The following is a 72,089-nucleotide window of genomic DNA, read 5'->3' on the forward strand; positions in this document are numbered from 1 at the left end:
GTCTTATATTGCTCGATCTTTCACCACTGTGGGAACACAATTCTAGCTTTCCTCAGCCTAATCACAGTATTTGTCCCGAGTGGCTTGCCTTCTAGAACCTCACTGACTTACCTTCTACAACCTCACTTGAATTTCACCGACTGTACAAAGCAGAATTTTGAGTGAGCCCTCGTACTTTTTACAAAAGTTGGCGGAAACCCGTAGGTTTAAACGAAATGGAAGCACCGTTCACAAATCCCTAACATGTCACCGAAAACAAGTACCGCAACTCTCTAAACTGCATCAGTCGGAGCACGTGAGGGGGACAAACGGCGTACATTATTTGTAGCTTACGTTAAATTGTTACAATCTCTACAAGAGTACTTTCAGAAGTCCTACTCATCAATTTGTGGTACATTTCAGAGCGGTGTATACAAGAATTTTGTTAGCTTTATATAGATCAAGAGGCGCAGTTTACAGAATCTTGACAATATTTTTCTTTGCTGAGTCACGGAATTGCAAACTCGATGCTCCATATTTTTTTTTTTTTTAAGATGAAACTTTCTGTGTGAACCCTCCCGGACTTTCCTGACCGTGGATGCTGGGCACTGCCACTGTCTTGCCGAATAGCTCACACTTAAAAAAAAAAGTGCGCGAGAGAACATGCATGCGCGCCAGTTTCCTCTACGCCAAAGGTGCAGGAAGGAAATGGGCAAATTTATATCATTTGATTAACCAGTACATGACGGCTTCGTTTCACATAGATTCCAAGACGTGCATTGTTGGCTAAACATGCTATTCTTATTTTGCAATTTTCGAAAATGTTGCAAATATATCATTGCACTTAACGAAAATTCTGCTCCATATACGTTAGTTAGGTTTAATGTTTTCATTTATATGCAATAGACTTCATCGAATTCGATGTAGTAGACGCCGAGCAAGATTAAATCTGTCAGTGCTCACTTCGAAAGAAAATTTATTCTCGCGTAAGAAACTCTCCAGGAGTGAAATGAGACCCAAAGCAATGTGTAAGGGAAAATGCGACCATTTTCCAACGTGGTCGTGCTCAGTCAGATATCTTTTTTTTCCCTATTTTTTCCCTTTGTGTCCCACTGCAGCATTACCTTGTGTCAATAGTACGGGGCTAAATAAATACTCCGAAACCAGATGGCACCATAATATTGATACATTCCCCGGCGGTAATTACCACTGAGAGCCTTTCTCGGCGCTAGGGAGAGAAGAAATAATCCCTGCTATTCGGCGCAACGCGCGGTGCAGTAAAGAACTCCGGCTAATGAACGAACACTTGCCGAGCAATATTCGCGGAACTCCTCAGAAAATTACGCGCCATCAACCATGTAGGTGCGCTGGAAAATCCGTGCGGGTTTCGTACTGTCTCATATCTGCGCGCACGACTTCATATTCGTAAACAGAGGCAAATCGCTAGGCTTGCTAGTTACTTATCGAACCTTTTACGAAAATTATTCATTTCCCTTCCCTCTGCATTGGACTGGGAAGCATTCGTCCAGGAAAACTATCTGTCGGTGTGCTGAACAACGCTGAAAGAATATAGAGGGCCAAATCATGCACGATAAGCACCAGGGCGTACTTCAAGCTGCATAAAGACGAGGTCCTAAATAAATAAATATATCGCTGTGTATCAAGCGTCAACTTCCAGAAAAGCACGATGATCGAGGTATCAATATTATGATGATGGTCCTTCAAGATATGTCTTTTTTTTTACTTTTTCTGCGTTCTCTATTGCGTTGGGATAAACCTGCACCCATTAACTCCAGACAATAAAAATACGTGCACATCGAATAGTATTTAGAAAAAAAAGAAGTTGTATATCGAGTTGATGTTGTGAATCTATTACTCAAGTCGAACTTATGCATGTACCGTTGCCATTCTTTGGACTTGCAACGTATCTTGTGTGGTGAACTGGCGTGTGCCAAATTCCGTGCGTCAGAAAGGCTCTGTGGCGTGGCCAAGCTGTAGTGAGCCCGTGTATGAGTACGTTGAGTGTGTAGGCCACGATTTCCTTTTTACGCTCTCAGTCTCCATCCCATGCTTCTATTTACCTCTGCGACCACTGGCCTCCTCATAGAAGTGGACGAAGTGAAGACACACGATTCCCCTGTTCGATTGGCACGTGGCAAAAAGTCAAGGAAGAAGAAGAAGATGGGCAAAAAGCGAGCGAGGACCGTAGACTTCTGTCATCCAGTGGCACGACCCGCCGCGGTCGATTTCGCCTCGCACTCTGCCCCCACAGAGGTTCCCAAGGTGGCCATCCTGGCGAGTACGGTGTTGATTGGTGTCACGTTGGGCATCGCGTTGCTCGCCGAGGAGTTTCACGTCATGGACGAAGTGGTCATCGAGCCGAGCGAGCTGGCTGACATCACTCCAAAGCCGCCACCGCAGCCGCCCCGTTTGGCTCCGGAACCCAATGTTATGCTTGACGCAGCCAGCCTGACCAATTCCTCCCGAAAGTTCCACGGAGAGCAAAGGCGAGTACCTCTCTTGCGGCCACGTCTCCCCGTCGAAAATCGTCAAAAAGCTGCGAATGTAGTCGAAAATGATGGCCCTGAAGACCAGCAACGCGGCATCGCGTACATTATCTTTGTTGACAAAGTGTAGTCGTTGAACGAATTAGTACGTGTTCATGAAGACTCACAAAAACGAGCAAGTACGAAAAAAAAAAGAAAGTTGACAAGGCGACTGCTCGACCTGTCGTCTTACTTCTTTATGTACTTCTTCATGAATTCACAAATTATTAAGGCGAAAGCCTTTCTAGACTCATGGTGAAGTTTGTGTCAACAGAGCTGACCACCGGAGTGTCCGGCGAAGCGTCATCACGACATATGAAGACAGATTAAAGACAGATTAAAGAATGAAAGAGGATTGATAGTGACAGTTAGTGAATGATAACGTTATAATAGAGATTGGTAGGGGTTAATAATGACTTAGAATGACAACTAATTACTTGTCATGACTACTAATGACTCCGAAATGACCAATTTGTCTAACGACGGCTTGTATTGACCACACTTGATTAGAAATGAGTAGAAATGTCTTGTAATTAGTAGTAATGACTAAAGTGACTATTAATGACTTGAAACGACTACCAATGACAACAGAATGACCAATATTTCTAACGACGGCTTGTAGTGACCACAATTGTTTACAAATGACTGAAAATGCTCACTGGTGAGCAGCAATCACTCATAATGACTACGATGACTTGTAATGACTACTAATGATTATGAAATGACCAATATGTCTAACGACAACTTGTAACGACCAGAGTTCATTAGAAATGGCTCAATATGCTTAGTAATGACCAGTAATGACTAATGATGACTGAGATGACTTGTAATGACTACTAATGACTATGATATGACCAACATGTTTAACGACGGCTTGTAATGACCACAATTGATTACAAATGACTAATGCTTAGTAGTGAGCAGTAATGACTAAAATAAAGAAGAGAAAGAGAAGGGGCAAAGAGAGAGAGGAGGATGATAAGAGGAGGAAGAGTAGGCTTTCGACGTTCACCTCTTAAGAGAGATCTTAAGAGGCCCTGTAATTTGTTTTATTACTGCGATAGCAGTAAAGTGCTTAAATTTGGGTTTGCTTAGTCCGTTCGTCCATTCCCTTACAGTGACGACAACCTTTGGCATCCTCGGCGTCATTATGTCACCTTCAAGCGGCCGCCTCATTTCCAGTATCACCACCTCACTAGGACTAATAGAGAGTAAACTTTGCCCACCACTGCACTACATTGCTCATGCTGCAGACAAACAAAACCACAGCAAACCGTCCTATATAACATGATATTCTGAGCCAGGCAGTCTTGCCAGTGAGCGGATGTCTTTTACACGTAACTAAAACAAAAGACGCAATATACAGGGTGTCCCACATAACTTGAGCCAAGAATTTAAAAATGAGAGGTGCGTCATAATCGAATTGAACCGAATGCATAGTATTGGCAATGTTCTATAGTAACTCAGACATTTTTTTTGTTTTCCCCTTAACTCACACATTAATTAAGTATATAATTAGCCAACTTTTTCATTATTGGCTGAGGAAGCCACGTATGATACCCAGGTTTGTAGAGCACCTTCAGAAACCACCGATCGTGTTGTTTCCTTTACAATACGTCTCGCGTAGCGTTTTTTCCGGGTCGCAAAGAAAGCCCACGAAATATGAAAAAAACCACGTGACGGAGCGCTTTCGCAGTGGTTTCGTGCTGCTGTCAAGCGTGCGATCAGTGAACAAGGTCGGCTTTCGTCGGATGACGGCGAAAACGTATGCTGCTGGCCGAGCGCTGCCGATGAGATAAAGAACGTCCTGCCGCTTCCTCGTCGCCAGTCACATGCAGCCGACCTCGTTCACCGAACGCACGCTTGAGAGCAGCACAATACCACTGCGCAAACGCTCCGTCACGTGGCTTTTTTTTAATATTTCGCGGACTTTCTTTGCAACCAGGAAAAAAGAACTACGTGAGACGGATCGCAAAGGAAACAAAATAAGAAATTAAATTAAATATGGGGTTTGACGCGCCAAAACCACTTTCTGATTATGAGGTACGCCGTAGTGGAGGACTCCGGAAATTTCGACCACTTGTTCTTTAACGTGCACCTAAATCTAAGTACACGGGTGTTGTCGCACCCAACGAAATGCGGCCGCCGAGGCCGGGATTCAGTCCCGCGAACGCGTGCTCAGCAGCCCAACACCATAGCCACTGAGCAACCACGGTGGGTGTAAAGGAAACAACTCGATCGGTGGTTTCTGAACGTGTTCTACAAATCTGCGTATCATACTTGGGGTCCTCAGCCAATAATTATAATTTTGGTAATTCAACTTAATTAATTAGTGAGTTAGGGGGAAAACAAACATTGTCTGAGTTACTATAGGCTATTGCGAATAGTATGCGTTCGGTTCAATTAGCTTCCGACGCGCCTTCCATTTTTAAATTCCTGGCTCAAATTATGTGGGACACCCTGTATAGTAGGCTCATAGGTCTCTTTGCAGCACGCAGGCCTGCTAATATAAAAGCGCATGTTATGCAATACTGTAAGCCGATTTGCACCCTTAAGGACCTTTAAGGTATAAATCGGTTTACAATGAACCGTTTCATGATAGATGGGGAAAACCTAAGTGGTCGTAACAGAGCGCACAAAGGTGTTACACAAGAACGCGGGAATAACTAGCGGAGAGCACCTAAACAAGCTCCTAAAACATGTTTTTATAGCGAAGCTGTAGATGTCTAGCCGATTCGTCCGTCTGTCTGTCGCCTGTACGCCGAAAACTCCTCCGGTGCAACCACATGTGCATGCGCGAAAAAAGAAAGAGAAAGAGAGGCGCGCGATTGGTTGCGCGATCAGTGACGTCGTTACTCGCCGTCGCAGCCGAGCGGACGTGCAGCAGTTCCTCTGCGGCTTCGAAATGGGTAGGGCACGCATCATAAGTACTGCTGAGGAGCAGGTAGCTTTAGATCAGCAAGGTCACGAGCAGAACCGGGAACGAGCTTGTCAACGCCGTGTCGATGCTGCAGCCCGGACACAAGAACAGGTTCGTGCAGCCGAGCGCAAGCAGCAACTGCGTACTGAGGATCCGGCCGCCTACCAAGCCGTCGTTTAATGAACCATCGGGAATGACCCAGTGGTAAACAGCGGGGCCGCACGTTTCAGCTTCGCTGGTTAACCATCTGTACGGAGTGCTTGGGCGGTGATTTTTTTTTTATCACCGCCACTGGAATTCATGCTAATGTAACTGTGCACAACAACGCGCACTTGGGATCAGTACGCGTTAACCACAGCTCTATCGCGTAACATTAGGACTTGATAATTTGTGCAAGGTTTTGCTCTGCATGCAGACTCAGGTGGTGGCAAATTTGCACCAACGGTTCGTTTTCTGCACCGCGTTTTTTAGCATAGCCAATATGTGCCTGCCCGTCAGGATGGCACGACGCGGATAGCTTGCCATGAGACCCACGTAACCACCGATTGCACTATCTCCAGGAACGTCCCACTTTATTCATTAAGAAACCGACGGAGGAGACGCGCCATACCACGGGGAAGATAGGAAAGAAAGTTTTGCTTTAATAAACAAATTATGCGTACCCGCCGTGGTTGCTCAGTGGCTATGGTGTTGGGCTGCTGGGCACGAGGTCGCGGGATCGAATCCAGGCCACGGCAACCGCATTTCGATGGGGGCGAAACGCGAAAACACCCGTGTACTTAGGTTTAGGTGCACGTTAAAGATACCCAGGTAGTCGAAATTTCCGGAGTCCTCCACTACGGCGTGCCTCATAATCAGAAAGTGGTTTTGGCACGTTGAACCCCATAATTTAAATAAATTATGCGCTTGAAGGTATATATTCGTTGAAGTAATAATATTTGAGTACCATTTCTTCTTTCACTTCGTTATTCTACAGAGAAGGGAGGTGGTCACCGGCGCAACTCTATGGGTAGTGAGCCTATTCCTTACTATATGTGCTGTCCTCTGTTGAGCTATTCATCAAGATGTCCACAGAGGGTTTGCGAAGAAAGCTTTACTGTAGAAGTTTTAAAGGGATAGTTTTCCTTGGCTCTTTCGCATGATTTCGTCGTTATTGCGTCTTCTAACCACAATGCAAGCATCTGATTGAATGAGAGACGTGGAAAGGGCAACGAGTTGCGAATAGCGTGTCATGAAGCGGAGATGACAACAGTGTAGGTGCGCGCCGTGGAGCCGAGAGGGCGTTTTCATGCGTGACGTCGCTAGAACAGGCAGGGCGCGGAGGCGCCAGTCGCAGTTGTTGGAGTTGCGCTAGCGCATGCGTCACTCGCTATCACGTCACCTGCTTCCTGGATGTGTTGAAAGCTTGTCCTTTCTTTGCCCCGATGGGGAGCTGTTTCGTTACGAAGCAAACAACACTGAACAAGTGTCCTGACGGAACGGACTCTTCTTCAGCGACCAGGACAGACGCCAGAATGCCGAGTACTAAACATGCGAGATCTCGACCCTTCGGTTTGTCGCCCCTCTCAGCGTTGACTTCAAGCGACACTTGTGACAGAAAGCCAGCCAACACCTGCAGAAATTCTAGTTGCCAAGATCTGGCATGTCGAGCCCTCGGCTTTTCGGCCTGTCTTCTTGCTGCGCGTCGACGCCGAGGACGCAACGCCAGCTGACGCCGGTAGACACGATAGATGTGTCTGAGCCTTTAATGTATTGGCAGATGTTCCCGCAATGTCATTTAATGTATTGGCAATGTAACCCGCAATGTCATTGAGAAAGGCAGGGGTGCCACACAAGAAAGCTATCGCTGACTTTGACAATTACCTACGGCGGTTTCTGCCACAATTTTGATTTGTGGAGCACATTTCATTTCGGCGAGTTAGTGTCTTTATTTGAATGCTAGTTGGACAACGCGGCATGAAGGCTATCCGAAAAGTCAGACCAAACGATTCAACTGTGTGTGTTTCGTCGTTACTTTTTTTCACATGTTTGATAGCACCTCATATAGCCTGAAACATGACTACCTGTACCAGCTTGGTTTGCTGATTACTTGCCGTCATGGGCTTCAGATATGCGCTCCGCGGCTTTAAATGAGCTCCGTGTCCGGGACGAACTGGCTCCTTCCTTGGCAGGACTCGGTCACCGTTCCTGTGCCAGCGGCGGTCTTGCAAGCAGCTAGGCCTAGCTGTGGCCGCTCTGATTGACAGCGCAGGGCCGAAGCCGTGTGACGACTTCGCTGCGTTCGCCTGCGGTCGCTGGAATGTCACCGACGAGCACCTTTTGGAGATGTTCGAGAGCCATGCCGCTTCGGCAGTGCTGCGCGAGCGGGAATCCCTGGGGGCAAGCATTCTCAGGTCGTGTCTCGACCCGAGCTTGGATATATTCCGCTCTTTGGCTTCAGTCTACCTCAAGTAGGTCGTATGAGTCCATCTGGACTTCCCACTCGCAAAGTGCAGCGTTACACGTGTGGACGTGCAACCTCCGACCATTGCCTGTTGTTCTTTGCACAGCTCTGCTACATAACTCGTGCTTCTTAGTACCTAAAGATATGTCTCAAAGCAGATTTTAACTGTATGGCACCGAAATGAAAATAATTGTGTTTTTAAATTTACCTGACACGTCCATTTTATTATGGCCTTATGACGGCCCAGTTCACGGCTGAAACGTTCCAGTTATTTGTTACAAGAAAAACAAACGTTTTCGCGAGCCAGCAGCAAATTCTACATCTATAGAATGACCATATCTACCGTTAGTAAGAAGTATACTAAGACTGATGTTGCTGCCGTGTATTCTCTAGTCCTCAAATGCAAGAGAAGGGTTGTGTTCGTCCTTGAACTGTTGGGTGCTTTTTCTTTCATATATGACCCCTTGAGGTTGATGAACATTCATACACATTTATGACTGACTATGAATGGCGTGCCTGCAGTAGGTTTGGACAAAGCACAGCTTGGGAATCAGAAACTATCACTGCTGCAGAGTATTGATTATGGGCGTCATTGCTGAGAAATGTTTCCCATGCATAGACATAACCTTTTCCGGTGCGGCTATGTGTACCATAAAACTAAGGAAGATTATTAGTAACACAATCTTCAAATTTCCTGAGATTTTTGCGAATTCATGAACTGCGGGCAGTGATTGGTGGAGCTTGTAGTTCTTCAATACTTCCGAATAACTGAGCTGTACTTGAAAATCAAAATACAAGCTCGGGCCTTCTTATTATAATCATAAATTTCATTTCTCATTCTTCATTTCATATTCGTCATGCCAAGTAACCGATCCTAGCAATAACAGTGGCGTGGCGGCAGCCGATCAAGTATCAAGGCCAAAAACAAAACAAAAATGAAATGGATTCTTAAGAATACGGCCTGTAGTGCCGCAGTCATATCTCTCCCAGAAAAAAACGACGTCTGGCAGCGCTGAAACTGCAGACAGCAGACAATTTTAGAATAGCATGCACAAGGCAAATGTAACGGCTTTGAGCACCCAAAACCGGTAGTCCAGTGGCTATGGAGTTGCGCTGCTGAGCTCGAGGTCACAGATTCAATCGCTACCGCGGCGGCCGCATTCCGATGGGGGCGGAATGCAAAAATTTTTGTTTGCCATGCATTGGGGGCACGCTAGAGAACCTCACAATGTGAAAATTAAGGCATAATTTGACAGGGCCAGATTAGCCCCATTGCTCACACCGTAAGAATGAGTTCAAGAAATGTCTGTGCAAATGTCTCCGCGCGCAACAACGCCCTTGAACTCGCGGTATAAATTATCATCAGTGACAATCATTACGTTTACTTTTGTTAGGCTCACGGACACTTTGGGCTGGCCTTACCCGGATCCCCCATGGGAGAGCCCGAATCAGCTGTCTTCATCGTTGGGCGCCATCTACCGGGAGCTCAGGACAGAGAACATTTTCCGCGTGCGCACTCTTGGTGCGGACGTGCTGTCCGTGGACTGGTCCCGCTTGCCGACCATGCTGCCCAGAAGCCACTACGAAGAGCTGGAAAGGTGCTTCGCAGAGATGACCGTCTACCTCAGAGGACACGTTCAGGGAGGGGGCTCTGTTTCACACGTTGGCCTCTGGTTGGCCTCTGAATACTCGCCGAAGTGCAGCGACCTGAGCGAGGCTCAAAGGGTAAGACCATGTTAGGGATCATCACCACTAGAACAGAATGCTGACAATTATGCGCCTAATCACGCGTGTTTCCTTTAAATCGACCAACATATCTAATTCCCATTACAAGGTATTACTTTCAGAACACACATGAGTATTATTTCTGAATGACGTACTCCCTTGCCCATAAATATATCAAGTACTGAGTACTGTTCTAAACTGAGATATCTTGAGGCATTGCACCAAAGCAGCTACACTGATGCGATCTAAATAATCATACTTCTCCTGAAAAGTTCATCTTGCGGTTACAAAATAAAACACTCGACACTAAAACTTGGTCAAACTTCACTTGTTTGAACCACTTATCACTTCAAAAACTCTACGCCTTCAAACGCGGTAAGCGTCCTTTTGTTGCTCGTTTAGTTTATTCTTTCTAGGTGCACCGCACAAGGACATTCTATGCTATGCAGTAGTCTTAGATGGTGCGGCTAAAAGGAATAGCTATCGTGAGCGGAACGCAACATCCTTAGTCAATTTCAGACTGTGCTGAATGCAGCGTAAAGCGAGGCACAATCAAATACAGAAACACTAGCGGACATTTCAACATTGTATGTGCAATGAAGGATACTCGCCATGACAAAAGTAAATGTATTCAGACATGGAGGCAGTAATATCAGTGGCAACATGTGCACTCCACTATCTCAAAACATAGGGACATTGTATGGGCCATGTCGAAGGTCAGCCGAACAAGTGCACGTGCCCTTATTGATTTTTTTGAAGACAGGTTCAAATGAACCTCAGCTACCTGATCAAGTATTTGCGAGTCGGGATTTAATTACAATAAATTTGATATACTAAAGTCTAAGTGCCGTAATCTGTACGTGCAGGTGGGGCTACAATTATAACCTGTCTGTAGACAGTCTATTCTAGATAGTAAGTGCGATCAAAGTGACGGCGACTCCTTTTTGTTTGTTAAAGAGTTTTAGCAGCAAGCCTTTATTGTTAAAACAATCCTATACAAAGTATACTAAGGTTTATAGAGTGTGGTAGGGTGTTGAAGAAAAAATAGATTCAAAATCTCGATGACGCAAGGTTAGTTTTGAGTGGTTGCCCACAAAAGGCGGCAATAGTGTAATTAATAGTGTCCAAAACCACTGTTGCTGAAAATTCGCTTTTGTTTTACATTCCGGACACGAAGCTAACAAATTTTGTAAGTCAACCCAGCATGTATCCACGCATGTGAATGTACAAGAGTGTCTTCACAGTCCCTTGTACGCTTTTCGAGAGAGTGAAACTACGCGTTTGCATCGTCGGATGGATTTCCCTGGGTGGAGACCATGTTCTTCTCCGTATGCGTTGCCTTAATGGCAGGCCACCATGAGTTATGTTGCATTTTCTGTCGGGAAAACAGCCACTGTAAGTGAGCGGCACGTCACATGAGGCTATACGGCTGGCCATTGCTCAGTCTTGGTGACTACTGACCGCCTGAGGGCGTGTAGGGTGGTATCGTTGCTTAAATATGACTAGAAGCACGAGTAGTGGAGACCAACCTATCTGACGGCACATGGTCAAGGAAAGTTCTCTAATGAACTAATGAACCGTGGTAGACGGCACCAACTCGCATTTTATCGCACCATTACCACCCTTTGAAAAGTGCGCTGGGGCTTTAATGCATGTTTTTCACCCAGAAAATAATAAAAGACGGCATTAAGTTTGCTATGTCACGTGGCGCTCAAGCATACTCAATAATTGTCAGCCTTGTATTTACTGAAAACGTCTATGCTGTAGCACGTTAGGGTTTCTTGTATTATCATAATGAACAAGGCAAGGTAATTGTGGCGGCAAGTACACCGCACACAGTTTCTACTATTGCAATGCGGTTTTCATCTAGGCGCTAGAATACGCGTGATTTAATTTAGATGTTTATTGGAAAGCTAGTATTTAATGTTGCAGTCTCGGCTGTGCTGCTTAGGTTATAGGTATTTGACCGGTGCTATTCCGATCAACGGCAAGCTTGTGCGGCGCTGTCGGAGGGAAAACCCACTCACCGATTGATATACGCTAAACAAATTTGCCGTTGCTCCTGGCGCATGTCCTCTCCAAAAACGCCCGTTTAGTAAAGCTTTAGTGCCGAGCGGGGCTACTTTCAGTCTGTAAAGTTTACCTACACTTTTGCGCTTCGGCTCTTAGACAGGCTTCATTCGCTGGAGGGAGCTGCTTCAGTCCGCCCTCTTGGACAGAGACATGTCCAAGATGTCTGTCTGCTACCCGGCACCCCGCAGCAACGTTCCTCCCGCGGGGGCCGTCATGAACTACGTGGTCTTCCAGATGCTCATGGCACTAACCCCATTCCTTGGCCACACACGGAGACGCTACAACTGGAGCAGCATCGCTTACGGTCGCACAATCGGCCACTACCAGAAGGTGGCGCCCGAGGCTTCTTGCGTGAGGATGATGGACCGCTTTCAGCCTCGCCTTTTAACCTGGCAAGATTTGTTTGATCTACACATACGCTGCTGTGGTTTTATATTTGCAGGGTATTAATTATCTACTTAAAGTACTTAGCACTGAGCACATTCTCGTATGTGATACTTTCTGTGTGGCTGATATGACCTATACGACCAATTGCCGGTTCGTTCAGTTTCGCCTACAGGAACAGACGCAGCGCACGCATTTGAATCTCCGAAAACCTCCATACCACATATCCAAGCTGTCCTTGAAAGTTCGAGACCTATTCAGGCACTTACGAAGTACGCGACAAAGAACGCCTGAATTCAGAACCAACGTTTCGACGGGAGAAGCTGTCTTCAAGCAATGTCAACAATGTTATGCGAGAGTGAAACCAGGCGATGGTTACGACGACAGGCTTAAATTACCAATAGATAAGCACTGACCGGGGAACAGTAGAAACAAAAAAAAATCACTCAGAAACACCTCTGGGAGTTGTCTAAGTCTGCGTAAGCATTGTGCCACTTGCTCATTTCCGTGCAGCCCGGTATCATTATCAATGTTATGAAACTTGATCCGACCATTATAAACCACAGCGCTGGGGCGGCACGAACTGCTGCAGACGTAGGTGCAAGGTGACTTGATGACGCAAAACTACTGCAAGTGGCGGCGCCAGGTGTGCTGATGACGTTCCGATCCTTATAAGCCGTTATCGCTCTTGAGCACAGCGTCGAACCATTACCAACCGTGATAAACCGTACTCCGGCGGCGGTATGGCTCCCTATGGCGCGGCCGTGCGGGTTCTATCTTGAAAGCGGTCTGCGATGGGGCAGTGTGCGCCGATGGCTGATAGCTTCGTTTGCGCTGTTTTCTCGCCACTTAGTTCGCGTTGAAGCGAGAGGAAGTACGACGGTGAATTCACTCGCTGTTGCGGGCCCTATTTTGAAAGCGCTCGTCTTACATGACGTACTGGCGGAGGGACGGACGGGTTTCATCGTCGGGTAGGCATAGAAATACTTACGCATTTAAAATCCGAATGGTACGTCTCTCTCTATCACACCTAAACCTATCCCACCTGAACATAACAGTACCTATTCTGCGAAAGTACTGCAAGCTTCACTTCCAGTTCCTCTAACATTATTACATTGTTAAATTTACCCCCTCAAGCCGTACACTGATGAAATGGAACAAGAAAATCAAAAAGCCGTCATGGTTATTGACCACAAGATTTCCTAAAGTTGACAAACATTTTAACAAGACAGCCTACAACTATACTCCAATGCACCGTGAAATCGTACGAGGACTGTAAAAGAAGCACACATTGAAGGTGACCCACAAGTAAAAGCTATCGGTGAATGCACATAAAAATATATACGGAGCAAATAGATAAAGAACAAGCGACACATGTGCCACTGAACCTCGGGGCACATCGAAAAGGAATTAAATCTTGGTGCTTGACCGCAAAAAGAAAAAAAAGCATGGTACTAAAATCAAGAAAGCTAAACAGGTACCTGGACATGAACATGTACTAAGTAAAGGTATGCTGTAGTCGAAACCACAATTCTTTACCGTCCAGAGTGAATCACGGGTTGCTGATAGACTGGCGTTATTTCACTTTCAATATACAAAGCTCCCATTCTCGCTCTAATGTTCTGGTCTTTATCAGAAAACAAATCTTAGTTTCCGTAATTATTGTGTGACATCCACACTCCCTAAAGTGCGCAGGCATCTGTAGACGTCTCGAAGCATCCAAAGAAAACACGTGCTCTTTTATCCGCGTATTCACACAACACATTTCGCCTATGTACACAAACCACAGGACAGAGGAAGCTTGTAAGCAACGTCTGTTCTGCAATGAACGTAACAGCTGACGAACTTGTCGGGACACCTTGAAAGGTTTGCCCGATATGTACGCCAGCAAACTAGTCAAAGATTATCCTCTACTCAGAGGGAAAAAAATATGCAGCCTTATGCCTTATTCATGAGTTCGATACATTTCCGTCGGTACAAATTATTACTTTGAGTTGAACATGGAACTCTTAGTATGTTGGCAACATAAAAAAGAAATCATTTGAGGTTTTGTAGGCTTATATATGGTGAGGATACTATCCCTCGAATACGCGGTTGCTAGGAACCATTTCTCGCTCTTTTCTGTAATGTTCTCAGTTCTTTTGCTCTGCATTAATCATATACCTGTAAGGTACTGCGCATTTGAATCAGCAGCAGCGGTGTTACGAAAAAAAAAGTTGCGGATCATTATTTTAATGCGTTATACGACTGCGAGACGGCCGCGGAGAAAGATGATTGTACAACACGAACTGGGAATATTGTAAATTACAAAGCCATTGACAGCTTAATAAACGCTTTTGACTCGAATGCTTCAAAAACACATCTTTAAAACATGCTTCAAAAACAATCACATTTTCACCTACGAACGTTTTGCAAGACAAGTTTTGCGCAACTTCCTGGACAAAAATTCAGCTAAAGCTTAGAAATCCGCATAAAGACTGGATCAGTATAGATATTTTGCAACTACCTTATAAAGAAAGCAAACTATGGAATCTCTGAAGATCGAATCCTCGTAACCTTGCTCTGAAATAAAAGTACTGCATATCACGTGACAAGCTTACGGCTATGTTACGGCTGAAAAAAAAAATATTATTTTTTCTGTGGAGGTTAACAAGTGAGAAATGAGAAATATGGCAATATGAGAAACACATGGGGTCTCTTGAGCGAACTAATGGGAAAGCCCAAGAGAAGTTATCTAGATGTTCAGATATCATCAGCATTTGCTAGTGAAAGTCCCTTGGCTACCGTGAATTCATATAACGAGATTTTGTGTCATAAGTTGAAGACCTAAACTGCATTCTCAGGTTAGTACGGTAAGGTACCATTAAAGAACGCTTGCAAATTGCTCTTTTGCGACCAGTTGATGATTATGAGTTATGGAACGTCGTTAGCGCACGACCACTAAAGAAGCCTCCTGGCTACGGCAAAATGAGCATGAAGGATTTAATAAATAATTATTCTAAACCTCAACAACTACTTCTCCATATTTTAATGGCTGTTTAGAAACAGCATACCTCAGGGGTTAAAGTATGCATAATTAGGCCGGTATATAAGTCTGATAATAAGTCGGACAAGAGGAAATAAGGTGCCATAGCAATATTGCCGTCTCTTAGTATAACAATGGATAAGATGCATTGGCTATCAGATAATGAAATACGTGTAAGTAAAGCAAGAACCACGCTAGTATGTTTTAGAAATCCCCGCAAAAGAGTTGAGTTCGGAGAATCTATTGTACTTCATGGCAGCTTATGTACAGGTTGTCAATGTTCACTGATACCCTTCTATCCCACTGTTAGATATTTCGGAATTTACTTCGATGAGAACATGTCCTGGTGTGATCATGTAGAACGCGTAGTTAAGCGTATTCGACTACTTACTGAAAAATTATATCGAATTAAGCACAACAGTTCCATTCAGCTCCGTAAAACTGTATTCGAAGCGATGGATGAATCTATCTTGCGGTACGGTGTTGGACTGTGTATGATTTTTGTTCTAGCCACAAGCTAAACAAATTGATCAAGTTTTACATAACCTGTCGGCCAACATACTGCATGACATAAACGGTGATGGTTTATATTTCAAAAGTGATGGCGGCTGAAGTCAATTCCTTAGATAATTTCTTTATACTAGTAGGGGTTACAAGACATTTTTCTCCTGTAGATTCAATACTTGCAAAGGAAACCGTGAGTTTTAAGAAGTTTGTATCGTTACAAACTTTCTAAAATATAGGCGCATTATGGAAAAGTTGCCGGGATTTTTATGTCCCCTTTTACTTTAATTGGGTGCCTGAGGAAATGTCGTATTTTCAATCTGTAAAAGCATTGAAATACGCTATGAAATCTTGGTTACCTATTAGTGTATAATACTTGAGCTCTACTACTTCTCGGTTCTGTAACGACGCTTTATAAATGTTATTAATGCGAAAGCATCACATGCCTCATTACGCGAAAGTCCGGCGTTGCAGTCTGCGGCGTCACCGAATGATGATACTAAAAATGGGCCATGGCGTAAACAGTAAAAACACCTAAAAAAATATTCGGATTGACGCCAAATTTCTCAGGGAGGTTCCTGTAAATGCAGTACGTTATTGACTTTGAAAAGAAGTTTTGCTAAATTTCGGTCTGAGTGGGAATCGAACCCGGACATCCGGGGTGCATCTCCCCGATGCTTCCACGCTAACCCGATGCCACAGCGACTCCACGGTACCGGTTGGCTAAAAGTGTGCCTAGTGCGCCCGCCATTGCACGCGTCGCATCGCAGACATCTGCCTGACTAAAGATGGGACCTAGTGCGCGCGTCATTGGGGATGTAATGCCGCAGGCACGAGGTAGATGGTGGCGCCACGTCACTGAGTGTATAAATTAGTGCATAAAATGAGTCTATGAAGTAGAAAAGTCGCAGTTTCGCTCGAAAGGTGAAGCATCGATACGGTATCAAATTAGCAGACTACGAGTAAAGATAGTAGTTTTACCGGCCGTATAAACTTGTAAACATTCGCTTGCTAACTAAATTTACGTGCACGGTGTCACGCGCGCGCATGCATCATGAACACATCTCACTCGGTAACCGCGCACGCACGCTGTCAAAAAGCTGGAGGGAGAAAGCGTGGCAGCAGTAGTGAGCGAATTGACCTTCGTCCTACCTCTCGCTTCAACGTGAACTAAGCGGCGAGAGCACTGCGAACACGAAGCTATCAGCACTCGGCGTACTGTGTCCCGACCGCAAATCGCTTTCAGGATAGGGTCCATGTAGCCGTGCAATACGAAGACTCCACCGAAGTATACAGCCCCACCCCCCGCCGCTGTGATTTGCGAGCGACGCAGGACGGCGCGCTTCCGACCCGCATTCCTCCCTTGCGCGCCCGAGATTCAGCCACCATATTCGTCTCACCCTCACACGCTTTCACTCGAACATACAGCATACTGTGCGCAGCGATGATGTTATCGCCCTTGGACTTTATACGGAACATTACGGCGACGCTGTTTGCGACGACAACGGCAGAAATGCACTTGGAGAGTCCATATAATTGATATCGCAATAAAAGTATTACTGTCGAATTGAACGGCGCTGAGCGGCCGTTAGAATTATGGACTCTCGCGGGCAAGCGAGCGCATTGAGACGCTTGGCACATTTTGATTTGGCCTTACCGAGGCGCACTTAGAACGCAGGGGACACCTTGCACGGACAAGGAAAGCGCGGAAAGAAACATTTCACCAAAAGGACTATAATGCTTTCAGATTCCCGCACGTAAGCAGTCTTAAGTGACTGCGCCCAATTTTCTCTTCTTGTTTTTCATTTAGATGTTTTAAACGCGTAAGCATTTCTATGCCTACAAAACGAGAAATTTGTCCATCACGTAAGACAACGAATGACTCATACCCCCATAAGGAAGCAAAAAATGCAGTGGCTCATACACACGTAAGGCAGAGGCTATCAGTGCTCAGTAAAGTGAAGCGAACAGTGCATACATGCATTGAAATCACCCATACAACGCAGACAACAGCATACGTTTCAATAAAGAACAAGTCCAAAACGAGCATCCGAACCATCTAGAAAGCTTTTCGTACCCCCTCGACAAATGTATGGATGATTTTGCAACAGCTTCGCTAAATTAACCCTAATTCACCTTAATTACCACCAAATATCGTGGGTTCGAGTACCCTAATCAACTCTATCTTAAATAACTATGGGTAATTAGCTTGACTTTAGTTAACCAATGGTCGTGGGTTCGAATGCCGTAATAAACTATCTCCTAATAAAACCTGAATTATCATGTTCGCTATCGAACATGATAAGCGAACGACCGATGAGGGTCGATAAGGGTTTATGCTGGTCGTATCAAGTTCCATAACGTTGAAATTGACACCTGGCTGCGTGAAGATGAGCAAGTGGCACTATGCTTACGCATACTTAGACAATCACCAGAGGCGTTTCTAGGGAATTGTTTTTCACTTAGTTGAGATTAGCTTTGATAACGTCTGACATTGATTCTTTATTATTTTAATCACTTATGTGCAGTTCCTTTTACTGTACTTTTTTATTTTTTCAATTTATCCTCCTTTTGTAGACACTGCAGCGACTGCCTTGTCACAGCCGCAAGCGACTTACCCTTCCGCGAACCCGAATACTGCTTTGTATTTTCATGGAATAAAATATGTATGTATGTATGTATGTATGTATGTATGTATGTATGTATGTATGTATGTATGTATGTATGTATGTATGTATGTATGTATGTATGTATGTCCAACGTTTATTGCTGACTTAATTTTTTTTTAATTCCGCATGATTTTTTTTTTATTTCACTACAGATTTCACCTCTTCCTTCCACTTCATAGTTTTCCTATTTCGCCTTTCCTAGCTCCTATCATTTTGTTATCTTTTATTTTTTCATTTCTCCTCCACCCATTCCCCATCTCTGGTCTTTCTGTGGCTTTTCTCAGCTTCCCTTCTAAATGCCGATTCTGCTACCTCAAGCTCACATTTTATATTGCCACCACAATATTGAACGTCTTCACCTCAACTACCATTTCTGTCTTCGGTTAGTTTAGTGCTTCCTTTTCTCGGAGACGCATAAGGAGCTAAAACTCCCTTTTTGCAGAAGGGTGTTCTGTTGTAACCCACTCTAAAACAAAGCATTCTTAACTAAGTCGACACGTAACTTGACTGACTGCGTGCAACACAGGAATGCTGACGAGTTATAGCTGTAGCAGGAGCACAGTGGCACAAACTGTAATACACCCCGCAGCAATATAAGTAAATTAAAGGAAGCAAGCTCTCGACGGCCAACTATGGGAAAATAAAACGGTTCCATCAGCACTTTTCTTTTTTGCAGCCATATTCAAATACGTCATTTCGTGCTACTTTTCATGTGAACATTGTACATACAATTCTTTTCACCTTTTGAATGAATGCTTGCCTGCCTAGGTCACTGTTCAACAAGTCCTACTTTGGCCACCAATCGCACAAGCTGAGGGAGCTGCTTGGGAGCCTCAAGGCCGTGTTCCTCGAAGCAGTCAAGATGGATGTGTCGTCGTCACAGCTCATGTCACACCTGCAGAACCTCTCACTCGATGTGATACCCGCGTCACTTCCAACCAACACTCCACCCAACAACACGGAGAAGTTGCCTTTCATCTACGCGTGGCTGCATGATGCACAGCGTCATCAAGACGCGCAGGTCTTGTCCATTTACCTTTAACTTATTTGCGCCTCCGTAGTTATGTACAGGTGTTCAATACCGTAGGGTGGCGAACTCAACTCACTCATGAGTCGACTCAGTCCTACTTCAAACTCAGAGCAACCTTGAGCGTGATAGAGTCTAGATATGTTTGCATAAACGTAAGTCCAAGTGGTACCTAGTGAGCTTTACAGTTCAAGTATGTGCGAATCACATTTGACTCCATTATTTCTTTGAAATCATTATATTAGATGAGAAGCTGAGTGAATAGGATCTCGAGGTCATATAGCCACAAGCGGAGTCTGTCGATACCAGTACGCCTGAGTGAGAACATGTGAACAAAACTTAATACGATCCAATTTTAGAAATGTAAGACGCCAGGTTTTGCTATGTTAGTGATGCGGGCTTGTTAGGGTATGCCACATTGTAGCACTAGTGTAGCGCAAACAGGAGGACGCGAGAAGAGCACGTCAACAGTGTGCCTGTATTAGCGCCGTCCATGTGTTCATCTCGTGTCTTCCTCTTGTTAGCGCTACGCTAATACGTCAGGTTTAAGTTTCCACTTAAGAAACGTCGCGTTCACTTTGGCATAATGTGACATAACACGACATTTTAAAGATAAATTGTAAGGCTCCATTTAAGAAACATAACTACAACAGCCTATAATTTTTACAAAACCTAACAGGGTGTGTCATCGCCGCCCCATGCCCACCAAGCCATGAAAGCACGCGCACAAACACACAAACACAAATCTATTGCATCGGCAATGTTCTAACGCACCAAATTGATTGTGACGTTATTAGTTAAAGATCTCACGGATAAAAGAGCAAATGCCCTTAATTTGAGCCAGCGATTCAGACCCCGGGCGAGTTATGAGCATGCGAGTATAAGTCAAGCTACAAATTCGTAAGCCTGAGCTTGAGCCTCCGCTTAAGCTAATATTAGTGAGTCTATGATTCCGTAAGTCGCGCTGAATCTGAGTCCATTATTCCGATATCCCGCGAGTGCGCGACTGGTAAAAGGAACATATTGACGCTGGATCACAGAATCAACTTGGTAGTTTCCAGCATCGTATGCGCACAGCTACAGAGTCTTCCAGGCAAACTTCGCTTGTGGCAACGTCCCCGCGACCAACACCATCGGTAACATCGTTGAGCCTGGCTGATTCCTTTCACGGCACAAGCGTGAAGTCGAGTTAGGGCTTCTTTGTCACGCCAATGGCCGGGTTGCGCGTGGGAGAACGCGGAAGTAAAGCCTTAATTTCTTGCTCTTTAACGTCCAGAGCTCTCTTCCCGTTAACTTTCTTAGCCCTCTACGTCGACCTCCTCCTGCGCCTATAGTGCCACAAGCAGCATGTTGCGAGGGCACCTGCCTAATAACACTCCGTCGGCCCTGTGCCGACCGGCAACAATTGAGTGCAGGACCTGGGCTTACTCGCAACACGGCCTAGGCTGGGGCGAGGTGGCGAGCGGCTGTGGGTGCCTCCCCTGACTTTCTTCAACCTACCGCTGCACCCGGCTGACGACTCGCTTAGGGCGTTCCTGCTTCCGCGGCTTGGGCCCCGACTGCTTAGCCATCTGCACTCTCAGGTGCGCATGCGTCGTCCAAACGCAGACTACCTACAGAGTGACTTCGCACGTCCCGAGCGAGTGCCGTGTTGGCCGACGACAAGTCGCTTAGCGTCTCGTGATCCTGAGTCGCGTCTGCGTTCGCATAAGTCACGCGATGATACGTGGAATGGAGCCAAAACACATTTTTAATATGTTCGCTAAACGATGATAACATGTCTACATATTTGTTTCCGTAATTTGGAACATTCAGCCGCGTAGTGACACCGAGGGACACGACGCTTTTTGACACGTATCCGCCTTGATGACGTAGTGGCCTTCGCGTTGCTAAGCCCGAGGGCGCGGGATCAAATACCGGCCACCGCGGTCACATTTCGATGAAGGCGAAATGCAATGACGCCCGTGTACCATGCACTGGGTGCACGTTAAACTCCAGGTGGTCAAAATTAATACGACCTGCCTCGTAATGATATCATGGTTTTGGTTCATAAAACTCCAGAATGTAATTTTTTAAATTTTGACAAGTCAGAAAATGCCCCATATGGTTAGGTTATAAAGAAATGCGGCCGCATGGGCACAACAGGGGATATAGGCTGAGTACTGCAATTTCTTTTTATTCCTGCTACAAAATCTTCTATGTCCTATGAGCTTTGCTGTAAAATACGTGTAATGCAGTGTCCCTAAAAATTATCAGCAGAGAAAGGGCCGACAGTACGTACTGCTATTTAGTGCGTTAGGTAGATATGTGTCGCAGATCGAAATGCATGCAGCTTCTACCTTTGAGAACCAGACGGCAATAATCCACTACCAGAACTCGGTTTCTGTATCTGGTGCCTGGTTGATGATCACCGGGGTAAAGCCACCGGTGGTTGTGACGACTCCATCGCGTCGATAATACTGACATAGAATTGGCGTTGATGTCCAAGGGATCACGTCTGCGTCACCACGCTCTAGGGACCAAGGCTACGTCCTATAGCCCTAGCGCGTGTCTTAGGCTTACAGACGCGTAAGCGACCGGTAAGGCCGGCAACAAGAACCCCATAATATATTTACTATTATTGGACTTCAGCAGAGCGTTGAAGTACACTAAAATGAAGCTGGAAGACAAGGGCACCACTAGAGGCATGTTCTGAATGCCAGCAACCTATCGGCGCTTCATGCACCGTGTTTTGGGCGATGAAAGGTGGCACTATGCTTACCTGAAGAACGCCGTTGAATAGTCACCAACACTGTGCGCGAAGGTCACTGATGCATTACGCGAAGCCCGGCGGAACATGAGCAATGCACGCGCCGAGAGGAAAGCGCCGCAAGGCTGCTTGTACAAGAAAGTTCAGTTCAAGATTGGCAAGTGGACGTGGTGTTGAGGCTCACATTCTAAGCAATCCTAGAAAAAAATTCTGAGCTTCTATAGGACTGAAATGGAGGGGCCCATATTGGATCCGAGAAATTGATTGATTGATTGATTGATTGATTGATTGATTGATTGATTGATTGATTGATTGATTGATTGATTGATTGATTGATTGATTGATTGATTGATTGATTGATTCTTAACGTTCCAAGCAACACAGGAACTATGATAGATGCCATGTTAAGGGCTTCGAATTAATTTTTCACCACGTGGCGATCTCTGACCTGCAGTTAAATCTAGCTAGACAAGAGCTCTTGAATTTTGTCCTCATCAATATGCAGCCATAAAGACCAAAAATTCAAACCGCGACGGTATGCTCGCCGTTGAACGCATGCCGAGAGATTTGAGAGGCCGTGCGAAATACAAGCCCATGCGAATTTCTCGTATTGAACTACTAACGACAGTACTCTGCAGTATCGCATAAATAATCAGCCACTAAAACAGTTACGTCATACGAGAACATTCGGCATCTACTTATGAAACGACTTGTCTTGGTAAACACGCATCGGAAACATTAAATCCAAACCCAACCAGACTCCAGGCAGCCTGCTCTTCTTCACAGGCCATCATCCGCGAAACTGCTGCTTTACAGTAAGGGCTTACGTCCGCCCGCAGCTAGAATATGCCTCGTCGTTTTGGTACCCGTGCTAACCTACATTAACCCAGGGCAGTACAAAACCGTGCAGCCCATTTGATCTTGTCTGGCTACCATCGGACATTCAGCATAACTTCCACAAAATATTACTTCGGCTTCTTTTACTCGCCAATCGCAGAATACAATCTCATGCATGTTGTTACCACAAGGATATCACAACTTGTATTTATTTGGATCCGTCCCACACAGTTTACACCAGCGGGTCCTAATCCTGCTCAGAGGGTCAGTATACCCAAAAGTAACACAGCTGAACACTCATTCTCATTTTTACCGATGATTTCGAAGGATTTGAACAAGCTTCCGGGGTCTGTGACGAGCATAAAAAATTCACTTTTAACCCTTTTTTATTAGCTGGTCTGTAACCATCGCGCATTTTTTTTTTCGTGTCTTTCAGTAGTTTGTGTATTCTTCTGTATTTCTTATTGATAGTTATTGTGCTCTATTGTTTTTTTTTCTCGTGTATTTTTACGTTGCTTGCGTAGTCGTCTCTATTACTTATAGGTACTGGCTTTTCAATGCCATGTTACTATCTTAATTTAGCATTTGCCTCTCTCTTTTTATGTATACATATCTTATCGCCCATACCCTTTAATGTACTTAATTACATTGAGAGTAAAAATAAATACATAATATTCTGGAAGAACCCATCCAGGGTGATTCCCTAAGTTATGCAAGAGCAATTGCATAAGACACATACTCTGCTCAATTTTCACTACAGCCGATTGAGCGTAGCCGGGCAGTGCGTCCGTTTGATTTCGTCGCTTTTGCAGCCAAACGCCATGGCGCGTCTCTGAAAACCTTGTAACCCTGCACAGAGGAGCCGCGCATGCGCGTTCATATCGTGACAGCTCGAAGGCGGCGGCGGCGGCACCCTTTCGCTATACCGCCGCACGTATTCCGCTCCTTACCGCTGACTCTATAAAGAACCGTGTCTTGTGATGAACAAACACAATTTTCTTATTCGAGTAGCTCTAGACATCGAAATTCGAATTTCATGCCGGTTTTCGCGGAACAACCTTTTTTTTTTAATTGGACATTTTATATTCTCGCTTCGCTGAGAACGTTGGTAACCCAAGCCCACCAACAGTTATTGGCTGATTTTCTGATCGCGACAACATTATCACTAATATTATAATTGCTAATTCTCAGTTAAATGAATCAAACATACACATGTCTGCGATCTAAAAAGCAAACAAGTATTTCATATTTACACTTCCAGTCGACACACGCCAGTCGCACGCAGCTGCGCCTGCTGAGCCTTGACTCCGAGATCGCACCGGCGTGCTGCATAGCGCAGATACCGCGGCCGCCACGGAGTGGCGCGACAAGGCCTCTCGCTGTAGAGTTACTGTATATGCTACCAAAGGTAGCATATACAGTAACTCTACGCATAACTCTAATACAGTAATATAATATACAGTAACTCTACGCATAACTCTACGCGTATATGCTACCTTTGGTAGCATATACAGTAACACTATCTCGCTGGTGCAGAGTTACGCATAACTTTCCCGGCGCTGCTCGCACTGCTTTTCGCCGAGCGTTATCACGTGGTACAAAAATGACGTCAAATGTTCAACTGCGCCGCTGCGAAGCCAACTTCACGGGTGCGTCGCCGACTTGTTCTGTCAGTGCCATCGAAATTGCAGTCAGCGGACCGTCGAGCGTGCGTTACACCGATCGGCTCCGGGTTGCAGGTACGGTGTTCGACTATATTAAGTTAATAACTGTGGTAAAGTGGTACGAAACACATCACTTTGAAACTCATATTCCAGTATGACGAGGTGCAGTGTGCCAAACTGCACAAATCGCACGCAAAGTGGCAGAGCTTTTTACGCGGTGCCATGCGGACGGACGAGACCGGCCAGCTCCGAAAGGGACCAGGATGTGCGAGGTGCGTTCGTCTTGTTTACACTAAAGCAGCATTTATCTCTGGTAACACTCCTGTACATGCTGTTGCGACGCCTGTTGTGACGCCTGTTTCTCGAACCTCGACCGACGTTACTATTGGGTAGCTTGGCGTTGTCGGTGGGCAGCAGGCGTCCGGTAGACCATGGCGACCCGGCAAGGACGAGGCGATTCCTAGTGCGAAACTTACACTGTTTATTCAAAGGTTGGTGAAAGATGTAAAAGAAGAGAATAAATTGAAAAAGTAAATTGCGGGGCCCCTTAAATAGGCGCACTAAAATCATAAGCGGGATCCTGCTCACGTCAATGTCACGTGACATGCACTGAGTTCCCCTTGTTGCTTTTCGGCTGCTCCCACTTTTCCTGGGCGATGTTGCACGTCCCCATTGGTGCTTTGCCGCTGCTCTCAATTTCCTAGGCGACGTTTCACGTCCTCGTTGTGCAGCTGCTCTCACTTTAGGTGACGTTGCACGTGTTTGCCTATGCTGGTGGCAACTCGCGGGTCCGGCATGGGCGGCTGATCCTTTCTTCTAGGCGACGTTGGTTCGCGGAAAGGGTCCCTCCTAGGGTCGCACAGTTTGTGAAAAGGGTTCTCCCCTTGGTCGCACACACACAAAGGGGCCTGTAAACACTGCGGGGCGTCCGCCAGACCGGCAACCACTCGAGACAACCATAGCAAATTAGAAATCCATCCACCGTTTCGGTTGAGCAGGATCTTTCGAGCATCCTTTTTGTCCGAGGTGTTACACGCCAACCGTAGTAACGCTGAAATGCGTACGTCTGGCATGAGATGTTGTCCACTTGTGCAATTTTCGGAGTATACGTGCAGCGCGACACAGACGCGGGACAAAGAATGGACGACACGTCAGTGTTGCGCTGCACATATACGCCAAGAATGTTAACTTACCAACTCGGCCAATTCACTGTGTACCTTTTACGATTGTTCTGACTATGCACCTCTATAACAGTGTGTTCAAAACAGAGTAAATGCTAGCAGATACGATTTGCCCGCTGCATCCTGGCTTTTCTCTACTGTCTTTTTTTTTGTCAGCGTTCTGATTTTTCATTTAAGATCGACTAATGTACTCGTGTTCATTGTTTTGTAGTATGTGAAAATATCGTGCGCTCCCGCTGATGAGACAGCTGTGATAGCTTCAGCATTTACCGCCCGCAATATATTGCTTGTTCGATCAGCCTTAGTCGACGTGAGGAATGTGAAATTATTTTTGTACGTTTAAGAAGCGCTGTTTTATAGTAAAGTTACCTGAGTAGTATGAAGAGATAAAGAAAGATGTGTTTTTTATCATATTACAGTCTACAATGTGTGGATGTGAACTGCAATGTGAACTTTGCAAGTTTGCCATCTTATGTGATTAGTGCAATGAAAATAACCTGATGTTACTCTTAATAACTTGTCTTTCCAGTGGCTTTGAATTCTGCCCCCAAGGCTTCAAGAACCAGCACTCATACCCTGCTACCACCAGTTAGTGCTCATCCATTTCCTTGTATGAAATAAATTTGATCTAGAAGCTCGTGCATCTTAAATCTTTTTTCCACTCGCAGATTTGCTGCTACGAAGCAGCTGTTAAGCTTGCGGTATTAATCGTAAAAATAAGCTGAAAGAAACGCGTTTAAATCTACGTGTCTGTACCACCTATATCGAAAACGTGCAGCAGCTGTGAATGACGGTTAGTGAAGAAGGACGATCACGGTTAACGGTCACTGACATAACTGCAGGCACGATAGTTCTCTTGGCCACGATCATTATTCGTCTGGTTTCGGCAGCCAAAATCTGCTCACATAATTGTGCAGCACACGTGTGCGAATTTTTCTTTAAGCATCTTTTAAAACATTTTTTGCCTTCCGGCGTCCGCGAGAAAACTTCGTATGCATGCTCTAAAATGTTGCGCCACTTTTTGTAGCAAGGTAATGCGCGTTTGCACACGAATTTTTGAGCTGTTCGAGCCAAGGGCGCAGTCAGGATTTTATTTCGAGCGATCGAGTGGGCTCAAATACGTACGTTCGTGCGTGTGTTTGTATATGTGCGTGTATATATGTACATACAAACTAAAAATATCAGGGGGTTGGCACCCCTCCGGCTGCGCCAATCGTTCGAGAGTCGCCTGCATTGAAAAGTCTCATCTTGCTCATCGCTCGCGAAGAATTGCCGCATGTAGCTCGCGACCAGCAGAGAAGAAATCAAATGGATGACCGCGCTGCATTTGCCTCCTGTGCGCTCGAGGAGTTGCTTCACTGCACAGCTGGTACACAACGGCGGACCTATGCGCAACTCTGCTCCCTGCGGGAGCATATACAGGGGGGTGTGCGTCGAGACGTCGGCGCGCCGCCGCCGCCGATGTTTGTTATCGGCGAGATCGGCGCGCCATTTAAATATGTGCAAACATTTCTTAGCCAATCTAGCTTCGTTTGAGTTTTGTGTTGTCTTGTTTAATTCTTTTGCCTGTCTGTCTGAAGCATAGGATGAGCAAGGGAGAAACTGAACACAATACACCCAAAAGTAACCCAGCTCTCCATCAGTCTGCGCGTGCGTGTCGTCCCAAGTCAGCGCCACATGGGATTCCGAACCTTCTCCTTCAAAAGCGTAATATGGCGCAACGAGAGAAACAGCGGCCTCGGAACGTCGGAATCGCGGCTTGAGGGTAGTGGGCACTGTAGTTGTGGGTGGAATCGGCGAAATATGTCTGATAACGGCATCAACACGAGAAATGCAACTTGTAGCGAGATAGAAATTTCTGGCCCCGAGGTGTTCCGGCCGTTGCATTCCGGCCGTTGCATTCGAAGGGTTTTTCTACATTTCACGCGTAAAAAATATGTTTACCTGTCTACTGCGTGATGCTGTTTCTTTGTAGCATTCATGTAAAGAATGGAATGCAACTGACACCGACCGCTGCAATGAGCTATAAAACAGTTTCGACGTGCATGTTAAAAAAGAACTCTTTGTTGTTGTCTCTTTTTTTTGGGGGGGGGGGATAATTGTGCATCTAAGCAATGCCTGCATTTCTACTAATCCACACTTCGTTCATTCAACCTGGTAATGACGAGTTAACAAATTGAGCAAATTTGTTTTCTACCGCATCATAAATGTCTCAGCTGAAAAAAAAATGTTCACCTACTGAACAAAAAAAAGTATTTTCATTTGTTTTTCTTCGGGAAAAAGGACGTTATCAGGAAAGTTACATAGGCACATGTTGATTAATATTCAGAGCAAGTGATTTCACTTATTGTTCACTCACAAGTGATTTTTGACCGGGGTTGTTGGAGAAATATGGGAGAGGCCTTTGCCCTGCAGTGGGCGTAACCAGGCTGATGATGATGATGACAAGTGATTTCACAATTTCACTTATTAACAAATGCTGATCGCACTAAATAAGAAAACGGTGCCACTAGATGAACTTCAAGGACATGGAGGCATTATCATTGATGAAATCAAGCTCTCCGAGCACGTTTCACTGACCACAGGAGGAAAAATTGAAGGTTTTGTCGACCTTGGAGCGTACACACCCGAGGACCAAAAGACCTTGCCATGCACTCATGGCCTTGTTGTAATGTTTGTGCCCCTTGTAGGCAGATAAACAAAGGTGCTTGGCGCCTTTCGTAGCCATGAGAATGTCAAGGGTGAATTACTTGTGAAAATTCTGCTTCAGGCCACAGTACTCGCAGAAAAAGCTGGGCTTCCTATCGACTATATAACGTGTGATGCAACCTCTTGGAATAAGCGAGAAGAAAGGGGGTTGACCGAGGGGCCCGATTTTTATTAGTCATATCATAAGAAGCCAACAAACACTGACAGCAAGGACAACATAGGGGAAATTGTGCGTAATAAATGAAAATAAAGAAGCGATAAATACTGGAAATTAAAGTGGATGAAAAAACAACTTGCCGCAGGTGGGAACCGAACCCGAAGCGTGAAGGTCGTGGGCTCGGTTCCCACCTGCGGCAAGTTGTTTTTTCATCCACTTTAATTTCATCCGCTGCCGTCGCTGATTCTCCGAACGAGGCGCATGGTGTGTTAACGCTGCCATGGTCTCCAATTCTCCGAAGGAAGTTTATGGCCGGTTAGCGCTGTCGTCCTCGCCAGTTCTCTGAAGGATGACACCACTGCAGAACGATCAAAACTACTGCAGCTGGCCGGGAAAGATTCTGCAGGTTAGCACCCCTGCAGGCCGACCGTAACAATGCGTGGTCGGCGATTGTGGTCCCAGTTGTTGAAGTTATAATGATCTTTGTAGTGCTACCTCCTTTCATAGAACTCGAGAATGCCTTACTGTTAGTTTTCAGTAGCTTGGGAAGGGTAACGTTGCAGTAGGAAAACTTCGCAGGCCTTAAGTTAGAAGCGGACTTGTATGAGAATCAGTGTTCAGGATTTAGTGACCGTTTCGCGATACGAAACAGGCGTTTCTTTTTGTTACTTAGTCCATTAAGGTGTCTGTTATGCCATGGTGCGTTACTATTTTAATATACACGTTGGACTGGAATATAACGATTTATTAGATCAGAAACTTTTTCTTTAAAGAGGCGCCAACTTGTCGGGACAGAATGGTCGAGATGGCCGAGTAGAAACGTGTCAAGAAAGGAAGCAAGTTCGTTGTTTATTGCAGATAAGTTAGCCTTTTTATAATTTTTTATTTGTTTAAGTCGTTTACGTTTAACCTGTAGTAATATCGTAATTGTAAAATGTAATGTATCATGGTCGCTAAGGCGAGGTAAGTGCGTTATAGGGTTTATAATATCACCTGATGTCAGCACGAGATCAAGTAACGATGACGTAGTACCTGTTACACGTTAGATCTACACGTGCTGTCGCGGTTGCGCAGTGGTGAGCCAAAGATGCGAAAGGGCCCGGTGTCGTTCCAGATGTAGATTTGGTGGCGACTTCGATCCAGGCAAAGTGAGGCGCGAACCGGTTCACCGAATTTGCCGGCCACGGAAGCATGGACGATAGGCTCGCCACGTGAATTCAGTGGAACAACGCACCGGAAACTAGGGATGAAGGTAGCGAGTAACTGTAGCGTGAAAAAAGACAAGTGTGAGCGTGTCATCCTGTCGGTGCTTCCGTGCCCTCTCCATGGAGATCACGAGAGGCAGGGCGTGAGTGACGCCTGGGCGCGATTCATAACAGCTTCTGCAGACAGACTTCCACTCATGCAGCGCTTTGTTTCCATGCAGAAGACGTGCGCTACTCTGGCGCCATCTCGTAACTATCGTAGCCGCACAGCCCGTATTCGCGGCACTAGCTACGCTTTTCATCTTACTATTTCGCCATCCTCTCCTCCTCCGCTTTGCTCCTCGCGCTCTCTTTGCTATCGCCGTCTTTCATCTGCCGCTGCGCTCCGCGTTCGTTTTCCTTCGCTGTGCTCGCTCGCTAGGTTACGAGGTACGACGCCGACGCTCGCAGCAGGAATGAGCGCCTAAGAACTGCGCTCTAAACAAATGGGGGCGGGGCCTTGCCCCGCTTGCCATACCCCTGTGTAGCTTCCATAGCTCTAACGGAGACGAAAGGAAATAGAAAGACGCGCATCGATTTGATAACTACCTCTGAATTCCTCTTATATATATAGGACACATGTCCCATCTAACGTTAGCCAAGATGTCAAAGAAAAAGAATTAGCAAACACGATGCAAGATACGATTTTAAAACCAACGGTGTTTGGTAGTCAGAGCTCTGTCGGCCGAACACCGTAGGTATTTTTTAACGTAGGCTATTGTTAGCCAGGACGTGAAGCGACATCGCTTAATAGTAAGGCGATTATATGATTAGAGAAGTGTTTCAGGATCCCTTCAAAGGACTTTTTCTGACCGAAGTTGCCAATAAACATCCCTACATATTGAAGACAATCTTTTGTAGGTCCAGCAGGTGAAGTTGTCACCGTTATACACCAAAATATTTTTTGTTCATTTTCTCGCAAAACCGCCTTTCACGTACTTGAGCCAACTTTGGGAGTACGTCACGTGATAAGCAATTACTTTTTCAACAAAGATATATCAATATCACTGTGACCATCGTAGTAAACAGCCGTGATGTTTAAAAAAATTCTGAGTTGGTCGAGCAACACGTATGGGAAGCTTGGCTTAGAATGACGCTAAACCGACGAAGTGAGCACCATCACGGAGTTGTGGCAAAACTATGGGGACCAAGCGGCCCCAGTGTCTCAGGAGTACCCTCATCAACTGTCAAACTCATTTGTGCCGGCACTCCATAATCCGGACTGACTCACGACAACAGCCCCGGATACACCGGCAGCTAATCTCTCGGACTGCTTCATCGACATTGAATTCACTCTGCTCATACAGACGTAGCCGGCCCTTTTTGAAGCCCTAACAGCAGTGCTCTTCTCACGTCCATAGTGGGAAGATTAAGGAGGGACGGTGTGGGGATGCACAAACATCTCAATTTCTCTGGCGCGGCCGCACGCGGTTATCACCCGATGATAGCGCCACATAGACCAGTCGCTAGATCAGATAACGCCTTCGGATACGGTATGCTCGAGTTGACGACAGGACATTTGTAATAATGCGCAGGCTGTAGAGTTTGCGCGAGTGACTCCTGGCTCAGCCGACATGCTCGTCACGAGCTTCGATACACTGTCGGCTTGCCTGAGGCGAAAGGACGCAGCCTCCGGGATATCGGCCGCTGATCTTCATGGCCTGCGCGGTGCTCTCAAATCATTCCAGAAAGAAGCACTAACGTGAGTAGACCAGCGATCCTCGGTCGCAGATTATCCACGTTCCGAAGCAGAATTCTTTTTATATTGTGCAAGGCACGTAATTTTTAAAGAGAACATCCCGTCATAAACTCCTTTCAGAGCTACTCTTCTCGCAGGTCTAGCCTCCAACACACTACTAACCTTTAAATGGGGCCTCTCCAAATATCTCACATTGTGTCAGGCACAAATAACTCTTGTATTTCGTCGTAAACACAAATGCTTATTTTACAAATTTTACGTAATTGAGCTGAGCATGATGAACTCCCATTGCAGATGCTATAGAGCTCGTTACTAATCTCCCTCTTCCTTGCTTTCCTTCGTCTACTGAAATCGTGCGCCACATGTAGGGACAAAACCTATGCAGTTAGGAATTCTAACTTAATCTGAAATACGTTATACTGAAATGCGTTATACTATTTGCGGTGGATACTTTATTACCCTGCACGCATTTTCATTTTTCTCGCCGTTCTGCCCCGCCCCCCCCCCCGAAAAAAAAGAAAGAAAGAGCGCGCGCCCAACATGCGGCCATTGGTTTTTCGCAGGCTGGTCAGCGACCACCGACTTGATGGCGCCGAACACCTAAGCGCCATGCAGCTCTTCTTCGTGCTGTATGCGGCCAACGCGTGCGGGGAGCTGCGCATTGGCGGTCGCCACCGCGTCAACGCTCTTCTTCGCAATGTGCCTCAGTTCGCCGAGGCCTTTAGGTGCGACCCGGACACGCCCATGAATCCGGAAGAAAAGTGCCGCTGACTGACAGCGGCCCGAACAAGTGCGCTGTCTCACAATTCAGCGCTGTGTATACGTACACTCGCCACTTCGGTTGTGTTCCTGCTCGCAACCAATGCGGTCCACTTCGGGCCTTTAGGTGACAATCCAACCATGTTACTTTCCCATGCCACTATTACCGACAGGATCAAGTATTCTGCATAATACTTAAACAGCGATTCCTTATACAATTCTCCGTGCGTGAGCGTGTTTGATTTGTTCCGTACATCGGAAACGCATAAGTAGAAAGGCTGTTCGAATTGTGAAACTTGCGAATATAATACGAATATTCGAGTAAAATGGCCTTCGAATTTCTAATCTTTTCTGATTTGGAAACGAAGTTAAAGGTGTAGAATGTTTCTGTAGAGTTCGTCCGGCGAGAATATGAGGCTTCTTAACATCTTTACATGCATGTAATGCCGCGCGCAGCCGGATGTCTGATCAGCTGAGGAGCTCCTAAGTGATAAACAGCTGCCTTCAGCTTATCTGGTACACCATGGCGGTGACAATAACAAAACACGTCACAGAGGCAGTGGGTTGTGTTCGTTCAAGGAGAGAAGTTTGATACTATAGCACTTCACCTTGTTTTAAAGCGATGCAAGCCGGGTAAGACTGGTCAAATAATAAATTGCTTTAACTAACTCAAGCCAAGGAATATGTAGATAGGCTGCGTAAAAAAGCGAGCGATTTTTATCGAATGACTTGAAATTATTAAGATGCAGGTATCTTCCTCATGCGTTCACTCAGGAACTGGCGCATCTGCTCAACAACCGCGGCTCTCTTGCAGCAGAATCGTTGAGAACATCCACCACTTGCATAAGCCTACCTCCCTCGAGACTCCGATGAGTATTATTTCTTAATTATGTTCCAGCGCAAATTCAATTATTGGTAATATTGAATGTTCAAATCAAACGCAAATCTAACAGCGGGAACTATCTATTCGTTTCTTATTCAATACTTCGGATAATCGCAAACCCTAATAAACATGTATAAGCGATAATCACACTTGTTTTGTAGTAGCAGCGTATTGTTTTATGATTATGGGAAATGAAAAAGCCGCAGGCATCGTTACTGTCTCGCATTTCGATGGGCACCTGGGGCCAAATTCACAAAGCTTTTTGTCCGTAAGTGCTGCTAGCGAATGGCCGGTGAATTGTCTTCGCCAATGTGTCAAACATCATTATCGGTTGACATCTCCTCTTACGAACAATTCTAGCATAAGTAGTTACATTGCCTCTCTTTCTCTCTCTCCCTCATTGTCTCCGTGTGTGCGCGTGCGTATGTGTGCGTGTGTGTTGTGCGGGCGCGCGCGAACGAGGTGCGCCTTTGGCCGAAAACCAGTGAAAAGCGTCATTTAGCTGCCGCTCACGGCTGTCCCTGGCTTCGGTGGTCAATCTGCGCAACTCGTCGAGCGAGTGCTAGAAGCAAGGGAGCTCCCAACCAAACAACCTTGTTTTTTGCATAGTAGCTACTTAGCGTGAAAGCTTCCGCGTATACACAAGGTCTGCGTGGCCCCGCGGAAATGCACCAAATCATCAAAGTTAAAAAAAGCGCTCACCCTGGCTGCACAGCTGACAGAGCCACGACCAAGCTTTGACACGTTTTGCCAGCTCCTATAGTCGGAGAGTAATTCCCTGCGTTCATCGCCATGCGCAAACGCCGTGAAAGTGGCTGCAATTACCCCGTACACAGGCTTCGCTGACCTCGTTCAAGGTACAGGTCCGTCGTGCCAGGGGTCTTGCATGGGAGTTTAGCGCGTAGCCGCAATTTGCGCCGAGCTTCCCAAGCGTAGCCGCGTTTGGGGTGCAGGCAAGTGTAAATTTGGCGCACCATTTCCGCGGATGCTTGCGTACGTGTTTGTTGCGTGCGTAATTTTCGGGAACAAAAAACAGAGGGGTAAGGGCGGCTGCACGGTTTGCTTTGCACTGTTTTATTTTTTTACCTTTTAACGCAGTTTTCGACACAAGTTATCACTTCATTAGGCGTCTAAATTGTACTAATATTTCACTCCCAAAACTTGGTAAATTCTGCATCGCTAGTTGCAACATGCAATTAGATAAGTGACGAAATGCTCGAAGACATTTATCGTTAGGATGCATGGCATATCAGTGGTTTGAATTATGAAACGCAACTTTTCATCCTCTAGTGCCTAATGCGCTTTCATTATTGATGCTTCTACTGGTTTAACTCTCGCACAAAGCAAGCAACTTACAATAACAGACTGCCTGTCACATTTTAATGCCTGTGTCAAAAGGTTCAACTGTTTTCGTCCATGGACTCTCGTCAAAGTGCACGTTTATGTCTTTTTTTTTCTTTTTTTCCAAACACTGGTTCTTACCCACTGACATATTCTGCATGCACAGAAGTGTGCGTTTATAACGCCGCACTTCAGATAGCGACAACGTGTTTATATATGTTTCATCTATGCCACCCGCAATAAACCTAAAAATGGCATTTGTGTTGTTTTGTATTAACAAGGAACAAAAGAAACATACTGTTTCGTAATTCACATCATACAACTTTAATGGATTAACGTACTCGCAAGTGGTCCGCCAGCTTGCGGATTCTCCTCGAAAAAGGTTATTTATTTATTTATTTATTTATTTATTCATTTATTTATTTATTTATTTATTTATCTATTTATTTGTGTGGGGGGGAGGGGGGAAGCTGAGTTAATGCTCGCTGCAGAAATGAATGATCTTTCGTACTAACCCTCTTGGGATGGGGGGCACCTGCGGCAAGGTGACTTCTGCGGGATTTGAATGTATTATCTCCTACACACGAAAATGGCTAAAGCAATATACAGGTGTTGCAGCAATGACTCATCACTCATTTGTCGATCGGCTTTTCTTGACTTTCTCTTCTCTTATTTATGCATCCGCGTAAGCGGTTAAGGTTTTTCTCAGGCACGTACCCAGGATTTTTTTCGGGGGGGGGGGGGGCCACCACCTCCATCATCATCATCATCATCATCATCATCATCATCATCATGTTTTATGTCCACTGCAGGACGAAGGCCTCTCCCTGCGATCTCCATTTACCCCTGTCCTGCGCAAACCGATTCCAACTAGCGCCCGCTAATTTCCTAATTTCATCGCTCCACTTAGTGTTTTATCGTCCTCGATTGCGTTTTCCTTCTCTTGGTACCCATTCTGTAACCCTAATGGTCCAACGGTTATCTAACCGGCGCATTACATGACCTGCCCAGCTACATTTTGTCATCTTGATGTCAATTAGAATATCGTCTATACCCGTTCGCTCTCTGATCCAAACCGCTCTCTTTCTCTCTCTTAACGTTATGCCTAGCAATCTTCGTTCGATCGCTCTTTGCACGGTCCTTAACTCATTCTTAAGTCTCTGCCCCATATGTCAGCACTGGCAAAATGCACTGATTGCACACCTTACTTTTCAATAATAATGGTAAGCTTCCAGTCAGCAGCTGGCAATGTCTGCCGTATGCGATCCAAACTATTTTTATTCTTCTGTGAATTTCCTTCTCATGATCAGGGTTACCTGTGAATAATTGACCTAGGTAAACGTACTCCTTCACAGTCTCTAGTGGCCGACTGGCGATCCTGATTTCTTGTTCCTTTGCCCGGCTATTTATCATTATCGTCATCTTCTGCATAATAATATTCAACCCGACTCTTACACTCTCTCTGTTAAGGTCTCCAATCATTTGTTGTAACTCGTCTGCATTGTTGTTGAATAGAACAATGTCATCGGCAAACCGCAGGTTGCTGAGATATTGGCCGTCGATCTTTACTACTAAGTCTTCCCAGTTTAATAGCTTGACTTCTTCTAAGCACGCAGTGAATAGCCTTGGAGAAATTGTGTCTCCCTGTCTGACCTATTTCCCTATAGGTCTCTCCCTGCTTTTCTTGTGCAGAATTAAGGTAGCTGTAGAACCTCTGTATATATTCTTACGCGAAGGACGAGCCAGTAAGACGAAAAACTATTTACAGATTATATTTACAACAACGGTTGCAGCGCTGACCGGTTGGATTCACAGCGCGAGCCCAGTTCGGTCTTCCTCCTCTTTTCTGGAGTGATGGCGCCCACGCACCTCTTTCAAACAAACAAATAACACACGCATGTAGCAATATTTTTCAAGCTTTTTACGTAAGCGTTCTGTAGTCCTTGATTACGTAGTGCCTCTAGACTGCTGGTATCTCTACTGAATCAAATGCATTTTCGTAATCTATATAAGCCACATAGAGAGACTTATTGTACTCTGCAGATTTCGCGATAACCTGATTGATGACATGGATGTGATCCATTGTAAGGTATCTCTTCCTGAAGCCAGCCTGTTCCCTTGGTTGACAAAATCCAGTGTTGCCCTTATTCTATTGGAGATTATTTTGGTAAATATCTTATATAATACTGGGAGCAAGCTAATGGTCCTATAATTTTTCAATTCTTTACCGTCTCCTTTTTTGTGGATTAGTAAAATGTCTGCATTCTTCCAGTTTTCTGGGACCCTTGCAGTCAATATACACTTCGTATAAAGAGCCGCCAGTTTTCTAAGCATTATATCTCCTCCATCTTTGATTAAATGGACTGTTATTCCACCTTCTCCTCCCGCTCTTCATCGTTTCATGTCTTGCAGCACCCTTCTGACCTCATCGCTAGTTATAGGAGAGTTTCTGTATCCTGTTCATTACTGTTTTTAAGTGAGGTATCGTGACTCCTCTGGGTACTGTATACAGGTCAGCTTAGAATTTTTCCGCTGCTTTTACTGTATCTTCGAGATTGCTTATGGTATCATCCCTCTCATCTTTTAGTGCATACATCATGGTTTGTCCTATGCCAGGTTTCTTTTTTACTGATTTCAGGCTGCGTTCATTTTTTTTTACGGCTTCTTCAGTCTTTCGCATGTTATAGTTTCGAATATCAGTTATTTTCGCCTTGTGGATCAGTTTTGACAGTTCCACGAATTGCGTAACGCCAGTCCCACACAACCGCGTAGAGCGCAGGACTCTGCGATTCTAGACGTACTGCGCTCACCGAGAAAGGTTAGAAAAACACCCACATAAGCACAGCAGAGATGTGGCTACGTGAGGCGGTTCGACCGATAACTATAGAAGCGTCATTCAAAGCAAGTAATTATTCTCCACTTCCGGCGGCGTTTTCTCTACTTCCTTTTTAAATAAAAAGATGTTGATCCATAAGTTTTCTCATAAACAACGGTTAACACATTTATTATTCGCTTTTGCTTGCAGTTTGGTTGTTGCGTTGGCTCTCTCCCTTAGTAGATCGCTTAATTTCTCAACTCCTTGTGATTTTTGTTTCCGGTTTCCAATTTTGCACGAAAAGTGCTATACAATTAAGGAAAAACAGACGAGGTAACTGGCGACACTCATCTTGCTTATGGGTTTAAGGTTTATTGGGTTATTGCAGGGTTTCATGATGGACGCTCTTTCACATCATTTTATTTCCCACCTTATCTAACCCGTATCACGTGTATATGGTTCCGGGCATCTGCCAGCGTCGCGGCGAGCCTTAACTCAAGGAATTAATGAAGCAAAGGGAAACGTTAAACGCAATTGGTGTTTTCTCCGGCCGCAACTCGTTCCATGAGAGTACAGACCAGCTGAGTAACAGTCGCATCCCTCTCCTGGTCCCAGGATCGGCCTAAACAAAGAAGGTTGAACTAACAAAAGCAACAGCTATGCGCGTGACGGTTGAATAGTTGGTGACAACTGAGCGCATCTCGAGCTAATCGCGTGGGTGCGGAATCTATGAGAAAACTGTCCTTCACATTACAAGAAATGCCAATAACTACCGCCATCTAAAAGGAGTGAAAAAGGCAGCATAAGGCTGACCGAGGAACAGGTGCCAAGTCTCAACAATAATCTGGCGGTGGTTTAGGAATGTGTGAGGAGTGGTGGCGTGGGTGGGGAGGGGGGGGGTATGCCACTTGATTTCGGGGGGGGACCCGGGCCCCCCCCGGGCCGCCCCCCCCCCGGGTACGTGCCTGGTTTTTATGTTGTCTGATGCCATAACGTTTTCGATGTCGACTAACCTCGATATACGGAAGAAAAGCATGGCTGCACACCCGGCACGTTCGTCCAGTTCGCCTCTTTCTCACACGTAGTCACAAAACCGCGCAAACTCACCGCATCAAAGTGACCTGCACGTGCTGAGTATGCATTAATATGCCGATCAAAACTGAAGGATTCTTTGGAATAGCCGGAGACTGCTGCGTTCTGATCGGAATAGAACATATCATGTTTGTTCATTGATAGCTCCGGCGCTTGCTTCTCGATCTGAAGTGAAGGCGCTAAAATGACGGAGGACAAAGAAGAAAGACACACACACACAGGGCGGTGTCACTATCACTGTCCCGCAAAGAACTGCTTTACCTGAACGCGAATGCGCCCTGAGAAACTGTGATTGCGCTCCTAGTATAAATCAGTGGCGTTTTTTTTCCTGATTACACATTGTTGGAAGAGGCGCCCTGTGTGTGTGTGTGTGTGTGTGTGTGTGTGTGTGTGTGTGTGTGTGTGTGTGTGTGCGTGCGTGCGTGCGTGCGTGCGTGCGTGTGCGTGCGTGCGTGCGTGTGTGTGTGTGTGTGTGTGTGTGTGTGTGTGTGTGTGTGTGTGTGTGTGTGTGTGTGTGCGTGTGCGCGTGTGCGCGTGTGTGTTTCTTCTTTGTCCTCCGTCATTTTAGCGCCTTCACTTCAGGTCATGCTTAACCAACACGCCCAACTATCCATCCTAACGTTGCTTCTCGAAGCTGCCACGGAGATTTTTTTTTTTTGCGTGCAATAAAAAAAAATTGCGTGGGAGTATAACGTTTGCCGAGCCCTTTCCGCACATATACGAGATCTCTCTGCCAAATCTTGTTCGTTGAATCTCCGTTTTGGTAACACTTTCAAAGCCCCGTTGCACGCCGCCATGATCGTCGACGAGCCACTCTCAGCTGAGCAAGGAGAAGCGGGCCAATCGGAGACACCGGCAGCATTCTCCTCCCCCGCTTATCAATTTTCAGTGCGATAGCTTGGCCTTACCGTAACCCTCTCCACCTCTGCGCACTGCTCACCTGTCGCCCGTCAATTCGATAAAGAAAACCTGTCCCTGCAGGCTTTCAAACCAAGGTAACCTCCTGTAAACGAGGAGAGTGTTTTATTGGGCTGCTCAAACAACGTTGTGGGTCGCCGCCCGTGCCTGCGTCGGCGGTTACGTAAATTTGACGTCAGGATAATGGAACAAAACCAGAAGGGAATAAGTTTGCGTAATAGTGTTCCTGGCTCGAAGCATTTTTCATACTCGTGTCTGGCATCACGCTTACCACGCCGTAGCTCCTCCTTGCCTACTACTCATTCCTTTGCGCGGCCGGGTAACCTGCGCCGCTGTTTGTCGGACACGTTCTGCCCATCTCTTGCCTTACAACGGCGGATCTATGTAGAAAACAGCCGTGAAGTATTGGTTACCGTGCTCGTCTTGAAGTCATATGACAATTGTGCGCAATTATTGCGAATGAACGGACAAGTTCAATTCATTTGCCAGCCCACAACGATCGATAGGTTCCTATAGCGCAAGGGCGCCTTAGGCCAGAGGGCGCTACGAAAATATTTGGAATCTTTATGATACGTGTGCATGTGAAAGGAAGGAGTGGTGACACTTAAAATTCAGTGAGAATTTCGTGTATATATACTACAAATGTTGTCTTATAAAAAGCTTTGTCTTAAGTAAAATGATCATCTGTGATGCTGCGCTAAAATAATGTATCGTGTTTACTAATGGCTAAAGAGTGTGCAAAAATATCCTTCGCCGTGAGGCTTCAGGAACACGGCGCTTGCGCGGGCATGGGCTAAGAGCCTACCGACACACCGAGGAGGCAGCAGTCCTCACCGTCAAGGCGGAGGGTTGGGCAGCGAGGTTGGACTATATAACATATAAGGTAAAACTTTATTATCTTTTAAGTAGCGCAATAGTTTTTCTAGATGAAGGACGAATTGATAGACGAATACATGAGTGAGTGTAGTGAGATTTGTCGGGTTAAAATGTCAGGGTAATGTCGCTTTCTTTTTCTGGCCATTTCTTTGCATTATATGAGGGTACTTACCAACAACCGCCCCTAGATAATCTTCTTATATGGATCCCGAATGGCAGCGAGCAGATTTTTAGCTATGGCTGTATTACACACAACGTGTTTGCTAACCTGGAGCCCCAATGTCTCTGTTAATTGTGGCGCAACTTGCGATAGCTTACTGATTTTAAATCGGCTGCTGGTACTTTGGCTTCCCAGCTCATCACTACTTCTCACAGTACAAGTAACAAGGCAGCACTGAGAGTGTCTTAGTGCTATAGTTGCCTGGATACCTTGGCGATTGGCAGAAGGAAGTTCTAAAAGTGACAAGTAACGTGAAACAACTTGTGGTCCGTAAATGTCTTCAGCGTCCCACAAACGTTGCTTTTATCCTCCTTCGTAAACAAATTAATAAACAAACCATGCTGCTTACGTAAACCTCTGAATAACATTAGAACGCCCATTCTTGTCCACGGGAGACAATTGGGCTCATTCAATCAGCTCACTTCCACCATGATTTGAAAGATGCTTCATAAGTCACTCGTATTAATTGCAAACACGAACGGAAGGTGTTTAGTGGTATTGTAGGTTTCCCGTAATATGCATTAGTGCGTATTCGCGAAAACAGAAGGAAAGTTGCCATTGCCAGCGGGCGCTCGCATTTCTTCGCAGGCCAACTTAGTGTTTATTGCGGACCGACCAATTGTGGTGGGGCAGCGTTAACGAGGCGGGCGCCTCAGATCGGCCCCAACGCCGTGAGCTCGGCACTAGGCGGTCAGCGGGCCTCGGCGAATCCCAGGCGGTCGTTCCCGCGGTCAAACACCGTGTAGTAGCGACCCAGGAACACGTCTCCCAGAATCCAGAGCGACGCCTTCGTGTCGTGGCCCATGAATCCGCTCAGGCACGTCTTTTCGCCATCCAGCTCCCACTGTATGAAGTGCCCGGAAGACGCCCCTCTGTACACAATGCCTGCCGCGACAGCTGAAAGCGGCTTTGTCAAATACAATTGGTTCTGCAGCGCTTGCCATATTTCGTTCTAAGCTGCAGAGCGCTACGTGAACGCATGTTTCAACTACAGTCTCAAAACGCTTTTTAAAGGTCAGGAAAGGAAGCAGGCCCACTTCAGTGCTAAATATGGTGACATCCCTGGAAAGAACAAGATTCGTAATCCTGTGTGTGTCGCGCTTTCAGCGAAAGCACAATAGAATGCATTTCTTTCTCATAAATGTTGGAGTGCGTGCCGCAGGCAACAAGACTTGTTCGCGTTTTAATGCGTAAGCATTCGTTGTTGAGTGCTCCAGCGCCTGTCACGCGAAAACTGTAATGCCTTGTATCTGCGGAAATATGCGCAATTTGCAAAGTTGAGAAAGCTAATTGTTATAATAGTGTAAATGTAGATGGTTGTTAGCTTTATAAGCGATAAGGAAGAATTTAAATAGAAATAAATAAAGTGAGAATACCGAAATAGACTCATTGGGCTCCTTAGAAGATGAATGGGGAAGCTTATAGTAGGTGTAGGCCAACTGAAATGTGGGGGTGGGTCAACTTGAAATTTGGGGTTGGGTCAACCTGAAATTTGGAGGTGGGCCAACTGAAATTTCCAGGTAGGCCAATTGAAGTTAGGGTGGGCTGACTTAAATTAGGGTGTGGGCCAACGTAAAAGTTATGGGCAGGACTACTTTAAATTTGGACATGCACCAAATTCAATTTGGGGCTGGTCCTACTTGAAATTTGAACGTGGGTCAACTTAAATTTGTCGGTGGGCCAACTAGAAATTTAGGGGTAGGCCAGCTGAAATTTGTGGGTGAGCGAAGTAAAATTTGGGGGTGGGACAACTTGAAATTTGGGGACTAGGCCAATTGAAATTTATGGGTGGGCCAACTGAAGTTTGGTAGTGGGCCAACTTGAATTTGGGGCTGGGCCAACTGAAATTTGGAAGTAACCTTACACATACCAAGACAATTCCAGTGGATTCTCTGCCTTATTTTTAACTTACCGCCTTGCAAGTAGTTTCCATCAAATCTTTATTATAACTTCAGTTTTATTTCTAGACGCACATTTAACCCAAATAGCGGCAGAAGCTGTATAAATTGTTATTTTCTTATTATTACGAACAGACAAATTTACCGCATGCGATTAAAGTCAATTGCTTTACAAGTGGTGGCACAAGTAAACGCTAGTGAAGTTTCTTCTGGCGTGCGCTGCGTGCTTATTCACTGGCACGCCATACTCAAAGCAAATGACGTCGAAAGCAGCGTGGAAGGTAAATTACCTGGAGGATGTAGTCCTTTGGTCTCAGCACGTACCGCTTCCCTCCAATTATGAACGCAATCTTCGGCAAAGTACGGAGGCTTTCGCAGTTTACGACGAGCTTCAAAAGAAAAGAGATAAAAGAGAACGAAGAAAGGTTTCCTCGGGCGTACATAACCGTGAGCGGTACAAGCATTTCATTAACTCCTGTGAGATTACGCACAGTACATCTCCGCAGTGGCGTCACGAGGTCAGCGGCACTCGGAGCGGTGGCCCGCCGCGAACCGACTTTCCTTCTCGTTTCCGGCAACAGAGCACAATTTTATCCTCATGGCTTGCTTCAGCGTGAAGTTTGTTCTGTAGCTTCTACCAATTACTTTCATTCCTTTTTGAAATGTCCAGAGTAACTCCAAATTCAGCACATCATTCCATCGAAAGCGCATAGTTACGTGTTTAATTTGTATTAACAAGGCAGAAAGAGGAGCTCGTATTTTTATTTATGAAGAAAAGCTTCTAGGAAAATAAATAGGGCAAGTAGTTTTCGTTGGATGATTGTCCAGAGTAACATTATAAAAATAAAAGTGCACATAAAACGCAAGAAATGAAGACTTGAGCATGTAGAAAGACCTGTGGCGATATTTGTATGGCATGTGTATGCAGAGTGTATGAATAGCCAGGTGGCGGTGCACATTGCATACGTTGCCGCATAGGTATACACAATAATAGACTATCCACATTCTTCAAGTTGGAAGAGTCACCTCGGACGGAGGAAGATTGAAAGCGAGAGAAAAATGAAGACGAGCCTGAAATAGTAGGCGACTAGGTGATGAAGAATATGGTCTCAGTAGAAAGTGTGGTATTGCAAAGGAGCTTTCGTAAGAAAATTAAAACACAAATTTATGCATATGTTGAGCTATTCGCTAACACAGACGGCCCCGGTAGGGAAGTATTTGTACAGCAGTTACTACACAGGCAAGGCGGTTGTATCTGCGGAACATGTTATGAACTATCGTGGACAAATGAAACGCGAACAGCGGAGCGCGTGGCCGATACTACAATCAGCGAAACCTGCTGGCCATGCTCAATTCGGGCGGTGAGTGCCACTGACATTGCCGTAAAAACAGCTGTTCGTGCCACGCTTGCTTTGCTCGCTATCAAGCGTGGTTTTTTATTTGTGTATTTATTTTTGCCACCATCGTCTCCTCGCTATCACCGGCGCTTTAACTGCTGGAATTGGCAGCACTGCTCGCGCCACTCAATTGTATCGTTATATGCGCTCGCTTCTATAATACAAGCATTCCAGCGACATTCTCTTCACAACCATTTCTGAAGTATTAGAAGAATAAAAACTATTGAAAGACCAGAGCAGAACGATGTCGCGTGATTAACACCGCTTTCTTTATTCACACGCGATACTGTGAAACCTGTGAAATGTGCTAGAAGATGCTGATCTGGCGCAGATTCCAGCTGCATGAAATATAGCAGGCGAAAAGTAACAACAAAGGAAACGCATTTATTTCCAAATGAAGACTGTGTCACGACTTTTATGGAATGAAAAGTGAGCTTGTGGTACGTAGTACCTTATTCGCTCATATTTAAGAGCTTTCCATTGCAGATGTGGAATTGTTGACAGTGCTCTAATATTTTGTGACATCTCCTCGAGCCGCAGCGACTGCCGTCATTCTTCGGGGCGTGCTTTCGAAGAGGCGCATAGCTATATCAGAGCTCCGTAGGCGCTCCCACTATTTCTGAACAGCTCCCCACAGTGCATCCTGCGAGCCCCTCTGTAGCGATCGGCGGGAGAGAGCCTTTTTCATTGCGCCCTAGATATTCTCACATAGGTTCATGTCGGCACCTTGAGCGGGCCAATCGAGCAGCATCACGCCCAGTTCTTCTGTCAGTTTCCTTACTGATTGGGCCATGTGTATTGGGCTGCGATCATGCTGCAGGTAAAATAGGCCCTCTGAGAACGGGCCTTCAAGAGCGTACGGAACAATAACGTCCTCAACGATCCTTCGATACACTTCGGTGGGGAACTGGCCTTCTAGGCGGACGAGTGGACCTAGGCCATCCTTGAAAAGGGCTCCCCAAGCGCTGACTGCGCACCGGCAACTACTGACAACACGCTGGAGGTTACGTGGCTCAAACCTGCAAAAGAAAATTGTTTGGTGCATTTGGCAGCGTTGACAGATGCCTTGCAAGTGGAAACACCTGAGACGGAAAAATTGCACCCTATTCCAAATAATGATGCGCGATTCGTCTGTTTATTTAGGCTTAGAAAGCATCTGGAACTAGTTTACGAAAGCATTAAGTGTTTGAAGTAAACAGGGTATTATTTCAGCGCATAAGAGAACAAGTTTACCTGGTATTTCCTGTTCTCCATAGGTGCTGGCGCTGGTCCCATCATGAGGAAAATGTGGATTCGTCTGTGAACACGACGTAACTCCAATCCGTAGCCGTAAATGACAAATGCTCTTCAGCAAATAAAAACCGTACGCGCCTGTTGGCGTCTGAGAGCACAGGTTTTTGTGCAGGCATTTCGGAGGTTTGCTTCGTGCAACCGTCTTCGCACGGTTTTCGAGCTAGCGTCCTAACCAAGTTCATCCAATATTCCCTCTATGTGAAAAATGGGGCTTCAGCTGCGCATGCAACGATTTGAAGATCCTGGTCCTCTGTCGTAGCTCGACGTCTGTGTCCCCGCGGTAGAGTTCCAAGCCGTCCCTCGTGACGGTACGCCTGGAGAAACCGATTAACAGTCGACAACTGGCGCCCTGGAATGCTGGCAATGTCACGCTGGGGCACATTGTACTGGTTAAGAGCAATCATCTGAAGTCTGTCTTCTGTCGGCACACCAGGCATAGCTGGGTTACAAGGGCCTTAGAAACACTGGTTCCTGCAGTTATATACAATAGCGCTGACACAGCAACGCCGCACCTTTAAGATGTGGCTCTTGTGCAAACGAACGCATATAACGATAGAACGAGCAGTGCTGCCAATTCCACCAGTTAAAGTGCTGGAGTAGGCGATGGTGGCAAAAATAAATACACAAATAAAAATTCACGATTGATAGCGAGCAAAGCAAACGTGGCACGAACACATAAATGGACGGCAATGTCAGCGCCGCGCCGGTGTGGCGGTATGATAAAACCAGCACACAGGAAACTGCGCGGCGAACATATCGCAGTCGGACACGTACTCTCGCACTCACCGTACACGTACTCTCGCACTATGCCGTACAAAACATTGATTTTTTTCTCAATAGCGGGAGACTGCCCCGTTCCGAAAGGAATAGAAGATGGCTACCGCCGATCGCTCAGGCACTGGCTACTTGCACCTGCCGGAAAGCATGGGTTTATTTGCCTATAACAAAACTGTTTGCGTGGCCGAATAACCTTATCGAGCTCTTTCGGCACGTATACAACGTCGCTCTGCCAGCTTTTCTTTGCTGAGGATTTGTTTTAGCGGCATTTTTAACTGTACGCGGCACGCCGCCGTGATTTTAGACAAGCCATTGCAAGCTAAGGGAAAGCGGCCCCTCCTCCTTCATCCGGTTATCTATTTTCAGTACGCTCGCTCGGCCCCATCGGAACCCTCTCCCCTTGAGCGTGCTTCTCGCCTCTGTCAGCCAATTAGGTAAGCGAAAGCGCTAATGTAGGCAATTTTGTTGGTTGTGAAAGCAAACAAAAGTGGCCTCCTATAAACGACGAGAGCGCTTGATTGGGCTGTTCAGGTAACGCTGCGGGTCACCGCCTGATGCTTGCGTCGGCGGTTGCGTAAATGCGACGCCAGGAGATTGGAACAAAAACATATCGGAATAGTTTTACGTTTAGGTCTCCCGGTGTCTTTTCGCTTCTTTCACCATTAATTGCTTGTTATTTAACCCCCACCCCCCGACCCGCGCTTTCACACTTTCACTGCCCAGCTGCACCTCGAGCAGACTGCTTGCTACGCCTCCCTCCCCGTGCCCCATCGCCCCTATAGTGACATCACTGCATCTCCATGACCACAACTTTCTGTTTCAACAACGAATGTGCATCTTAGTTGTGGGCCTCGAATGGTGAGCCGAATAGTAGCATTTGCCGACTCACTGATAAAATAGCTCATCAGTCTTCACATGTTCAGTCATTATCCCTCTGCATCGAAGCCATCCCAAACCGCTCTGGTCATTTCATTTTTTTCGAACTATTGCCGCTCTGCAAGTGTGGTTGTTGTTGCCTAAAAACATTGCTCGTACCTACGAGGGGGATTGGCCACCACTGCAAGTGTCACATCAATGAAATCATCTCTTAATTTACCTGATCTTTCACTTCGATGCAAATCTGCTGGAATAATATGTACGATTTCAACGCTGTTACATTAACTCGCTCTTCCTGAAAGGGAGTCCTGGACCAGACGAAGTTTTCTTCAAATGCGAAGCTTTCTTTCTGAGAAACCCGTGCGGAATTTAAAAAGTAGTTTGAGTATCTCCAAGTGAAGACAAACAACATTACCTTTGTTCTGTGCAGCTACGTGGCATTCGCATATTTTTAAGCTCTGGCTAAAGTTAGCTGGGACACCCTGTATAAATATTTATCTGCAAAGAAAGCAAGAAACAGGCGGAACACCCTCACAACTGCCCGCGGTTCAACACACCAATGAGGTTGATATTTTGTCATTAACGGCTTGTAATTATCGTTAATTTACTGTCATTTACGCAAAAAATATATGCGCCGCAAAAGGTAGGAGTCTATGGACGCAACGTGCAAGAACTATTGCTTTATGATCTTTATGATTTGCTTCGGAATGCAATTCAATGTGAGAGGGAGGCGCCCGCGCAGCTGAGGTAGCTTTAGTTCACCTTAATTTAAACCTTTCATTTTAATTATGTGCGGCGTCTTAAAGATGATGAAACAAAAGTTAACTAATTGTCGAAGCAAGAACCATACATGTCCTTTCCAAGGCCTCAAGAGGCGAAGAAGCAGATTAATGTAGTGCGTTACTTAAAACGCAGTGCGCCAACTCAGAAAAATCAACCACCATCACTCTATGCAGGCGTAGTAAAAGAAAAAAAAAGCTAGCGAATCTACCATCCCTGGGGTCAGTGGAGTCTTTCCATTAGCCGTTACTTAGCTGCTGTAGCAGACAAGGGTCACCCGTTTGAAAGCTGGCATTAAGTAACCGTGACATTCATTCACCTTAAAAGGGCCCTCATTAGAGCAATGAAGTTTGGGTGATGCGGATTTGAGGTAACGCGGATCCACGCTCAAACTTTTCTTTCTCTCTGTTGTGCTCTGCTGGGCAGAGGCTCAGTGGGGAACGCATGGCCTCGTTTCTCTCACGGTTTTCATCCAGTTCGTTAGTGTAGTAAGGATGGCTTGGAGTGCGTTTTGACTTCTTGCACAATTTCAGAACGCATGCGGTTTATTGGGGTTTCCCCAGCAACAAACCATACACTAGGAGCGGCTGACTGACCGACCACCAGCCAACGTGGCAGCGTTAGCGCTGCTTATCACGGTCACTGAGCTCACGAATCAGAGAAGGCGGGCCTACCTGAATGAAGAGATGATGCGATCAACATCGCATCACCCCACCTCGATCCTGTCACCCCTTACCAGCACCTTTGCACCCAATAGTCTAGAGTAGAAAGCCGAAAGCCAATTATTACTTCTCGCTCTCTCTCTCTCTCTCTCTCTCTCTCTGCGATCAATTTAAAGAGTCAGGTAAGCCTAAGCATACACTTACCTGCAGGGCACAGTGTAGCTTTATCACTAGTACTAGTATTGTACAGCTTACAGAAAAAAAACTATCCAATTGCAATTACAATTACTTCGCCCAAAAATGTCTTTGATTACAGTTACGAATTACTGCCCCACAAAAGTAATCGAGAAATTACTGAATAGTAATCGATTACTTCTACGTTACTTTCCCTACGAACTTTTATTAACATTACATAGATACAGTAAACAGAACGAGATGGCCGGGTACTTTCATTGTGTCCTCTACAGCCCTTCATACAGCTTATCTGCGCTGGCTATTTCATTAAGACATTTCCTTGGTTATCGTCCCTCGTTTTTGTTGTGAAGACATCAGTAGTGCACAAGACATCAGTGGCACTGAAAACTTACCCGAGGGGGAGAAAATGAGGGGAAGACAGAGAGGTCAGCCAGTTCGCTCGATGTGCATGCTGGGAGGTACGGCGTATTGTAACGTATATTCTAATCGTTCGCAGACATTTGTGATTACTCAGGGTCAGAGTCGTCTATGAAGCGCACGCAGTGCTTGATTGTTGCTGTAACTTGGAGAAGACGGTCCTGGTTGGGCCAATGAAAAGCTGAAAAGCTCGCCCGTATGTGGTTTCCTGGCATTAACGCTCTAAGTGACCTTCTCTATTGAGACACACAAGCGCTGGTCCAGTTCGTCGGCCAAAAAGTGGTGGAGCGTCAAGATGTAGAAACGAATTCTCAGCGCAGGGTTTGCCTGCCTGGACGTGCGTATTTGCGAAGCTGCTGGGCTTCTGCATGACACGATCTCGGGTCTTCTAGTCTATTTTTCGTCAAATTCAGGTTCTCAATGTTCCGTCGTTTGTTAAAGCTTATCTCGTCAATAAATTAACTAGTTACTTCTAATTGGTTACCGAAAAAGAGTAATTGAACTACAGCGACCGTTACCTAATAAATAAAGCAATCTTTAAAATTAAAACAATTCCAACAAGCGCAATTGATTACAAGCAATTAATTGCATGTAATTCCTTACGTACAAGTCTCAATCGTGCACGACTTCCTAGCTTGACGAGAAGTAAGCTTTCACGAAAAGCCCAGAGGGCGCTATAACGTAAAACTATTCCAAACTTTTCTATCCAATTATGCAATCAGCACTCCACGATTGGTCAAAAACTTTTTGGGCCACCTTCACTTAACCTGTCTGTCACGCGACGTCACAAAAACCGTGATAGCTCCTCATGTGATACGACGTGTACACACTGATTATGCATGATTTGATCGAACGAAAGAAAAATAGTTATTTCTGATTGGATCCCTTTTCGCCATTAGCCCTTAGCTATTGGTCAAAAGTTTCCGGGTTGCTCCCACTTCACCCACCTGTCACGCGACGTCACAAAACCGCAAAAACTCACCGCGTCAATGTGATGTGTACGCATTAAAGACGCATTATTATGACGAACAAAACTGAATTTTCTTCTCAATAGCCGCAGGCTGCCCCGTTCCGAAAGGAATAAAAGATGGCTGCCACCCATCACTCAGGCACTGGCGACTCGCACCTGCCGGAGAGCATGGGTGTATTTGCGTATAATAAAGCTTCTTGCGTAGTCATGTAACGTTTTCGAGCACTTTCGGCACGTTTGCGACCTCGTTCTTCCAACTCTTCTTTGCCGATGACCCGTTTCAGCGTCATTCTTAAGCTTCTGTTGCATGCCGCCGCGATTTTCGACGAGCCACCGCAAGCTAAGTAAGGAATGCGGACCAACCGCAGACGCCGGCACCACCCTCTTGATCCGGTTATCAATTTTCAGTGCAGTGGCTCGGCCCCATCGAATCCCTCTCCACTTGAGCGTGCTCCTCGCCTCTTGTCAGCGAATTAGATAAGACAAGCCGCTCAGCGTAGGCAATGTTATTCGTTTTTCAAGCAAACAGAAGGGACCTCCTATGAACGAGGAGAGCGTTTGATTGGTCTATTCAGACAATCCTGCGGGTGACCGCCCGATCCTTGCGTCGGCGGTTACGGAAATTTGACGTCAGGAGATTGGAATAAAAACATATTGGAATAGTTTTACGATATAGGGCCCTAGTGCTCGCATCTCAGTCACCTTGTCAGGAACAATATGGTTGGTGAGCGATTTCACAAAATTTATTTTTGACTACTCAACGCGACAAGAACAAAACAAGCTTAAAGGACAGAAAAAAAACGCACTAACACCCACTATCAATTGTGAACTTAGCAGAAAATAAGCATATAAAAGAAAAGGAAAAAAAGAAAGAAACAAGAGCAAGGCCGGGCTCGAGTATGCGAAGTGTGGTTGGCACGGTTCTAAGAATGAATATCATGGTTGAAGGCAGAAATATATTTTTAAGATAAAAGAGGCCGCTGTTTCCGCGGAAAGACGAAGCATTGATCGCGATTGCAAATTATTAGACAGCTGTACAAATGATTAGGAATGCTAGCTTTAGCGACCGTATAAGCAGCTGTTAAGATTCGCTTAATAACTAAATTGACACGTTGAACAGGCAAACACGAATACATCTCACTCGATGACCGCGGACACTAGCTCTCAGGACGCTGACACGATGAAGAGCGGCAGCAGCGGCGAAAGAAGTGCCATTCGTACTGCTTGTCGCTTCAACGCGAACTAAGCGCGCGAAAATTAAAGGTATGGGGCTTTACGTGCCAAAACCACGATATGATTATAAGGCACGCCGAACTGAGAGACTCCGGATTAATTTTCACCCCCTGGGGCTCTTTAACGTGCACCTAAATCTAAGTACACCGGTGTTTTCGCATTTCGCCTCCACGGAAAAGCGGCCACCGTGGCCGAGGTTTGATCCCGCGACCTCGAGCTTAGCAACGCAACACCAAAGCTCACTAAGTAACCAGAGGCGAGTCCGCACGAGAATACAGCGCACACGAAACCATCAGCTATCTCGGGTTGGCCAGAATTTGCAGCCGCCACCGATGACCTCCAATGTAGGGCGCGCGCCGCCGCGCTCGGTCGCGCCACGCGCAGCTGCGGCCGGTGTGGAAGACAGGCGCGCTAACTTGCCGGGGAACCAAACTTGCATTTGTAGGGCCTCGCTATGCGGCGAACACGCTGTGTGCGTGTCTATAACACGCGACAAACTTTCTACGCACGTCTTGCCCTCGTTCGCATGTCTAGCTTCCACGATCGCGGCGGGAACCGAGGATGCCCACAGGGTCGTCTGCATTATGCAAGATGTATATAAAGTGCGTCCTAGAAAGCTGAAGATAAGTAATGCATTTTCATGGCGCAAGGGCCAGTTCTGGCCAAACAGAAAGCTATTTTCGAAGCAACTTTCCTAACTTCGAAATCGCTAAAATGTCGCCAACCGTTCTGTCATGTCGCTAAAGAAGGTCGCCGGGCATTAAATAGAAGAACTGTCACTCAACAGACAAGAAAGTCGCTATCTAGCAACAATATCACTAACATGTCAACACTGATAGTACATTCGTTAATTAAATTTACAATAAATTAAAATTTAATGTCGGTGTTTTACGTGTCAAAAACACAATATGATCGTGCCGTCGTGGGGATCTCCGGAATAATTTCAACCACCTGGGGTTTCTTAACGTGCACTTATATCCTGGTAGGTGCACGGGCGTTTCTACATATTGCCCCCGATCGAAATGCCACTGCCGCGTTCTCGAGCCAAGCAGCGCAATGCAACAGCCACCAAGCTACCACGGCGCCTGGTTAATGTATTTGTTAACTCACGTAGAGAACCACGCTCTACAATTATTTGGATGCCTGTAAAATCAAAGGACTTTTGGTGGCTGAAACGGCTTCTGATCGTTACGAATGAGGTCGTATTTCAACACTCACTTAGCTATCCTGTCCACATGACTCTACAACATGGTTTGTCCGCAGTTTTCATGCAGACAGACTCACAGTTTCGTAACCAACGAGGAAAGCATAAAAAATAAGCAACGAAAACAAGAACAAAAAAACATGTTCACTTTGCGAGGCACATGTCTCCGCCCAATGAAAAAAAAATTCATTGGTGGAATGCGACCGCTTGGTGGTGATAGAGAGCATAACACCAGAGAACACGGAATGTAGTGTTCCTGTCTGACGAGAGAAATATCACATGCTATTTCCTAAGACTTTCTGGCGTCCCAGACGCTTTGATGCGCTCAGAGGTTATTCAGCACCTCCTGGAGTACGTCAGAGGTCGTCAGATGTCATGCTGTTCGCATAACAACGAAAATGACGTTATGCTTTAATTTCTCAAAATTACCCGTAGGAAGCACCCTATGCTGCTCTCAGTCCGCGATCGCTGACGAAAGGTGACGTTGCATACCGGCAACGATGCTGTTCACTTCAGTGCTGCTAAGGCAGTCAAATTCACAAGTACAATGGAACATAATTTGTTCTTCTATGTGTAGTTTGATCTGAACAAAAGTAAAGAACCCAGTCATGTACATCTTTCAAGATTATCCGCTTGCTCTTTTAACAGAAGATGTTAAAGACGAGTTTCTATACCTTCTTTTTTATCTGGCTAGCTTAGTTTTTTATGTCAGCCTGAAACGCAATTAACGAGAGCTCATGTTCCAGTTGGTAGCCCTTATGCACCTTTCTTCTCCCTTTCGAGCGAGTATTGACAGTGCAGATAATATCGCATACCAAATCGTACGACGACTTAGTGGCGCCAATCATGTGGTTCAGCCGTCTGATCTCGTTCACGGGGCCAGTTATCGCGCTGGTGCCTGTGTCTGCAATAGCCTGGCAACCACCATGACAGAAGCTGCTGTCGTATCCAACTTGAATTCTGAAAAGCAAGAAAATGCACAAATATAGTCATTTTTATAGAGGTCGGCAAAATTATATTCCTCTTTGAGCTCACTCACAATTTACCCGAGCCTATTAAAAAAACAAATAATTTCAGACTAGCCCATTAAGCTGTTTGACACTACAATAAGTGTTGAGCGGCAAATTCTGCCTCTTTAGCTGCTATCTAATACATGGTAAGAGAGGCTCGGCCATCCAGTGTAACAACGTTGATATGATTGATTACATTTAAAAAGCGACAGCAAATATTTACCGAGTGTTGCGAATACATTTTTTCAGGAGCAGATATTTTCGGAAGTAGGAAAATTTCTGAAGAACGAAGCCAAGTTTACAAATTCGTAAACTTCATTGAAGACAGGGCCAGAGTACTGTCAACTAGATCAAATAGAAAGCCCGGAGCGTACGACGTTGATATATCTCATAGAGTTCCCTGAAACCTTGGACTAACTTGTGAATAAGAAAGCTCAGGCAAGAATGCAATGTTACCGCGTAAATCGCAAACTAACATATCATATTGGTGCGCTGCAGCTGCTGTTATACATATAATTTTGTATTTTGTATACAGCATTTTTGTTTCACATATTTGTATCTGTAAATGGGATTTCGAGCTGACCGAGGGATCCCTCTTAATTACATTTAGTAAAATGCTCAAACGTGATAAGCCTTAAAAGTGGACGAACACGCGAGAACAGACGAACATCAGTGTTTTAAAACGGTCGTGTTTTATAGCACCAATTACATCTGAATAATCACATAGGGCCAACTAGCACTATTACAGCTAGCTCTTCTTCAATCTATAGTGAAGAAATCTAAATACAGGTGTCTTCTTCGCACCAGTTCTGTGCAAAATAACTTGATATATAGACGTGGCCATAACCCAGCTTTCGGTACATCGTTGGCATAATACAGCAGTTTCCCGGAGTGATGAAAGAAAACAGCGGTAATCACAATATACATGGAAAGTATCGCAGTTGTTCTTAAGGAAAATCAAGTTAGCCCTAGTTTGTATAATCACTAACGAGGCAGCTTTTCGTGCGCATGGAATGATCGCCGAACACAGACGTTAAGTTTTAATCGACACATTAGCTCAATTAGTTTTAAAGAACAAATCAAAATAAAGAATTGAAAGTAGCATTTAAGAACAGAGAATCAGAAAACTACGATGAATATTCGAAGGTAAAGATTGATAAAGAGTGTGGTAAATGTCAGTCCGTCGTCTACCTAACTCGCGTGCAAACTCAACTGCGTTAAAAGATGAATTATAGCTTTGAAGAGCAAACAGATGTTGATTTCCCCAGTGCACTTCCTTTGGTATCATGTTAACAAAACATAATTCGGCCACTAATTTATGTTGCACCTTTCAGCTTTCACCGAAGCGCCCAGTTTTGTCGTGTTTATTTCTTATTCCCTGAAAGTTACCTGACGCTAGATGGGCTGCACTGAACAGTATGAAGCCCGCAGCACTTACCTATAGATTTACCGTGTAAGCAGAAGTTCATAACACAGCAAAGTACACGATATTGTATTCACCCCACCTTGCAGTACAGCCGTTACTGCGTGTGTCAGCCATGGCAGTTTGTAATGAGAAACCCACTGATAGTAATTATGTGCTAGCAGAGTGGCAGGGCACATCTTGCATCATTCACAGTTTCCTTCATTTCGATCGCATACGAACGACGCTCAAAGTCATAGGTTTCGATGGCGATGGTGATGATCGTTTGGTCCGCTCAGCCTCACTGCCTTATAGTGATGGTAATCTTGCTGCCAACGATGACTGTACTTACACCATTGTACCGGCAACCACTGAGCTCATCGTCTGCCGCTGCGTGTTCAGAGACGTGTACATATTCAAAACAACCATACTCAAACCTGTCCAACTTAAGCCGAGTTGGCCAGGCATACATCGGCGTGACTGGTGCCTCCGACAAATGGAGAAAATATCACACGTTCTCTGTCCTGCTCTGCTGCCTTTAAATAACTACGAGTTGGCCAAGAGTGGAGCTGGCTAAGCACTCATCGGGTTAGATATTACATACATACATAAATACCCAAGAATTTGTACATGGGAACGGCCCGCCACCGTAGCACAATTGGTAATGCAACGCACGTGTAATACGAAGGTTGCGGGTCCAGCTCCCACCAGCGGCAAGTTGCTATGTCGCCCAATTTCTTTTCCCTTTAACTTATCAACTCTACGCTTCAATTAAAACAACAAATAATGTCCCCTGTGTTTTCCTTGGTTTCATTATCTGTTGGATTTATATGGTTGTGACTAACAATAACTGGATCCGTAGGTTCCCCTTCTTCTCGTTCATAGATAGATGCGAATTTCATCAGTGATCCGCCCTGCAACCGCATCTGACCATCAGATATGAATCTATTCTTACTGAATAGCTGCAGCGCCTATCTATAAGACAACTGTAGTACCACTATTACCACTAACAGATATTTACCTTAAACTGAACGCCCCGTACTCTGCACTGTACCAGAAAAAATTCAAACAAGCAGGAACAGGAACAGCGCAACACAGGACGAGCGAGTATAGAGCGTAGGACAGAGCCCTGTGTCCTGTGCTCTATACTCACTCGTCCAGTGTAGCGCTGTTCCTGTTTTTATTCTAAGATGAACCAACCAGCCCCATTGAACAAGCATTTGAATCTAGCTGCTCATTCCTTTACCGCCACTGCCCGCCTAGCCCCTTTAATAGCATAAGAAAGGAGACGAGCAGAAGCTGCAACCTCAAGACTAATTTCATTTATGACTGCTCGTTTCAAAGTGCTCCGGCTGCACTATAAGTGTCAAGTAATGCAGCATCGAAACTGTATTGCGGGAATAAGCAGGCTCTAATGGCAATATTCGGACTTCATTGCTACTGTTGGAAGCCGCTGGTATACGCAATGCAGCTTATAGTTGCACTATTACACGACTTTCGTAGCCCTGCTTGAGAAAATGCAACACGACCGACTGGTGACAAGAGGGTGTCGTGCCAGGAAGCGAGCAAGCGGTGACCAACCCGTCCACGTCGAACTGCCAGTATCCCTTCTCGCTGACGGGCACGTAGCTGAGGTTCCCATCGTAGCGGTCATCGTCGACGGCACCAAAGAGGATCTCACCGCCGTCACTGCTGCTGGCGTCTCTCTTGATGTAGACCGAGAACAGTGGTCGTGCCACGACCCCCTGCGCTATCATGTTGTCGAAAAGGGGCAGGCCAGGCATCATAGCAATTTGCGGGTATCCCAGACCGAGTACGCCGTCGAACTTGGAGGTGATGAACAGGTCGCCGATCATTGTCCAGGCCTCGCCGAAGTACTGGCCCAGCACTCGGTATTCTTCGAGAGCCACAACGTCGCGACTGACTTTGCCAACGATGCTGCCGCTGCCGTAGCTGATGAGGAATGGCTGGCCGTGCTCCACGTACGTCTCCGAGCCGAAGCAGTCATAGCGGTCGTGGGCCCCTGCTCCGCGCGCACAAATTTGCCGGCGCTGCTCATTGCGTCAAGCAATCGATTACGCATAGTAATGAGACAAACGAAAAGCAATAACATGAATTTATAAGAGCGCGAGGAGAGCAATTCGTTATCCTGTGAGGCGACACATTAGTGCATTACTTTTTCCATGCCATCTTCATCAGTAAGTGCTTATGATGGGGCATTTTACGCATAGATAATCCTACACACGGGATAAAATCACGGCACGTGGCTATATAAATATATTGGCAGTTAGTCGCCAGTATACAGAAACAAAATACTGGTAACTCTGTAAATTAGTTACCGCGTGCGACGAAGTGCGGTAAACAGCATGCATAAAACAGAAAAAGAAAAACGATTGTTGCTTCACGAATAAAACAAAGCAAAAACAAACAAATCCGCCGTGGTTGCTTAATGGCTATGGTGTTGGGCTGCGAAGTACGATGTCGCAGCTTCGATTCTCGGTCGTTTGTGTACCGTGCATTGGGTGCGCGTTAAAGAACCCCTGAGTGCTCAAAATAAATCCAGTGCCCCCCACTACGGCGTGCATCATATTCAGGTCGTCGTTTTGGTACTTAAAAACCTGAAAATTTATCTAAATAATTATCGCTAATAACACGTCCAACATCACAAATCGTTGGCACAAGTCCTCGTGAGTGCAGGCCCTGGAGTTTGCCTTAACCACGTCCACTGCGGCATGGTCTTTAATATTCATTGCATCCGTAATTGCACCTCTCTACTGCCGGCATGCCTCGAATATGTCATGCTTTCTGAGTGAAATTCTAAGAAACAAAGGCATAGGCAACTCACTACAAGCCAGACTTTCCGGGGGACATCTGGCCGAAGGTACCCATAGATCTGAAGAGCCGGTGTCGAACACTACTCGGAAGGTCTGCGGCGGCGTTCCAATGCTTACGTTGCCGTAATACTGAGCCTGAAAACAAAACGAGAAAATGAAACGCCTTCTTTAAAGACGATACATCTCATTGTCAGTATGATAGCATTAGAATTACTACTTTCTTGGTTCAAGTACGTATTCCATTTGGTAATCATCACACAGAAAAGTAAGCACGGACAAAGAAAGGTGGACACGATAGATGCGTTAGTCAGGCTCCAATGCATGTGTTTCGCGTGCTCTAAAGCAAGCATTGGGTATTTGGCCGTCGTTTTCTGGCGCTGTTTACCAGAGAGAAGGTGGTCATATTTTGTTGCAATGAGAAAAAATATTTTCTGTCTGCAAATAGTATTACGCGACCATTTCGAAAAATTATTATACGTGCCCTTGAACTTCTCCCGTATCACAGAACAATCTCCTTCCCTTCCTTCTTAAACGGCAACTATTGTTCTGCTGCGCCTTATCTTAAAGAAACCGGTCTCCTTTTGAAAGGCGCTTGACGGGCTGAGTGTATGCGCGCATCGCTTGCTTCACGTGGTGCTATTTGCAGACGCGGGCAAAAAAAAAATCGCTTTTATCTTTCTCCAGAGGGCAATGCTTATGCAACACCTTTCGTGCAAAAGGGAGCATTAACCTTACGACGTGTGTTTCGCTTATGACGTTATATTTTCCACGTCACTTATCTTAACGCCGCCATTCTCACACAGTATGCACGGTATGCAGCAAACGAAGGCGTAACGCTCCATCTATCTGTTCCAAAACGAACGGTAAAATTTGTAAAGGAAGGGTATAGCGATATCCATTATTTCCAAGGTTCCTTCTCGAACAAACGCAATGGCTTAGCTACTGCCAGGACTAGCTAGTCATACTTTCTGCTATGATTATTATCATCATAAACTTTCATGTCCACTGTATGACCAAGACCTCAACCATTGATCTCCCATTACCCCTGTCTTGCATCAGCGAGCCCCCTCTAATGCCTGCAAATTTTGTACCATTACATTACCTGATTCTCTGCCAACCTCAACAATGTCTATCTCCCTTTGCAGTCCTTGCGCCCTTACAACAACGGTTATCTGTTTCCCGCAATACATTACCTACCCAACTCCACCTGCTTGTTTTCAATCTCAGATAGAATATACTAGAACGAGCTCTCTTTAACCCCTACCAGCATTTTCCTGTCTTTTATCTTTACTCCAGCCATGTCCCGTCGCATCGACCGTGGTGCAGTCCTTAGCTTCTTCTCAAGTTTACTGGCTAAGCTTGTTGCTTTAGTTCTGTAGGTTAGTATAGTGGTAGCATGGATTCATTGTATACTTTTTTATTCAGGAATATTGGTGAGCTGCCGTTCATGACTTGGGTGTGCCTACCATATGCGTTCCAAATCTATCTTATTCGTCTGTAGATTCCCTTTCGATGATCCGGTCCCTCTATTACTGTTTGGCGCAGGTGAAAGTGCTCTTGAGCAGCTCCAAGAGGCTTTTTTTTAAGTAATTATCTCTTGCTTCGCGTTGAGGCTATTGAAATTTTTTCTAATGAACTTTGCAACATACCTCTAGACATAGCCGTTTCAAGTTGTCAAAAATTTATTGTAAGCCATTTCCAGCATTGCTGAGATATTACCCATTAATCCATATAAATACTCCTTTCCAATTTTGAAGTCTCGAATACTTCTTGCTAGCATGAACATAATAGTAATTTGCTGATTGCCTCATCTTGTCCGAGTCTTCTTTAAGCACATTTTTGTCTCTCTTTCATGCGGAAAATTTTGGTAGCTGTGGAATATGGATATCCACGTGGGCTCCCCCAACTCGGTTACTACACCATGCATCCATATAACTGCTGGCATCTCTCCTGAATCGAACGCCTTCTCGTATTTTAGCCGTACAGAAAGATTGGTTATATTCCTCAGGTATTTCAATTACCAGATTATTTAAACAGATGTCATCTGTTGCTGAACGTCCCTTTCTAAATCAGCCTGCTCATTTGGTTGACTGAAATCAAGTGTTGCCCTACTCTATTCGAAATACCTTATTAAATATTTCATACAACAGGAGAAGGCAAGGTAATAGGTAATTAAATTTTGAATTCGTTAAAGTAACCTTTCTCATGGATGAACATTATGCTGGCATTCATCCACGTCTGGCATATTTGTCGTCATGAGGAAAGCATATAAATGATCACAAGCTTTTTTAGGGCAATATCCTGCCGCCTTTTATGACAGGCGCTGTTATTCCATCATCTCCTATCACTTTTTAGCTTTACATATCCTGTAAAGGTCTTCTAACTTGGTTTTTAATTACACATGGGACGTCCGTCTCTTCTCTGCAATTACGTCAAATGGGACGGCGCGGCTTTCTTGCGTAATATAAAGTTCAGTACACAGTCCCTCTGGAAACGTTATTGTCATTGAAATGCTAATGAAGTTGCCCTGTTCATTTCTGCAATTATTTTTTATGCGAAAGCGTCAAATGGCCCATTTAGCGAAAAAGCCGGCCTCTGTCAACTGCAGTATCTAAACGGCACCTAATTTCCAATTGGCTGCGACGCCACGCCACCAGCGCGTCTCGATGGAGCAGACCGGGCTGAAGGGAACACCTGCTGCATCGATATCGCTCCAGGTGTTGTGTTATGGGAGAGGGTGTCGCCGCGACGCCACGTCACCCTCGCTTTCGCTCTCGAAGGCCTGTGTTATGCGTGCGTTCTTTGTCCACGCAAGCTCTCGCCTGCGTTTAACGGTGCATCGGTAAGGCCAAATCAAAACGTGTCACGCGCCTCAACGCGCGTGCTTGTCTCTGAGGAGTTCATAACTCGACGAACCGCTCAGCGGTGTTCAATTGAACATTAATGCTTTCGCTGTCACAACTCATAAGAAATGCTTAAGTGTCCTCGGATTTTTTTTTTACTCCCTATGCCAAATCCCCGGGCCCTATAACGTAAAACTATTCCACTATGTTTTATTCCAGTCTCCTGGCGTCAAATTTACGTAACAGCTGACACAAACATCGGGCGGTGACCCGCAGCGTTGCCTGAAAAGCCCAATCAAACGCTTTTCTCGTTTACAGGTGGTCACTTTTGTTTGCTTTCAAAAAGAATAACATTGCCTACATTGAGCGGTTATTCTGATATAATTGGCTGACAAAAGGCGAGGAGCACACTCAAGTGGAGAAGGTTTCAATGGGGCCGAGCCAGCGCACTGAAGAGAGATAACCGGATCAAGAGGCAGGTGCTGGCGTCTGCGATTGGTCCGCTTCCCATTACTTTGCTTGCGATGGCTTGTCTAAAATGGCGGCGGCGTGAAACGGTCAATTAAAAAGGCCGCTAGAGCGAATCCTCAGCAAAGAAGAGTTGACAGAGTGATGTCGTATACGTGCCGAAAGGGCTCGATAACGTTACATGGCCACGCAAAAAAGGTTTTGTTACAGGCAAATAAACCCATGCTCTCCGGCAGGTGCGAGTAGCCAGTGTCCGAGCGATCGGCGGCAGCCATCTTTTATTCCTTTCGGTACGGGGCAGCCTGTGGCTATTGAGAAGAAAATTCAGTTTTGTTCGGCATATTAATGCATCCTTAATAAATACACGTCACTTTGACGTGATGAGGTTTCGCAGTTTTGAGACGTATAACAATATTAATAAATATGGGGTTTTACGTGCCAAAACCACTTTCTGATTGAGGCACGCCGTAGTGGAGGACTCCGGAAATTTCGACCACCTAGGGTTCTTTAACGTGCACCTAAATCTAAGTACACGGGTGTTTTCGCATTTCGCCCCCATCGAAATGCGGCCGCCGTGGCCGGGATTCGATCCCGCGACCTCGTGCTCAGCAGCCAGTTTTGAGACGTCTAGAGACAGACAGGTGAAGTGGGTGCAGCCAGAAACCTTTTGGCCAATAGCAGAGAGTTAATGGCCAAAAGGCGTTGAATCAGAAATAATTATTTTTCTTTTGTTCGGTTGAATCATACATAATCAAGGTGTACACGTCATGTGAGATTGCGAGCTATCGTGGTTTTCGTGACGTCGCATGACAGACAGGCGAAGTGGGGGTGGTCCAAAAAAGTTTTTGATCAATCGCGGAGGGCTTATTGCAGAATTGAAGTAGAAAAGTTTGTAACAGCTTAACGTTATAGCTCCCCCGTCTTGTTCATTTTAGTGTTTCGTCATTTCTTGCTGCCTCTTGATTCTTCAACGTAATATGTTGAATGTCTCTCATGTTCCGCTAGTTCATCTATTACGATGGTTACACCAATTCGACCTGGTCATAAAGCTTTCATACTTTCATGATCTGTCGTCTTTTTGTTTGGACCTTTATTCTTTGGGACCACTCACTTCTTTGTGTTCTTAGTGCCTTACCCCAGACTTCAATTGCCGCCCCTGAAATAGCTTGTTCTTAGGCATCATTCACTGATTTCGTACTATCATCATCCTCCTCTTCTAAGCGTCATATTTGTTCACGAACAACACCGGACCGCTACGGTTTTCTCTTGACCGCTACCAGCATGTCCTTGTTTCTCCTGGCATTTTTTTCCTGTGTCTTTTTCTTTTCACATTGAGGATAGTCCTAAACCTTGCTTTACACCTCCATTGCACTGACCATTACACTTTACGCTACCTAACCTCTCCGTTCGTCATAACTCCGGGATTATTACAGATGATGAGCCATATTTCATTTTTTTTTGTTCCTCGTTCGACCTCTTCTATGCCCACTTGATATTACTGCGTTTCGAGGAATATGTAATCAGAACCCGCGAGCATTTTATTTGAGCAAACAACAGCACTGTATCTGTTCTGCAGCCTGTCTTTTTTACTTTTGCATTTAATTCCCTCATTACTACAGTACTGTAAGTTTTAATCTTCCTAATTGATAATTCAACATTCTCGTAGCACCCTTCTCCTTTATCACAATCGGAGGCTCGTGTATAGACTAGTGCTAACTTTGAAGGCATAAGACAGTAAAATTAATTGAACTTACTCAGTACGTGTCATTCACAAAAATATACACTTAGCCGATGGTTCCTTTTTACTTATAATCCTGAAAATCACCCATAGCCAAGCTCATCCAGCCTCAGACTCACAAAGTACGGGCACAACCAAGCTCTCTCGGACTGAGACAAAGCCAGAGTCGGACCTCGCTGAACTCATTCGAACTCCGACTCATTAAAATTAGATTCACACAGGCTCACTCACACTCCCAGGCTCAGGAACCCACACTCACTCGGGCTTGCTCAACTCTGTTAGCAATGAGTCACTGTGCAATGAGTCAATGCAATAACACTTTTGTACTTAGGCGCATGTGCATGTTAACGAAGCTGAGGGGTTCAAAATTATTCCGGAGTGCGGCGTGCCTCATAATCAGATCGTGGTTTTGGCACGTAAAACTCCAGAACTTGTTTAACTTTTTTCGAATACAAATCGAACACTAATAATAAGTATCGTATAGTCAAATGCCGATGCATACATTTAAAACCCAAATTTTTTTTAATTAGCCTAGTGTAAGAAAGACAACTAACTTTCATGGACAAAAGATCAGTACTAGACACTCACTAATTGTCATCTAAAAACTGCACGAATATCCTCTCAACAACTTCAGAGCCTGGTTCCAAACAAGCTTTTCAAAATGTAATGTATGCGGTACAGCTACCTTTCCAAAAACGCTAAATAGTTTTTAAAAAATATATTATGGAAAAAGGGAAAAAAAAGTGTCTGGAGAACTTGTACGCCGTAGACACATGTAAAAAGTACAGTTGCACAGCAAAAAAAAAAAAGAATATGAAACTGCTACTTGACTAGACTGCCAGAAACACTAAATGACCGACCACAAGCACAAATCGCAGGTTGTCATGTAGGCTTCCGCCGAGAAATCCGAAGCTTGCATTACCCATTTTGTTCCTACATTTCTCCGAAAACTCTTGCCGTTGTCTTTCTCCTGATGATTTGCGATACTTTGTTTAGCAGACGGAGAACAGCAACCAGACCGTAACATTCGGTTGTTGCGAAATGTTTGGTTAGCTACAAATTGAAAATATTGAATAGTTCTTTCTTGGCCAAAAATACGAATAATTAATCTGTAGTAGCAAATTCGTATTCGAATATTCAAGCATTCGCCCCCCTCTACTTATTAGTATTTTATATTATTCCTCTTTTATACATTGCTTTAAACTCGTTTGTACGCCATGTATGCTGTTTTCTATGTGATACACCTATTCCTGTGAACGCTGCCTTGCGTACGGGCTCCTGGGCATTCCCAGGTAGCACACAAAGTCTTGAAAACGTCGTATTAAGGGATTCAACGTCTGAAACGGATTTTCGACCAAAATCGACGCATCAAAGACGTTCCAAACAAGATAGCTTAAAAACGAGGGGTGAATACGTCTTGATAACGTTGGAAGCCCGGCAGCTTAAAAACGAGGGGTGAATACGTTTTGAAAACGACTCAAGGCGCACCGCCACGCTACGGCGCGTCAGCCTCTTTAGCGGCTTCTACAATATTCAACAACCCATCAACGCGATCCAACCTTGCGCATGGTGGCGATACCGTTGTCAAATCATGTGACCAAGGTGGCCACGTGATTCGTGATGCCGGGCAGCCGGGCGAGCCGGGCATAGTCGCGTCGTCATGGCGTCGTAGCGTCACCGCACTCGCATTGCGCTGTGGTGTGTTTGCGGCTGTTCTGAATGTGCTGCCGCTGCCCTTTGCTATGTAAGTGTTGCAGTTTTTGCTGTCAAGAAAACGATATTCTGTGATCAGTTTGGGTTGTGCGATGTGTTTGTGTGGTTTTAATTTGGAAATCAGTAGTGTTTTCAATTGGAGGGCGCGGAGTGGAGGACACTAATCAGTTCGTCAAGTTCATTGTCATGTTATGTGAGGCGCCTTTTCACTGACGCTGTAATTAATGCGTTAAGGGCAGTATAAGGACGAAAGTTAGAAGGACGAAATCTTGCCTGTGTGTCCCTAGCGTCGGGATCGGCCGCTATGCGAGATCCTAACAAGAAAGCATTTTGCAGAATCCGAAGAAAGGCGGCACAATTTCTGAATGTGCGCACCTTGCCGTTCTCCGCAATAGAGCCGTCATCGTGGTATTTTAGTCTCCCGTTTAGCAAGAGTGTTGCAGACAAGGGAACTGGTTCAAACAGGCTTTTCATTTAATCATTCAGTACTAGTGCGGTATCCCAAAAGGTGAGGTCAAGTGCTCGCCCTATTGTCTTCCTTCGCGCTACAGCGCACTGACAGAATTTTGCGTGCACCATACCGTGCTTTTATCGTTCGCGCTTCAGGTTCTCGATTGTGTTTTCGCCCCCTTTACCCACGTGATGGGTATTTCATGGTATTACTGGGTGCCACATGTGTCCATATATTGTGTCCAATATATGAAACGGCCAAATTCGATTTTATTTGACGCCTCAAATGGCAGTAATGTATTGAGTCTCTTGTAGCTTTGTGCTTGTTATCAATTTTACTATTTGGCGAATGGATACAGCATGTACGCTGCATAACTCGCTTGTGGATACTGCATACGTGAGTCGAGTATGCCCTTGGTATAAAATAACTTGTATGCTTTAGGTAGTACGATTGTTTGCAGTTTGGGACATGTGTCGGAATGTACGCTGTGCGCCCTTCGCGCTTTACGGCGGCCTGCCGAGTTCGTGCGGGTGCCATGTGTGCGCATGGAGTTCGCGAAGCGCTCTCGCAGTTTCTCTCTCTCTCTCTCTCTCTCTCTCTCCATATATATATATATATATATATATATATATATATATATATATATATATACATATATATATATGTATATATATATATATATATATACATATATATGTAGTGTTCTGTTCGCGCGCTTCGCACAACAGGGCATGTCGCAGTTCTTTGTCCTTGTGCAACACATTTTCCTAGCGTACGTCTGTGCATTATTTGATACCGGTTTCACACGGGGCTCTTTTAGCCGCTATCAAGTCCGTTACAAACCAAATTTCTCGGTCGTGATTGGCTCCTCTGCGCAAGCTACGAGAGTGAGCCAGTCGCATCGATAATTTCGATCGGGATCGGGCTTGATCGCGATCGAGAGTGGTCGTGTGACACCGGTTTTAAACATGGCTCCCACATAGGGAACACTTTAGGTTCAATGCTACTGAGTGAAGAGCAAGTGCATGTATATGCCAGTGGTGGTATGTGGGCAAGTCTTTCTGGTGAAGACAATACTTGTGCATTCAAAACATTTCAATTACCAGCGTAGTGCATCAATGTGTCTACTTCGACAAAATGGAGCACCAGTGCAGATATCTGAGCATACCTGTCCAGGGCAGCAAGTGTGTCTACATTGAAACCACTACCAGCATGTGCGGCAGTTCTATTTCCAGCAGCGGGACTGCACAATAATCAGTAGGGTGCTCTCAAGCTGTTTATCTATGAAGCTCTGCCTGGACTGTGAGCCAAATATTTTAGGACGTGAAAGTGGGGGTGAATTGGTAAACATCAGTGGAACTGTGCCTGGACTTTGTGGCAAATGTTTTTGGATGTGAAAGTGTGAGTGAACTGGCAAAGAATTTGCTCTGGGCTACATGTGTAAAACGTTTTTCTCATTCAGAGTGCTTTTTTTTACTTTAGGAAACTGGAGATGTGCGCAAAGTGTGACATGTCAGTGTGCTAATTAATGTATTTGCTGGTTTGCAAATTATTCTTTGCAACTCTGTTTTTGCCAGAGAGGTACAACTTTGCCTCTTGTAAAGGGTTGTAAAGGGCTTTTTAGATAAAACACTTACTATTTATTATGACCATTGCTTCCTTTGTTACACAAATGCAGCTTCCAGTGCATTCCAGTTTATTTCCATGTTTATGTAAGTTTCTGATATGAGGCTTGCATATTCATTTCTCACGTTCTGGAGTGGCAAGATGCAGCATTACTGTCTCATCGTTCGCTGTACTACAGTAGTGTTCACTTGTTACACTGAATCCCCCATTTAAGTATTCCGTACTATTTTCACTTTATTACTTTTTTGTTGTGTGGTGTCAAGAATGGCGAGCCGCTGAGCAAGATTGCCACCTTGCCACACAGTTACGACAGGGCGACACGACGCGCACCTCTCCCTCTCCGTCGCTGCAGCTGGGAGGCGTTCAAAGAAGCGGCCTTTGCGCTGGAATCCGCCGCCTTACTCCAGCCCCTTCGACATTGTGACGGAACTAGTTCGGTGTGTGAACAATGATTCCGGAGTTCCCCAACGCGGAGCTGATTTGACACGCATGGACAAGCTGCCGTGGGGACGACGTATTTTGGAGAGTCTCACGCTTCGGCCTAGCACGGAACAACGAGCGACCCTCGATCGGCGCCGATAGTTTCCCCGAACGGCACCCCGCGCGGTTGCCTCTGTGTACAGAGCGCGGTTGCCTTTGTGTACGTAAACTGTTCTGCAGAGCAGCTGCGAGTTGGTGATGAGTAAACGAACAGTCGCCGCGTCGTAGGACCGGCGGATCGAGTGTATAAAAACTGTGGTTGTGCGAATGCTGAGAACACTTCTCTTGAGCAGTCATGTTAGACTGAGTCACTTCTCTCATGCAGTCATGTTGGACTGTTACTCTTTTTCTCAAGCAGTCATGTTAGACTGATTTAATTTCTGTAAATAAACCCTTTTCCTCGTTCTCGATGAGAAACAGTTCTTCACTTCATCAACGATCTCAGCGTAAATAAGTTGGACGACGGCATGGGCCAGCTACCTTCGAATTCATGCCGTACTCCAATCTTGGCAAAGGACCACGGACGATGGGATTGAGCCCCCAATCCTGACAACTGGCTGACAGCGGTGAGATGGACTTTGCGACGTGGTGCTGTATCTGCGGTGAGTGCTTGGTTTTTGCTTTGACTCTCTAGGCTTCATTTTGTGGTTGTTCTGTTTAGAACAGTAGGGAAGCTAGATTGTTGTGTGTTAGCTAGGTTGTGTTTTCCTAGCTAGATTTAGAGAGCAGAATCAAGGCAGTAAAGCAGCAGTCATGGAGTTAAGGACACTGCTGAGAGACGAGTTGTTGATTGTTGGTGAGGAACTGGGCCTAGATGTACGCAAGGAAATGCTCAAATCGGAATTATTGGAGTTAATTTCCAATCGGGCCAGTGAGGAAGATATTGAAATGGGAATGGAACTTCTCAAAAAGAGAGAGAAACGGGAAAAAGAAAGAGAAGAACGGGACAGAGAAAAGCAAGAGAGAGAGGAACGCGATAAAGATCGCGAGTTACAGTTAAGGAAAATGCAACTTGAACTTAAAAGCAAACGTTTGGAGTTGCCTCAAGGAAGTGAAGGCGCTCTGGGTCGATCAAGTGAGGCAGAATCGTACCGCATGGACAGGCTATTAAAGCCATTTGAGGTCGGGACCGACATAGGCTTGTTCCTATGCAATTTTGAAAGGACTTGCGAGAAGATGAACTTCGGCCCGAGTACATGGCCACAGCGGTTGCTGTCTATGTTGCCGTGTGAGGCGGCGGAAGTAATCGCCAGATTGAGTGTGCAGGATGCATATGATTATGCAAAAGTTAAGGCTAGTCTCCTGAAGAAATACCGCCTTTCAGCCGAAGCTTTTCGGCAAAGGTTTAGGAGCACAGGCAAGAAAGATAGCGAGGGCTATCCGGAGTTTGCGTATAGCTTAAAGGCCAACCTAGTCGAGTGGCTTAAAAGCGCGGAAGCGTACGACAGCAGAGACATGATCATTGAATGCATGTGTCTAGAGCAGTTTTACAAAACCATCCCCCAAGCTGTGAAACTGTGGTTGCAAGACAGAGGTAATGTAAACACTGTGGAAAGGGCGGCTGAATTAGCCGAAGAGTACGCAACCCGTAGAAAATTGAACGCCGAGGAGGGAAACTGGGACGGTCGAAATGGACCGCGGAAACCATTTCCGTTCAAAAAGGGTGCGCAAACTAGACGATCCGAGCCTGTAGACATGGCGGAAAAGCCCGCAGAAAAGAGCGAGGAGAAACTTAACGGAGAAACCGCACAAAAGGAACAGAAAAGAAAATTCGAATCTGTTAGACCAATTCGCTGTTACAAATGCCACAAACTGGGACATATAGCTGTAAACTGCGAGAAGTCTAGCGTAGTTTTTTCCTACGTGGAGGAAAAAGATGAGAATATGGAACTTTTAAGTCCATATCTCCACGACCTGCAAGTTAATGGAAAACCACGCCGAGTGCTAAGAGACAGTGCCGCCACGCTGGACATTGTCCATCCGTCTTACGTGATGGTAGATGACTTCACCGGAGAAGTAGCATGGATAAAACAGGTTGTAGAAGAACACAGCGTGTGTCTGCCCATGGCTAAAGTCAAAATCAGTGGACCGTTCGGGGAGCTAGAGACTGAGGCTGCAGTTTCCAAATTTTTGTCACTGCAGTATCCCTACATCTTTTCGAATCGCTCGAATCAGTTACTGCGTGACAGAGGGCTCAAACTGGGAGAGGGCATAGTACAGGCATTTACCCGAGGCCAAGCTCGTAAGATCGCGGCGCTTTCGGCTGAAAATGCTCAAGCTCCTCCAGCGGAAGCAGAAAAGGGGATAACTTCAATACCCGAATCCGAGCTAGGCCCGAGGGACAAAAGAACAGTTGAGGAGAGCCTGCCAGCTGACCAGCTCAATGAGAGCGTAGCACTAGAGTGTCAGAGTTCTAGCCTGCAGGAAGAGCAAGCAGACGCGCTCCCAAGCGAGACAGGGTCGTTATTATCACCGGCCTCAAAGAACTTTGATCAACTCTTACGCGTGGATAGAGAGTCACTGGCAGCTGAGCAAAAGAATGATGAGAGCTTAGCTAGATTACGTGACACAGCTAAAGAAGGCATTGCTAGGCGCAACGTAACGATACATGAGAGAGGAGGATTGTTGTATCGGCATTACAGAGATCGAAAGGGTAGGATTTTAGATCAGTTAGTCATACCTACTAAGTATAGGGAGGACCTTTTGAGTCTTTGTCATGGAAATGGGTGGTCCGGCCACCTAGGCATAAACAAATCAAAGGAAAGATTGCTTATGGAATACTACTGGCCTGGCTGTTTCAAAGATGTCGAAAACTTTGTAAGATCATGCGACGCCTGCCAGCGTTCTGGTAAACCAGGAGAGACATGGAAAGCTCCACTGAAGGTAGTCCCCTTAATAACAGAGCCTTTCAGACGACTGGTAATAGACACGGTAGGGCCTCTTCCAAAAACAAAATCAGGCTACAGGTACTTGTTTACCATGCTGTGTCCGGCTACCAAGTTTCCAGAAGCAATCCCTTTGAAAGAGCTCAGCTCCACCGAAGTAGTAGACGCGCTTTTGACAGTGTTTGCACGAGTTGGGTTTCTAGCCGAAATTCAGGCAGATCAAGGGTCAGTATTCACGAGCGCACTGACTTCCACATTCTTGCAAAAGTGCGGGGTAAAGTTAATACACAGTTCTGTCTATCACCCTCAGTCAAACAGTGTAGGGAGGTGGCATTCGGTGCTTAAGCGAGTTTTGCGTGCGCTCTGTTACGAGCACAAGGAGGACTGGGAGAACTGTCTGCCGGCAACTTTGTTTGCTTTGCGAACGGTTCCACATGAGGCGACAGGGTTCTCACCAGCAGAACTAGTGTATGGGAGGACACTCCGGTCTCCACTGAGAATGTTAAGAGAGATGTGGGAGGAAAGAGGGGAGAGTCCAACCGTGGTTGAATACGTGCTAAATTTACTGGAGCGACTAAGCGCAACCCAAGAACTAGTCAAAAGGAACACGGAAATAGCTCAAAGGAACGCCAAATTCGATTACGACAAGAATGCGAGGCTTCGTACGTTTAAAGTCGACTTAACGATGAAAGCGGAAAAGTGTAGGTTTGGTTGTTCGCAGGTTACTTATCTGGGCCATGTTGTCGGTCAGGGCATGAGACGGCCGGCTGAGCTGAAAATAGCGACGATTGGAGATTTTTCTCAACCGCGCACGAAAACGGACCTTCGTTCATTTTTGGGACTTGTGGGGTACTATCAACGGTACATTCCGAATTACTCGCAATTGGCAAGTCCATTAACAGACGCCCTCCGAAAGGGAGCACCGAGTAACGTACACTGGGATAAGGACAAAGAGAACGCTTTCCAAAGTTTGAAAACGCTATTGGTTTCTCGCCCTGTGCTTCGCGCGCCAGACTACACAAAGGAATTCATAGTTCAATGCGACGCAAGCGACAGAGGTATGGGCGTGGTACTTAGTCAAGTCGGCGACGATAACGAGGAGCATCCTATCCTCTACGCCAGCCGTAAACTAAATGTAAGAGAGGAAGCCTACAGCGCTTCAGAGAAGGAATGCGCTTGTTTGGTTTGGGCCGCCCAGAAGTTGTCGTGTTACTTGTACGGAGCGAAGTTCATCTTCGAGACCGACCACTGTCCTCTGACGTGGCTCAATCAAATGTCACACAAAAACGGCCGCTTGCTCCGATGGAGCCTCACTCTCCAAGAGTACAACTTCTCCGTTAGATATAAGAAGGGAAAGTTGCATAGCAATGCGGATGGTTTGAGCAGGCTAATTTGAATTCTGCGTTTGAGGGTCCCGCCTAAATTTAGGGTTACTAGTGTTAGCTTTTCTTTAGGCGAAGAAAATCCCTCTCATTCAGCAGAATTCCCTCCATTAATTGCTGAATTTGTCAGCAGGAATTTGCTTCAGAAATTGGCATAGTGAAATGCAGCATTTTTTTTGTTTCTGCACTTATGTTGTTGTTGTTTTTTTGAAGCCTAGCGAGTCTAAAGTGAGAGCCAATGCACGTCATCTCGGCGCAGAGCCGTGTTGTGGGGTTCATTTTGCAGTTGCCTGTCCTTCTTGGATGTTTTGGGGCGGTGACATCAATGCACAAGTGGTCGCTGCGAGCCAAGACATCAATCCCCCCCTGACCAGCAGCCGTTCTCTTCCTGCCTAGCGGTTGTCAGCGCTAGACAGTCGAGATTTTTCGGGCCATGGAGGCGCTGTCAAGAATGGCGAGCCGCTGAGCAAGATTGCCACCTTGCCACACAGTTACGACAGGGCGACACGACGCGCAGCTCTCCCTCTCCGTCGCTGCAGCTGGGAGGCGTTCAAAGAAGCGGCCTTTGCGCTGGAATCCGCCACCTTACTCCAGCCCCTTCGACATTGTGACGGAACTAGTTCGGTGTGTGAACAATGATTCCGGAGTTCCCCAACGCGGAGCTGATTTGACACGCATGGACAAGCTGCCGTGGGGACGACGTATTTTGGAGCGTCTCACGCTTCGGCCTAGCACGGAACAACGAGCGACCCTCGATCGGCGCCGACAGTTTCCCGGAACGGCACCCCGCGCGGTTGCCTCTGTGTACAGAGCGCGGTTGCCTTTGTGTACGTAAACTGTTCTGCAGAGCAGCTGCGAGTTGGTGATGAGTAAACGAACAGTCGCCGTGTCGTAGGACCGGCGGATCGAGTGTATAAAAACTGTGGTTGTGCGAATGCTGAGAACACTTCTCTTGAGCAGTCATGTTAGACTGAGTCACTTCTCTCATGCAGTCATGTTGGACTGTTACTCTTTTTCTCAAGCAGTCATGTTAGACTGATTTAATTTCTGTAAATAAACCCTTTTCCTCGTTCTCGATGAGAAACAGTTCTTCACTTCATCAACGATCTCAGCGTA

The 72,089-nt window shown here is 45.7% G+C and overlaps 2 protein-coding genes and 1 long non-coding RNA gene across 4 annotated transcripts in view; 2 read left to right on the top strand and 1 right to left on the bottom strand.

Moving 5' to 3' along the window:
- Window positions 1-2,046: 2,046 nt before the first annotated feature.
- Window positions 2,047-34,775, top strand: LOC135903019 (uncharacterized). The gene is made up of 9 exons (XM_065433391.2): window positions 2,047-2,486; window positions 3,644-3,736; window positions 7,617-7,895; window positions 9,283-9,613; window positions 11,783-12,078; window positions 19,037-19,289; window positions 20,711-20,878; window positions 31,372-31,538; window positions 32,099-34,775. Exons 1-9 carry the CDS (start codon window positions 2,047-2,049, stop codon window positions 32,304-32,306), a joined length of 2,235 nt encoding a protein of 744 aa, XP_065289463.1. The 3' UTR covers window positions 32,307-34,775.
- Window positions 24,432-26,367, top strand: LOC135903039 (uncharacterized). The gene is made up of 3 exons (XR_010564690.1): window positions 24,432-24,620; window positions 24,699-24,817; window positions 26,256-26,367. It is a non-coding gene; the product is annotated as an uncharacterized lncRNA (long non-coding RNA).
- A 6,140-nt stretch (window positions 34,776-40,915) lies between the features above and the next one.
- Window positions 40,916-72,089, bottom strand: part of LOC135903038 (lysosomal aspartic protease-like) — a 52,955-nt gene continuing 21,781 nt past the window's right edge. Inside the window, exons 3-7 of one of the 2 annotated variants that reach the window (XM_065433409.2) lie at window positions 57,399-57,522; window positions 56,135-56,576; window positions 52,957-53,101; window positions 42,628-42,726; window positions 40,973-41,283 (exon numbers count right to left, since the gene is read on the bottom strand). In XM_065433409.2, coding sequence (XP_065289481.1) covers window positions 41,131-41,283; window positions 42,628-42,726; window positions 52,957-53,101; window positions 56,135-56,576; window positions 57,399-57,522 — 963 coding nt within the window. In that variant the 3' untranslated portion in view covers window positions 40,973-41,130. Of the gene's footprint in view, window positions 41,284-42,627; window positions 42,727-52,956; window positions 53,102-56,134; window positions 56,577-57,398; window positions 57,523-72,089 lie in introns of both variants that reach the window. The other variant, XM_065433410.2, reaches the window with a different exon arrangement.

Source organism: Dermacentor albipictus, chromosome 1 (assembly GCF_038994185.2).
Source record: "Dermacentor albipictus isolate Rhodes 1998 colony chromosome 1, USDA_Dalb.pri_finalv2, whole genome shotgun sequence".
Taxonomy (NCBI): domain Eukaryota; kingdom Metazoa; phylum Arthropoda; class Arachnida; order Ixodida; family Ixodidae; genus Dermacentor; species Dermacentor albipictus.

Coding starts and splice junctions, on each gene's coding strand:
- LOC135903019 (XM_065433391.2), top strand. CDS start 2,047: ATGCTTCTATTTACCTCTGCGACCACTGGCCTCCTCATAGAAGTGGAC. Junction 20,879..31,371: donor TTAGCCATCTGCACTCTCAG/GTGCGCATGCGT, acceptor AATAATGCGCAG/GCTGTAGAGTTTGCGCGAGT. Junction 31,539..32,098: donor TTCCAGAAAGAAGCACTAAC/GTGAGTAGACCA, acceptor GGTTTTTCGCAG/GCTGGTCAGCGACCACCGAC.